At 33.3% G+C, this 72,089-nt stretch overlaps 7 protein-coding genes across 7 annotated transcripts; 5 read left to right on the forward strand and 2 right to left on the reverse strand.

The window, feature by feature from the left end:
* The first annotated feature begins 3,996 nt into the window (after positions 1-3,996).
* On the forward strand, positions 3,997-4,981 carry LOC142222274 (larval cuticle protein A3A-like). Its single transcript, XM_075292312.1, has 2 exons — positions 3,997-4,124; positions 4,268-4,981. Exons 1-2 carry the CDS (start codon positions 4,113-4,115, stop codon positions 4,892-4,894), a joined length of 639 nt encoding a protein of 212 aa, XP_075148427.1. The 5' UTR covers positions 3,997-4,112; the 3' UTR covers positions 4,895-4,981.
* A 9,934-nt stretch (positions 4,982-14,915) lies between these two features.
* Positions 14,916-15,717, reverse strand: LOC142222275 (larval cuticle protein A2B-like). The gene is made up of 2 exons (XM_075292313.1): positions 15,644-15,717; positions 14,916-15,574 (listed from the first exon to the last, which is right to left on the reverse strand). Exons 1-2 carry the CDS (start codon positions 15,653-15,655, stop codon positions 15,008-15,010), a joined length of 579 nt encoding a protein of 192 aa, XP_075148428.1. The 5' UTR covers positions 15,656-15,717; the 3' UTR covers positions 14,916-15,007.
* A 9,115-nt stretch (positions 15,718-24,832) lies between these two features.
* LOC142222281 (larval cuticle protein A2B-like) lies at positions 24,833-25,524 on the forward strand. The gene is made up of 2 exons (XM_075292318.1): positions 24,833-24,907; positions 24,992-25,524. The coding sequence occupies exons 1-2, from the start codon at positions 24,896-24,898 to the stop codon at positions 25,517-25,519; spliced, it is 540 nt and encodes a 179-aa protein (XP_075148433.1). The 5' UTR covers positions 24,833-24,895; the 3' UTR covers positions 25,520-25,524.
* Positions 25,525-32,080: 6,556 nt separating this feature from the next.
* Ccp84Ae lies at positions 32,081-32,971 on the forward strand. The gene is made up of 2 exons (XM_075292317.1): positions 32,081-32,143; positions 32,325-32,971. The coding sequence occupies exons 1-2, from the start codon at positions 32,132-32,134 to the stop codon at positions 32,883-32,885; spliced, it is 573 nt and encodes a 190-aa protein (XP_075148432.1). The 5' UTR covers positions 32,081-32,131; the 3' UTR covers positions 32,886-32,971.
* An 8,966-nt stretch (positions 32,972-41,937) lies between these two features.
* LOC142242954 (larval cuticle protein A2B-like) lies at positions 41,938-42,591 on the forward strand. Its single transcript, XM_075314419.1, has 2 exons — positions 41,938-41,990; positions 42,061-42,591. The coding sequence occupies exons 1-2, from the start codon at positions 41,979-41,981 to the stop codon at positions 42,508-42,510; spliced, it is 462 nt and encodes a 153-aa protein (XP_075170534.1). The 5' UTR covers positions 41,938-41,978; the 3' UTR covers positions 42,511-42,591.
* Positions 42,592-56,374: 13,783 nt separating this feature from the next.
* Positions 56,375-56,953, reverse strand: LOC142242955 (larval cuticle protein A2B-like). The gene is made up of 2 exons (XM_075314420.1): positions 56,893-56,953; positions 56,375-56,831 (listed from the first exon to the last, which is right to left on the reverse strand). Exons 1-2 carry the CDS (start codon positions 56,902-56,904, stop codon positions 56,448-56,450), a joined length of 396 nt encoding a protein of 131 aa, XP_075170535.1. The 5' UTR covers positions 56,905-56,953; the 3' UTR covers positions 56,375-56,447.
* Positions 56,954-62,658: 5,705 nt separating this feature from the next.
* LOC142242956 (larval cuticle protein A2B-like) lies at positions 62,659-63,326 on the forward strand. The gene is made up of 2 exons (XM_075314421.1): positions 62,659-62,729; positions 62,789-63,326. The coding sequence occupies exons 1-2, from the start codon at positions 62,718-62,720 to the stop codon at positions 63,239-63,241; spliced, it is 465 nt and encodes a 154-aa protein (XP_075170536.1). The 5' UTR covers positions 62,659-62,717; the 3' UTR covers positions 63,242-63,326.
* The last annotated feature ends 8,763 nt before the right edge of the window (positions 63,327-72,089 follow it).

Raw genomic sequence — 72,089 nt, forward strand, 5'->3', positions numbered from 1 at the left:
TGGTCCTACAATACCTCTAGATTTCAAATTTCAGGTAAATTGAATAAAAACTGCGGTTTCTATAAGCCCAAGAAGTAAAATCGGGAGATCGGTCTATATGGGGGCTATACTATAACGTGGACCGATACTTACCATTTTTGGCACATCTCTTTATGGTCATAAAATACCTCCAGATTTCAAATTTCAGGCAAATTGGATAAAAACTACGATTTCTATAAGCCCTAGACCCCAAATCGGGAGGTCGGTTTATATGGGGACTATATCAAAACCTGGACCGATATAGCCCATCTTCGAACTTGACCTGCCTGCAGACAAAAGACGAGCTTGTGCAAAATTTCAGCACGATTGCTTCATTATTGAAGTCTGTAGCGTGATTACAACAGACAGACAGACAGACAGACGGACAGACGGACATCGTTATATCGTCTTAGAATTTCTCCCTGATCAAGAATATATATACTTTATATAGTCAGAAATCGATATTTCGATGCGTTACAAACGGAATGACAAACTTATTATACCCCCGTCACCATTCTATGGTGGTGGGTATAAAAATACAAATTTTGAAAAACAGTTCTATAGAAATACAATTTTAATAAATTTTATACAGAAAAGAAATGCCCGGTTCCAAAGATTTTGTCCTTACTTTAAAAATTTTGGTATTGATTCCGAGCCAAAGAAGCGGAGAATACAAGTAAGGATACTTTTAAGACACAATTCTCTTTTAAATTTAGGATTTGTCTTCTTGCTTCTAGGAAGCAAATTTAAATTTTCCGTTTTTTCAGCTTTTTTCTTCATAAGTGATCAAAGTCCTTTAAAAACGATTTAACGACAACTTTATTTTCGAAATTCAGACGCGGCTTTCAGTAGAAATTATGGAATGTTTCAAGCAAAAACCATCGTTAAAATAAAGGGTTGTAAAACATGTCCTATTTTTAAACGATTTTTTGCTTTGTAGTCAAGATGTAAAAATTGTTGTCTTTTTGCATCTTGACTATTTCAGTTAATTTTAAAGAATTTTTCTGAATTTCAAGTCAAGTCAAGTTGACCTTACCCCAAAAAATTTTTCTCTCATGTTATGATACTCATTCTTAAGTCAAATCACTTAATTATAAGGACAATACGACTTCATTGAAAAGTTTATCGACTTTTAGACAGAGAAAAAACCTTTATATTAGAGAAATGAGTCTTTTATGCTAAGCAAAATTTGCATTTGTATTTTAAGGACATGAAATCTTTGGCCTCACGACAATATTTTTTTCAGTATATAAAAATAACATTTAAAAAAAAATTGCACATATTTGTTCTTCCGGTTTATACAAATATGACCAAAATTCCCACACTTTACACAAAATTCTGTGATGACTTCCCCATATCTTAGACATATCCTACACACTGTAATGTCAGATTTTCCACAGAACGGTTGAGTTTTAAATAAGGCTCCAAGTCGCCCGACTTGACCAAATAATATATCACAACCCACACTTGACCACATATCTTGGCGAGATCTAACCAATATCCTTGTAAAATCGTTACAGTTGAGTAGCAAAAATTGTAAATATTACTAAAATTGTCCTACATCTCGAATACATATGTATCGCCTAATAAATCATTAATGCTCTTTTGTACAATTGCATTAAAATTTCTCTCGCTTCATATTTCCCATATTTATACCCTGCGCCACACTGTGGAACAGGGTATTATAAGTTAGTGCATATGTTTGTAACACCCAGAAGGAGATGAGATAGACACATGGTGTCTTTGGCAATAATGCTCAGGGTGGGTCCCTGAGTCGATATAACCATGTCCGTCTGTCCGTCCGTCCGTCCGTCTGTCTGTGAACACATTTTTGTGATCAAAGTCTAGGTCGCAATTTAAGTCCAATCGCCTTCAAATTTGGCACATGTTTCTAATTTGGGTCAGAATAGAACCCTATTGATTTTGGAAGAAATCGGTTCAGATTTAGATATAGCTCCCATATATATCTTTCGCCCGATATGCACTAATATGGACCCAGCAGCCAGAGTTTTACACCGATTTGCTTGAAATTTTGTACAAACATAACACTTAGTCGTATAGTCAAGTGTGCAAAATTTGATTGAAATCGGTTCAGATTTAGATATAGCTCCCATATATATCTTTCGCCCGATATGGACTTACATGGACCCAGAAGCCAGATTTTTAGCCGAATTTGGTTGAAATTTTGCACTAGGAGTACAATTAGTAGTATCGTCAGGTGTGCAAAATTTGATTAAAATCGGTTCAGATTTAGATATAGCTCCCATATATATTTTTCGCCCGATATGGACTAATATGGTTCTAAAAGCCGAGTTTTGGCCCAATTTGGTTGAAATTTTGCACAGGGAGTAGATTGAGCATTGTAGCTATGCGTGCCAAATTTGGTTGAAATCGACTCAGATTTGGATATAGTTCCCATATATATCTTTCGCCCGATATGCACTTATATGGACCCAGAAGCCAGAGTTTTATCCCGATTAGCTTGAAATTTTGCACAAGGAGTACAATTGGTAGTATATTCATGTGTGATAAATTTGATTGAAATCGGTTCAGATTTAGATATAGCTTCCATATATATTTTTCGCCCGATAAGGACTTATATGACCCCAGAAGCCAGAGTTTTGGCCCAATTTGGATGAAATTTTGCACTAGGAGTACAATTAGTTATATAGTCATGTGTGCCAAATTTGATTGAAATCGGTTCAGGTTTAGATATAGCTCCCATATATATGTTTTTCTGATTTCGACAAAAATGGTCAAAATACCAACACATTCCTTGTAAAATCGCCACTGCTTAGTCGAAAAATTGTAAAAATGACTCTAATTTTCCTAAACTTCTAATAAATATATATCGGGCTATAAATCATAAATAAACTTTTGCGAAGTTTCCTTAAAATTGCTTCAGATTTAAATGTTTCCCATATTTTTTACTAACATTGTGTTTCACCTTAGTGCATTAGCCGACTTAAATTTTGAGTCTATAGATTTTGTAGAAGTCTATCAAATTCTGTCCAGATCGAGTGATATTTAAATGTATGTATTTGGGGCAAACCTTTATATATAGCCCCCCAACACATTTGACGGATGTGATATGGTATCCAAAATTGAGATCTACAAAGTGGTGCAGGGTATAATATAGTCGGCCCCGCCCGACTTTAGACTTTCCTTACTTGTTTTCTACCAACATTGTGTTTCATCCCAAGGCGTTAGCCAATTTAAATTTAAATTCTAGAGATTTTGTAGAAGCACAAAAAATTTTCTTCATTATAAATATTTGTATCTGGAAATGCAAACCTTTAAAAAGCTCCCAACAAATTGGAAGGAGTTGAGATGGTAACACAAATATTGGTTTACATAGTGGTGAAGGGTATAATATAGTCGGCCCCGTCCAACTTTAGACTATACTAACTTGTTTTATATTTAATCCAACGTTAACAAATGGACGCAAATTTCAAAAGTAAGAGCCATACATTAAATTTAAAGAATTTTTTTTTAACAAAATTTATAAATTATATTTTAATTAAATTTTATAATACGGTGAAACCTCTGAAAGGTGGATACCCACGGTCGCATAAATTTTGAGAGGTTAATTTTAATGTGTTAGCAAACGTCCCATGCCCATGTTTGGGAGGTGGCCGGTTTTCAGAGTGTCCAAGTTTGAGAGGTTTCACAGTAATGTCTTTTATAAAAATTTGTTTTTCTCTTTTGTGTCCTTATTATCTATTAGGACAATACTTTTTTCAGTTCCAATATATATAAGGCATATTACTTGTCAGTACAATTTCATAACCCTTTACAATTGTTTCCCATGTATTTGGTCAATATCAGAGTAATTCATTCATAATCACTGAATTACACTTAACACTATGTCACCACAAATAAACACAAACTGCATGATGTGTGAACTGAATATCGTCCAGTATGAATAACGAAGCTAAGCAACTTGGCTTTTGAGAAGATTGAAGGTATTATTTTTTGTGAATATTCGTATAAAAGTTGGTGACGGAACAAACTTCTTATCACATTTAATTGAACATTCAATTCAGTTACATTTAGTCCAATTTTAAGGGTCACTACTAATCAATTTCAACGAAATGGCATTCAAGGTAGGTGAACAAGGAAGATAACAATTTAGGGAATTGGTGACTGATGTGAAGGGATTAATAAATCTTTATGATAATGACCACGTAGCCAGCTTCGTTCCTTTGGACTTTAATTAATGATGATTTTCTCTTGTGGTTTGTTTTAGTTTGTTTCTTTCTTGGCCTTGCTCGCTGCTGCTAGCGCTGGAATCGTACCCGCCACTCAAGTATATCATGCTGCCCCAGCTGCTGTGGTCAAGACTGTAGCTCCCGTTCATGTTGCTGCCCAACCTGTGTACGCTAAGGCTGCTGAAGAATACGATCCCCATCCTCAATACAAATACGGTTATGATGTCCAAGATTCCATCTCCGGTGATTCCAAGAGCCAAATCGAAGAACGTGATGGTGATGTAGTCCGTGGTGAATACTCTTTGATCGATGCTGATGGTTTCAAACGCACTGTCCAATATACCGCTGATCCCATCAATGGTTTCAATGCTGTGGTCCATCGTGAACCTTTGGTAGCTAAGACTGTTGTCAAGACCGTTGCTCCCGTTGCCCATTATGCCGCCCCAGCTGCTGTTGTTAAGACCGTTGCTCCTGCCTATACTACCTATGCTGCTCCAGCCGTGGTTAAATCTGTTGCCCCAGCCTATACCACCTATGCCGCTCCCGCTGTTGTTAAATCTGTTGCCCCAGCATACACCACGTACTCGGCACCCGCTGTTGTGAAATCCGTAGCTCCAGCATATACCACCTATGCTGCCCCAGCTACCTATGTTGCTCACCATTAAATGCCACTTTTCGTTAACCTATATGTTTGACCTCTAGTTTAGACTTATGATTGTTGATTAATAAATTATTTGATGTTATAAAAAAAATTTGAAATTTGAAGTTTTGGGTGGACCTTTGGATAACGGTGAAGTGAGGAAAACGACATTAGAAGCTTTGAAGGAACCTATAAATACTTAGATTCTGGATATGAACCGGAGAAGGGCGAGCAAATATATTAAGACCCTAATATTTTTATTGCAAACAATGGTTTGATTTAACTAAATGAAATTATTCTTATTTTTCTTCGAAATTTTTCACAGCCCAATGCAATTTTTCTATCCCAAGCAGTTTTGAACCATTTAAATCCCCCGAACCTGACGGAATTACTCCAGCGGAACAGCAAGGACAGGATTATTCCGTGATTGCTGGCGTTATATAAAGACTGTATCAACTTATCATATATTCCAGGAAAGTGGAAGGGAAAATAATTCACTCAGCTACAAAGGAATTCCCATCAATTAGTTTATCTCCATCCCTTCTTAAGACCGTAGAGAGGGTTATAGATATTCATCATAGAACCAGCATTGATTCTAGATTGATCCCGAAACGACAACATGCTTACTTGAAGAGCAAGTCTACTGAGACCGTATTGCATGAACTAGTCAACTTTATCGAAAGTTCACTATTCGTCAATGAAAACACAATTGTGACTAGACATTGAAGAGACTTTCAAAACGGTCCATCCTAGATCGATAGTAAAAGATTTATCCAAATGTTGATCAAGGGATACATAGGCTAACAGATGAAAGACTAACAAAGATACGTCACCCTGGGGCAAGCAAACATTCCTGTAGGGATTTTTTCACTCAACACAATTTTTAATCATTTTTACATTTTGGTTGCTCTAGAGCAGGAATAGAAAATTTTATTTCTATAGAAAATTTTGTCAACATTTTATTTCTATACTAAATTTTGTCGAAATTTTATTTCTATAGAAAATTTTGTCAAAATTCTATTTCTATAGAAAATTTTGCCAAAATTTTATTTCTATAGAAAATTTTGTAAAAATTTTATTTCTACAGAAAATTTTGTCAAAATTTTGTTTCTATAAAAAATTTTGTCAAAATTTAATTTCTATATAAATTTTGTCAAAATTTTATTTGTCAAAATATTATTTCTATAGTAAATTTTGTCAAAATTTTATTTCTGTAGAAAAATTTGTCAAAATTTTATTTCTATAGAAAATTTTGTCAAAATTTTATTTCTATAGATATTTTTTTCAATTTTTTTTCTGTAGAAAATTTTGTCAAAATTTTATTTCTATAGTAAAGTTTGTCAAAATTTTATTTATATAGTAAATTTTGTCAAAATTTTATTTTTTATTTAGCGTGTTGTAGGGACGTATGACTACAATGTGGGGACTTTTTCACTCAACACAATTTTTAATAATTTTTACATTTTGGTTGCTCTAGAGCAGGAATAGAAAATTTTGTGAAAATTTTATTTCTATAGAAAATTTTGTCAAAATTTTATTTCTATAGAAAATTTCGTCAAAATTTTATTTCTATAGTAAATTTTGTTAAAATTTTATTTCTTTAAGGGAAGTAGGAATACTATGTAGGGACCTTTTCACTCAACAACATTTTTAATTATTTTCACATTTTGTTTGCTCTAGAGCAGGAATAGAAAATTTTGTAAAAATTTTATTTCTATAGGCAATTTTGTGAAAATTTTATTTCTATAGAAAATTTTGTCAAATCTTTATTTCTATAGAAACTTTTGTCAACATTGTATTTCTATAGTAAATTTTGTCAAAATTTTATTTCTACAGAAAATTTTGTCAAAATTTAATTTCTATAGAAAATATTGTCAAAATTTTATTTCTATAATATTTAGCGTCTTGTAGGTACGTACGAATAAAATGTAGGGACTTTCAGGAATAGAAAATTTTGTCAAAATTTTATTTTTTGTCAAAATTTTATTTCATTAGAAAATTTTGCCAAAATTTTATTTCTATAGAAAATTTTTCAAAATTTTATTTCTATAGAAAATTTTGTCAAAATTTTATTTCTATAGAAAATTTTGTCGAAATTTTATTTCTATTGTACATTTTATCTAAATTTTATTTCTATAATATTTAGCGTATTGTAGGGACGTATGAATACAATGTAGGGACGTTTTCACTCAACACAATTTTTAATCATTTTTACAGTTTGGTTGCTCTAGAGCAGGAATAGAATAGGAAAGGAATAGAATAGGACTTTCAGGAATAGAAAATTTTGTCAAAATTTTATTTTTTGTCAAAATTTTATTTCAATAGAAAATTTTGTCAAAATTTTATTTCTATAGAAAACTTTTTCAAAATTTTATTTCTATAGAAAATTTTGTCAAAATTTTATTTCTATAGAAAATTTTGTCGAAATTTTATTTCTATTGTAAATTGTGTCCAAATTTTATTTCTATAATATTTAGTGATTGTAGGGACGTATGAATGCAATGTAGGGACGTTTTCACTCAACACAATTTTTAATAATTTTTACATTTTGGTTGCTTAGAGCAGGAATAGAAAATTTTGTCAAAATTTTATTTCTATAGAAAATTTTGTCAAAGTTTTATTTCTAAAGAAAATTTTGTCAAAATTTTATTTCTATAGAAAATTTTCTCAAAATTTTATTTCCATACAAAATTTTGTCAAAATTTTATTTCTGTAGGAAATTTTGTCAATATTTTATTTCTATAGGAAATTTTGTCAAAATTTTATTCCTATAGAAAATTTTGTCAAAATTTTATGTCTATAGAAAATTTTGTCAAAATTTCATTTCTATAGAAAATTTTGTCAAAATTGTATTTGTATAGAAAATGTTGTCTTAATTTTATTTCTATAGAAAATTTTGTCAAAATATTAGTTTTATAGAACATTTTCTCAAATTTTGTTTTCTATAGAAAAGATTGTCAAAATTTTATTTTTTAGAACGAAAAGTATTGTAGGGGAATTTGTAGGGAATTTTTTTCCCCAAAAAAACATTTATTCTACAAAAACATTTATTTTGTTTTAGTTTATTTTTTAAATTTTGTAAGAAATTTTGCCCAGCCCAACGATTTTTTCTTTATTTCAAGTGTGTCTCAAAAATTGTATGAAGTAAATGATAGTAAAATTTCAATGTCATGCCCATAAGTTCAATTCTAACTAAAACAGAAGAAGTTTTTCGTACACTTCTCAAAAATAGAATGATAGAATAGAATGAACTACGGCATGGTTAAAATGAGAACGATCTGGCGCCTAAGATTTTTTTCTTTATTGTTCATTGTTGCTTTTCGAGCATGTATTTTGTAAATGGTAGTTAAAAATCCAAAAATGTCAAACAAAATTGCCGTTAATTTAATGAATCTGAAAATTTGGAATACAATTTTGTTCAATTTTCGCACGAGATAGTCCATTTTTCCCATAACATAGTTTACTTTTTTTATACCCTCCATCATAGGATGGGGGTATATTAACTTTGTCATTCCGTTTGTAACACATCGAAATATTGCTCTAAGACCCCATAAAGTATATATATTCTGGGTCGTGGTGAAATTCTGAGTCGATCTAAGCATGTCCGTCCGTCCGTCCGTCCGTCCGTCCGTCCGTCCGTCCGTCCGTCTGTTGAAATCACGCTAACTTCCGAACGAAACAAGATATCGACTTAAAACTTGGCACAAGTTGTTGTTATCGATGTAGGTCGGATGGTATTGAATATGGGCCATATCGGTCCACTTTTACGTATAGCCCCCATATAAAGGGACCCTCAGATTTGGCTTGTGGAGCCTCTAACAGAAGCATATTTCATCCGATCCGGCTGAAATTTGGTATATGGTGTTGGTATATGGTCTCTAACAACCATGCAAAAATTGGTCCACATCGGTCCAAAATTATATATAGCCCCCATATAAACCGATCCCCAGATTTGGCTTGCGGAGACTAAAAGAGAAGCAAATTTGATCCGATCTGGCTGAAATTTGGTACATGGTGTTGGTATATGGTCTCTAACAACCATGCAAAAATTGGTTCACATCGGTCCATAATTATATATAGCCCCCATATAAACCGATCCCCAGATTTGGCTTGCGGAGCCTCAAAGAGAAGAAAATTTCATCCGATCCGGCTGAAATTTGGTACATGATGTTGGTATATGGTCTCTAACAACCATGCAAAAATTGGTCCATATCGGTCCTTAATTATATATAGCCCCCATATAAACCGATCCCCAGATTTGGCTGGTGGAGCCTCTAAGAGAAGCATATTTCATCCGATCCGGCTGAAATTTGGTACATGGTGTTGATATATTGTCTCTAACAATCATGCAAAAATTGGTCCACATCGGTCCATAATTATATATAGCCCCATATAAACCGATCCCCAGATTTGGCTTGCGAAGTGTCCAAGAGAGGCAAATTTCATCCAATCCGGTTTTAATTTGGAACATGGTGTTAGTATATGATCTTTAACAACCGTGCCAGAATTGGTCCATATCGGTCCATAGTTATATATAGCCCCCATATAAAACATTCTCCGGAGCCTCTTGGAGGAGCAAAATTCATCCGATCCGGTTCAAATTAGGAACGTGGTGTTAGTATATGGTTGCTAACAACCATACCAAAATTGTTCCAATCACACAAAAATTGGTCCATATCGGTTCATAATCATGGTTGTCACTAGAGCCAAAAATAATCTACCAACATTTTATTTCTATAGAAATTTTATTTCTATAGAAAATTTTGACAAAATTTTATTTCTATAGAAAATTTTGTCAAAATTTTATTTCTAGAGAAAATTTTGTTAAAATTTTATTCGGTTCATAATAAAATTTTCATCATTGTCAAAATTTTATTTCTATAGAAAATTTTGTCAAAATTTTATTTCTATAGAAAATTTTGTTCAAATTTTATTCGGTTCATAATCATGGTTGCCACTCGAGCCAAAAATAATCTACCAAGATTTTATTTCTATAGAAAATTTTGTCAAAAGTTTATTTCTATAGAAAATTTTGTTAAAATTTTATTTCTGTAGAATTTTTTGTCAAAATTTTCTTTCTATAGAAAATTTTGTCAAAATTTTTATTTCTACAGAAAATTGTGTGAAAATTTTATTTCTATAGAAAATTTTGTTAAAATTTTATTTCTGTAGAAAATTTTGTCAAAATTTTATGTCTACTTTGTCAAACTGAATTATATACGTATTGGATCGATCTTTTTTGATTTAATATATACCACGTATGGACTTACATACAATTTAGAAGATGGTGTTAGGAGGTTTTAAGATACCTTGCCATCGGCAAGCGTTACCGCAACTTAAGTAATTCGATTGTGGATGGCAGTGTTTAGATGAAGTTTCTACGCAATCCATGATGGAGGGTACATAAGCTTCGGCCTGGCCGAACTTACGGCCGTATATACTTGTTCTGTGTTGGGATAATTGTGCATTGTCAATCCACAAGTTTAGTCCAACGAATGATGTGTTTGTGTATTTCAGAGGCATTCTGCCCGATTTTTTTTTAAATTGGAGCAAAGTTCTCCGTTTTGCTTGAAAATTTCAGAGATGGTTAAAGTTGGCGTCTAAACAAAGATTTACTACTTTATTTTTCGATATTTGGTCGGGGAAAGTACAGTGAAAAACTTAATTTCTCCGATGTACTTGAAATTTACAGAGGACAAGGAACACGAATGAAGTTTATATGTGAAACCAGACTTTTTAATATTTGGACGGGTAGGACTTTTTTATTTCGACATTTGATCGGATAAGTCGACGTGCCTTTTTTAAAACAATAGACCAAAATTTTCGACTTACTTGAAATTTACAGGGCACGAGGGTGAAAAAATAAATATATGTACGAGATTTTTCAATGTCTGGTCGAGGAGTTACGCTTCCTCCTTGCCGGATTTTTTTAAAATTTGATGCATTTCAGATTTTCTTGAAACTTGTCTTATTTATTGCGAACGATAGAGAGAAACGCATAATCCTTGTCCGATTTGTTTTGCAAATTTTAATTTTTCCGATTTTCTCGTAATGTGCAGGGTAGGTAGAGGGTGGTTGGTCCCTGTATGGGAATTATGTATCTATATGTTTTATACCCTCCACCATAGTATGCGGGGTATATTAACTTTGTCATTCCGTTTGTAACACATCGAAATATTGCTCTAAAAGTATATATATTCTGGGTCATGGTGAAATTCTTAGTCGATCTAAGCATGTCTGTCCGTCCGTCTGTTGAAATCACGCTAACTTCCGAACGAAACAAGCTATCGACTTTAAAATTAGCACAAGTAGTTGTTATTGATATAGGTCGGATGGTATTGCAAATGGGCCATATCGGTTCACTTTTATGTATAGCCCCCATATAAACGGACCCCCAGATTTGGCTTGCGGAGCCTCTAAGAATAGCAAATTTCATCCGATCCGACTGAAATTTGGAACATTGTGTTAATATATGGTATCTAACAAATATGAAAAAATTGGTTCACATCGATCCATAATTATATATAGCCCCCATATAAATCGATACCCAGATTTGACCTCCGGAGGCTATTGGAGGAGCAAAACTCATCCGATCTGGTTGAAAATTGGTACGTGGATTTAGAATATGGTCCCTAACAACCGTGCAAAAATTTATCAATATCCCCATATAACCCGATCCCCAGATTTGACCTCCGGAGCCTCTTGGAGTAGTGAATTTAATCCGAGCCGGTTGAAATTTGGTACGTGGTCTAAGCAGACCAAGCAGAAATTCGTCCATATCGTTCCAATTATCTGGGGGTCGATTTATATGGGGGCTATATATAATTATGGACCGATATGGACCAATTTTTGCATGGTTATTAGAGACCATATACTACACCACGTACCACATTTCAACTGGATCGGATGAATTTTGCTCCTCTAAGAGGCTCCGGAAGTCAAATCTGGGGATCGGCTTATATGGGGGCTATATATAATTATGGACCGATATGGACCACTTTTGGCATGGTTGTTAGAGACAATATACTAATACCACGTACCATATTTCAATCGGATCGGATGAAATTTGGTTCTCTTCGAGGCTTCGTAAGCCAAATCGGGGGATCGGTTTATATGGGGGCTATATGTAATTATGGACCGATATGGACCAATTTTTGCATTGTTGTTAGAGACCATATACTAACACCATGTACCAAATTTCAACTGGATCGGATGAATTTTGCTCCTCTAAGAGGCTCCGGAGGTCAAATCTGGGGATCGGTTTATATGGGGGCTATATATAATTATGGGCCGATGTGGACCAATTTTTGAATGGTCATTAGAGAACATATACCAACACCATTTACCAAATTTCAGCAGGATCGGATGAAATTTGGTTCTCTTAGAGGCTCCGCAAGCCAAATCGGGGGATCGGTTTATATGGGGGCTATATATAATTATGGGCCGATGTGGACCAATTTTTGAATGGTCATTAGAGAACATATACCAACACCATGTACCAAATTTCAGCAGGATCGGATGAAATTTGGTTCTCTTAGAGGATTCGTAAGCCAAATCGGGGGATCGGTTTATATGGGGGATATATGTAATTATGGACCGATATGGACCAATTTTTGCATGGTTGTTAGAGACCATATACTAACACCATGTACCAAATTTCAGCCGGATCGGATGAAATTTGGTTCTCTTAGAGGCTTCGTAAGCCAAATCGGGGGATCGGTTTATATGGGGGATATATGTAATTATGGACCGATATGGACCAATTTTTGCATTGTTGTTAGAGACCATATACTAACACCATGTACCAAATTTCAGCCGGATCGGATGAAATTTGCTTCTCTTAGAGCAATCGCAAGCCAAATTTGGGGGTCCATTTATATGGGGGCTATGCGTAAAAGTGGACCGATACCATCCGACCTACATCAATAACAACGATACCATCCGACCTACATCAATAACAACTACTTGTGCCAAGTTTCTAGTCGATAGCTTGTTTTGTTCGGAATGAAGCGTGATTTCAACAGACGGACGGACGGAGGGTATAAAAATGTTAACCATAGATTCTAAATTTTTAAAATAAGTCTTAGCCTATAATTGAAGCTTTTTTGGATTTAATTCGCTAAGTCAATACCTCAGTTAATTTAAAGTTTATTTCTCCAAATCAAAAATAATTTTCTTTACTTTAAGGATAATTAGCTTTATTTCAAAGACATAAGACGACGGTAGACAAATATCAAAGATCAGAGTCCAAAATTTAATGAATGAATATAGATTGTAAGCTTTCTATTAATTAAAATATCTTCATTTGAAAAAAAGTTGCCTTTAATATTAATTAAGTTACATGCCCTTAAATTTAGGTTATATTTACCAAATTCCAGAATTTGTCGTAGTATCATCCTTCATACACGGATGATATTTGCTCTCCCCTGTGCATTGGGGAGAATATCTCCAATATCACCATCTCAAATTATACCAACTATTTCAGTATGTCTCAATCGTGGTACCAAACGATCAATGTCATGCCACGGAACCGTCCTTGACCCATCAAATGTCTCTCAAACGGTCAGTCGTGTTACTCTCTGTATTTTAAATACATGCATATATAACAGGTTATCTGATAAGTCCCCGGTCTGACACATAGATGGCGTCGCTAGTATTAAATGCATATTATTTTTTTATAGTACCAACGTTCAAATGATTGGTGTCAAAATTTGACGTCTGCAAGTCAATTATTTTGTTAGATAGAGCGTCGTTTGTGAAGCAACTTTTGTTATTGTGAAAAAATGAAAAAAAATAAATTTCGTGTTTTGATAAAATACTGTTTTCTGAAGGGAAAAAATACGGTGGAAGCAAAAACTTTTTTTCCGTCGATATGTGACAATGGATGAAACATGGCTCCATCACTACACTCCTGAGTCCAATCGACAGTCGGCTGAGTGGACAGCGACCGGTGAACCGTCTCCGAAGCGTGGAAAGACTCAAAAGTCCGCTGGTAAAGTAATGGCCTCTGTTTTTTGGGATGCGCATGGAATAATTTTTATCGATTATCTTGAGAAGGGAAAAACCATCAACAGTGACTATTATATGGCGTTATTGGAGCGTTTGAAGGTCGAAATCGCGGCAAAACGGCCCCATATGAAGAAGAAAAAAGTGTTGTTCCACTAAGACAACGCACCGTGCCACAAGTCATTGAGAACGATGGCAAAAATTCATGAATTGGGCTCTGAATTGCTTCCCCACCCACCGTATTCTCCAGATCTGGCCCCCAGCGACTTTTTCGTGTTCTCAGACCTCAAAAGGATGCTCGGAGGGAAAAATTTGGCTGCAATGAAGAGGTGATCGCCGAAACTGAGGCCTATTTTGAGGCAAAACCGAAGGACTACTGCCAAAGTGGTATCAAAAAATTTGAAGGTCGTTATAATCGTTGTATCGCTCTTGAAGGGAACTATGTTGAATAATAAAAACGAATATTGACAAAAAAATGTGTTTTTCTTTGTTAGACCGGGGACTTATCAGCCAACCTGTTAAGTGGTTGTAAATCAATGACACATTTCGTACTTTGAACTAAATCGACATAAATATAAACTCAGACAGTCATCCTGCAATATAATCTTTGGGCTCTGTGTTCTTTTACTCGAACAAGGCCATAGGCAAGCGCAAATCTTCCAACAAGATAACTGAGCAGAACAATATTCACCAAATGCCGGTGCCTGGACGCAGGAATTTAACAGGATAATTGCAAAGTAGATTAGTTAGCAAGGCAAGAAATTACCGTATACATTACAGGGGAACTAGGATCTATTGACAAGCACATACTGCACATTATATAAGCTTATTTTCTCAAGTTGTCAGATATCTATCAAAAATAGTAGGAATAAACTACTGTACAGTTAATATTGTCGTAATTTGGAGCCAATGATTTTGTGACGAAGCAATAGACATGTTTTCTTTTTCCCCTTGCTCATATCTTAGTCTTTAAGCTATTCTTTAAACTTCCCTTTCGGCCATTTAAAGAACACTTCATTATTTTTTTATCATATGATCCTTAAATTTATTCAGGGGTCTAAAACTAAAATAACAATTGAGTCTACAGAAAATTGTTCAGTCATCACAGCAGCATGGTATTCAATTAGTCCTCTTAGTGATGGGTAACATATGTGGCTGGAGCAGAGTAGGTGGTGTAGGCTGGGGCAACGGATTTAACTACAGCAGGAGCTGAGTAGGTGGTATAAGCTGGAGCAACAGTTTTAACCACAGTGGGAGCAGCATAATGAGCAACTGGAGCAACAGTCTTCACGACAGCTGGGGCAGCATAATGAGCTACTGGAGCAGAGACAACAGTTTTGGCAACCAAGGGTTCACGGTGGACGACGGCATTAAAACCATTGACATCATCAGCGGTATATTGGACAGTACGTTTGAAACCATCAGCATCGATCAAAGAGTATTCACCACGAACAACATCACCATCACGTTCCTCAACTTGGCTCTTGGAATCACCAGATACAGCATCGTTGACACCATAACCATATTTGTATTGAGGATGAGGATCGAATTCATCATCAGCCTTGGCGTAAACGGGATGGGCAGCCACATGAACGGGAGCTACAGTCTTAACAACAGTGGCAGGAGCAGAATGGTAGACCTGAGTGGCAGGAACAATACCAGCACTGGCAGCAGCAACCAAAGCCAAGAAAGCGACGAACTGAAAAGAGAAATGCAGTTTAATAACAAAAATATCCTAGATACTTTGGCATCTTAACCCTCTACGTACCTTGAATGCCATTGTGATTGATTTGAAAAAGAAATTGACTGTGTCTCTTCGAGATGTCTTGACTCTTGAGAGAGATACCGATGTATGATGTTTAAGATGGAATTTATCGTTGATTTTATACTTCCAAGTTTGTTACGCATATTTTTTTTATTACTCGTAAAAAGAGAGATAACTGAAATGACCTAAACTGAACTGGTTTGGGAGTTGCTTCAACAAGTGCACACAACGACTTTGATCCATTTCAATTGTAATCAACCAAAAACACACATTTTTCTTTCTTTACATCCATTGAAGAAGGAGGGCAAAAGCCCTTCCGGAGCCAATTAAATGCAATTATATCGAAAAACACAAGCATATCAAAGATATTGTTTCTGTAAGAATTATTTTAGGCTTGGTGGTATTTACAAAGATAATGTGGTTACTTGGTTGGTTTTATGCTATAGGAGAAAAAGAACAGAGAAAATTGATTACTGACCTAACGCAATTTGGAATTTCGGAAGGTCATTGTTCTTTACTATAATTGGAAGTTGTGGTTAATGCATAATGACCTAAACATATTAAAAAGAATGGTTGGATAGTTATGTATTACAGCGAAAATGCCGTAGGTATAAGCCCTGCTAACTAGTTAAGAAGTCCTTTGAAATAGAGCTTAAAATAGAATCAAACGCCACAGATTGCCATTCTACTATACTCACTTTATAAAAACAAATTCGAATGGAGACCCTTTATCACTGAGCTAAAACTAAAATAGGACATCAACCAGTACAGGTTAGCTTAGTGGTACAGAATCTCCATTTGAACTTGGTAGTAGGTTGACAATAATTGGCCGATTAACAGGGGGTTTGGGAGACCCCGTGGTGCAATTGTTAACACGCTCACCTTGCATACAAAGGGTAATGGGTTCAATCCACGTTTCGCCCGAACACCAAAAATTGTTTCTGCTCTCGGCATTGGTGGAGCTAGGAAATTTCTCTGAGTCAAAGAAGAAGGTAATTGAAGCAAGGATACAATTATGACACATTTAAATATGACTTTAGACAAGGAGACAAATTTGAATTTATAAGTTTTTATACCCTTCACCACTACTGTGGTACAGGGTATAATAAGTTTGTGCATTTGTATGTAACGCCAAGAAGGAAAAGTCTGAGACCCATCGTTTAGTATAACGATCGTCTTAGAATTAAATTCTGAGTCGATTTAGCGATGTCCGTCTGTCTGTCTGTCCGTCTGTCTGTCTGTTGATGTATTTTTGTGTGCACAGTACAGCTCGCAGTTTTAGTTCGATTGTCCTAAAATTTGGTATAGGGTCCTGTTTCGGCTCAAAGACGATCCCTATTGATTTTGGAAAAAATCGGTTCAGATTTAGATACAGCTGCCATATACATTTTTCACCGATCTGGTCATAATTGGCGTGTATATCAACCGATCTTCCTCAAATTCCGTACATCCGAATATTTTAAGAGTCTCGCAAAACTTGCAAAATATCAGCCAAATCGGTTCAGATTTAGATATAGCTCCCATATATAGCTTTCGCCCGATTTACACTCATATGACTACAGAGGCCAATTTTTAAATCAGATTTAGTTGAAATTTTGCACAGGGAGTAGAATTAGCATTGTAGCTATGCGTGCAAAATTTGGTTGAAATCGGTTCAGATTTAGATATAGCTCCCATATATAGCTTTCGCCCGATTTACACTCATATGACCACAGAGGCCAATTTTTAACTCCGATTTAGTTGAACTTTTGCATAGGGAGTAGAATTAGCATTGTAGCTATGCGTGCCAAATTTGGTTGACATCGGTTCAGATTTAGATTTAGCTCCCATATATATGTTTTTCTGATTTCGACCAACATTTTCCTTGTAAAATCGCCACTGCTTAGTCGAAAATTTGAAAATATGACTCTAATTTTCCTAAACTTCTAATACATATATATCGAGCGATAAATCATAAATAAACGTTTGCGAAGTTTCCTTAAAATTGCTTCAGATTTAAATGTTTCCCATATTTATACCCTTCACCACTACTGTGGTACAGGGTATAATAAGTTTGTGCATTTGTATGTAACGCCAAGAAGGAGTAATCATAGACCAACCTTTTAGTATACGGATCGGCTTAGAATTAAATTCTGAGTCGATTTAGCGATGTCCGTCTGTCTGTCTGTCCGTCTGTCAGTCCGTCTGTCTGTCCGTCTGTCTGTCTGTCTGTCTGTCTGTTGATGTATTTTTGTGTGCAAAGTACAGCTCGCAGTTTTAGTCCGATTGTCCTAAAATTTGGTATAGGGTCCTGTTTCGGCTCAAAGACGATCCCTATTGATTTTGGAAAAAATCGGTTCAGATTTAGATATAGCTGCCATATATATTTTTCGCCGATCTGGTCATAATTGGCGTGTATATCAACCGATCTTCCTCAAATTCCGTACATCCGAATATTTTATGGGTCTCGAAAAACTTGCAAAATACCAGCCAAATCGGTTCAGATTTAGATATAGCTCTCATATATAGCTTTCGCCCGATTTACACTCATTTGCCCAAAGAGGCCAATCTTTAACTCCGATTTGGTTGAAATTTTGCACAGGGAGTAGAATTAGCATTGTAACTATGCGTGCCAAATTTGGTTGAAATCGGTTCAGATTTGGATATATCTCCCATATAGCTTTCGCCCGATTTACACTCATATTACCACAGAGGCCAATTTTTAACTCCGATTTAGTTGAAATTTTGCACAGGGAGTAGAATTAGCATTGAAACTATGCGTGCCAAATTTGGTTGAAATCGGTTCAGACTTGGATATATCTCCCATATATAGCTTTCGCCCGATTTACACTCATATGACCACAGAGGCCAATTTTTAACTCCGATTTAGTTGAAATTTTGCACAGAGAGTAGAATTAGCATTGTTGCTAGTCGTGCCAAATTTGGTTGAAATCGGTTCAGCTTTAGATATAGCTCCCATATATATGTTTTTCTGATTTCGACAAAAATGGTCAAAAAACCAACAATTTCCTTGTAAAATTGCCACTGCTTAGTCGCAAAGTTGTAAAAATGACTCTAATTTTCCTAAACTTCTAATACATATATATCGAGCGATAAATCATAAATAAACTTTTGCAAAGTTTCCTTAAAATTGCTTCAGATTTAAATGTTTCCCACAATTTTTTTACTAATTTTCCACCCTAGTGCATTAGCCGACTTAAATTTTGAGTCTATAGATTTTGTAGAAGTCTATCAAATTCTTCCAGATCGAGTGATATTTAAATGTATGTAATTGGGACAAACCTTTATATATAGCCCCCAACACATTTGACGGATGTGATATGGTATCGAAAATTTAGATCTACAAAGTGGTGCAGGGTATAATATAGTCGGCCCCGCCCGACTTTAGACTTTCCTTACTGGTTTTTTACTAAAATTGTGTTCCACCCTAGTGCATTAGCCAACTTAAATTTTGAGTCTATAGATTTTGTAGAAGTCTATCAAATTCTGTCCAGATCGAGTGCTATTTAAATGTATATATTTGGGACAAACCTTTATATATAGACCCAACACATTTGATGGATGTGATATGGTATCGAAAATTTAGATCTACAAAGTGGTGCAGGGTATCATATAGTTGGCCCCGTCCGATTTTAGACTTTCCTTACTTGTTTTTCTCCGATTTTGTTCTTCTTGTGCCATCAGAGTCTTTAACAAGTATATACGGCCGTAAGTTCGGCCACGTCGAATCTTATCTACCCTCCACCATGGATTGCGTAGAAACTGCTTCTAAACACTATCATCCACAATCGAAATACTTGGGTTGCGGTAACGCTTGCTGATGGCATCGTATCGTAAAACCCCCTAACACCGTCTTCTAAATTGTAAGTACGACCATACGTGGTATATATTAAATTAAATACGTATATAATTCAGTTTGACAAAATTTTCTATAGAAATAAAATTTTGCGAAAATTTTCTATAGAAATGAAATTTTGACAAACTTTTCTATAGAAATAAAATTTTGACAAAATTTTCTATAGAAATAAAATTTTGACAAAATTTTCTATAGAAATGAAATTTTGACAAAATTTTCTATAGAAATAAAATTTTGACAAAATTTTCTATAGAAATGAAATTTTGACAAAATTTTCTATAGATATTAAATTTTGACAAAATTTTCTATAGAAATAAAATTTTGACAAAATTTTCTATAGAAATGAAATTTTGACAAACTTTTCTATAGAAATAAAATTTTGACAAAATTTTTTATAGAAAAAAAATTTTGACAAAATTTTCTATAGAAATGAAATTTTGACAAAATTTTCTATAGAAAAAAAATTTGACTAAATTTTCTATAGAAATAAAATTTTGACAAAATTTTCTATAGACATGAAATTTTAACAAAATTTTTTATAGAAATAAAATTTTGACAAAATTTTCTGTAAAAATTAAATTTTAACAAAATTTCTATAAAAAATTTTTTTTTGACAAAATTTTCTATAGACATGAATTTTTAACAAACTTTCTATAAAAATTAAATTTTAACAAAAATTTGTATGGAAATAAAATTTTGACAAAATTTTCTATAGAAATAAAATTTTGGTAATTATTTTTTGGCTCGAGTGGCAACCATGATTATGAACCGATATGGACCAATTTTTGTGTGATTGGGGATCCGCTATATATAACTATAGACCCATATGGACCAATTTTGGAATGGTTGTTAGCGGCCATATAGTAACACCACGTTCCAAATTTGAACCGGATCGGATGAATTTTGCTCCTCCAAGAGGTTCCGGAGGTCAACTCTGGAGAACGGCTATATAAAGGGTGATTCTTTTGAGGTTAGGATTTTCATGCATTAGTATTTGACAGATCACGTGGGATTTCAGACATGGTGTCAAAGAGAAAGATGCTCAGTATGCTTTGACATTTCATCATGAATAGACTTACGATCTGCCACAACGTCGAATTTTCAGTGAATGGGCCCTAGAAAAGTTGGCAGAAAATCCGTTTTTTTATCGACAAATTTTGTTCAGCGATGAGGCTCATTTCTGGTTGAATGGCTACGTAAATAAGCAAAATTGCCGCATTTGGAGTGAAGAGCAACCAGAAGCCGTTCAAGAACTGCCCATGCATCCCGAAAAATGCACTGTTTGGTGTGGTTTGTACGCTGGTGGAATCATTGGACCGTATTTTTTCAAAGATGCTGTTGGACGCAACGTTACGGTGAATGGCGATCGCTATCGTTCGATGCTAACAAACTTTTTGTTGCCAAAAATGGAAGAACTGAACTTCTTTGACATGTGGTTTCAACAAGATGGCGCTACATGCCACACAGCTCGCGATTCTATGGCCATTTTGAGGGAAAACTTCGGAGAACAATTCATCTCAAGAAATGGACCGGTAAGTTGGCCACCAAGATCATGCGATTTGACGCCTTTAGACTATTTTTTGTGGGGCTACGTCAAGTCTAAAGTCTACAGAAATAAGCCAGCAACTATTCCAGCTTTGGAAGACAACATTTCCGAAGAATATCGGGCTATTCCGGCCGAAATGGTCGAAAAAATTGCCCAAAATTGGACTTTCCGAATGGACCACCTAAGACGCAGCCGCGGTCAACATTTAAATGAAATTATCTTCAAAAAGTAAATGTCATGGACCAATCTAACGTTTCAAATAAAGAACCGATGAGATTTTGCAAATTTTATGCGTTTTTAAAAAAAAAAAAGTTATCAAGCTCTTAACAAATCACCCTTTATAATTATGAAACGATATGAACCAATTCTGGCACGGTTGTTAGAGACCATATACTAACACCATGTTCCAAATTTCAACCGGATCGGATAAAATTTGCTTCTCTTAGAGGCTCCGCAAGCCAAATCTGGGGATCGGTTTATAAGGGGGTTATATATAATTAAGAACCGATATGGACCAATTTTTGCATGATTGTTAGAGACCACATACTAACACCACGTACTAAGTTTCAACCGGATCGGATGAATTCTGTTCCTCCAAGAGCCTCCGGAGGTCAACTCTGGAGAACGGTTTATATGGAGGCTATATATAATTATGGAACCAATATGGACCAATTTTTGCGTGGTTGTTATAGACCATATACCAACACCATGTACCAACTTTCAGCCGGATCGGATGAAATTTGCTTCTCTTCGTGGCTCCGCAAGTCAAATCTGGGGATCGGTTTATATGGGGGCTATATATAATTATGGACCGATATGGACCAATTTTTGCATGGTTGTTAAAGACCATATACTAACTCCATGTACTAAATTTCAGCCGGATCGGATGAAATTTGTTTCTCTCTGAGCCTCCGCAAGCCAAATCTGAGGATCGGTTTATATGGGGGCTATATATAATTATGAACCGATGTGGACCAATTTTTGCATGGTTGTTAGAGACCATATACCAACACGACGTACCACATTTCAGGCAGATCGGATGAAATATGCTTCTCTTAGAGACTCCGCAAGCCAAATCGGGGGATCAGTTTATATGGTGGCTATACATAATTATGGACCGATGTGGACCAATTTTTGCATGGTTATTAGAGACCATATATTAACAACATGTACCAAATTTCGGATGAAATTTGCTTCTCTTAGAGGATGAAATTTGCTTCTCTTAGAGGATTCGCAAGCCAAATTTGGGGGTCCGTTTATATGGGGGCTATACGTAAGAGTGGACCGATATGACCAATTTGCAATACCATCCGGTCTACATCAATAACAACTACTTGTGCCAAGTTTCAAGTCGATAGCTTGTTTCGTTCGGAAGTTAGTGTGATTTCAACAGACAGACGGACATGCTTAGATCGACTCAGAATTTCACCACGACCCAGAAGATAAATACTTTATGGGGTCTGAGAGCAATATCTCGATGTGTTACAAACGGATTGGTTAAGTTAATATACCCCTCATCCTATGGTGGAAGGTATAAAAATGAACTATATTCGTTGAAAAATGTATAAAGAACAAACGAAATTTCTATACCAACAACAAATTCCCTTACCCCTACAAAAGTGTCCTTAAAATTGGTAGAAATGTCCTCTGCAGTAATAAACAATGAGCTCGTAAAAGTGTTATTATGTTAGAATCTAGTTAATGATTTTACTGAACCGTAGAAAATTTCTTTAAAATTGGTAGAAATTTCGTGTACAATAATAAAAACAAGTAAGGAAAGTCTAAAGTCGGGCGGGGCCGACTATATTATACCCTGCACCACTTTGTAGATCTAAATTTTCGATACCATATCACATCCGTCAAATGTGTTTGGTGCTATATATAAAGGTTTGTCCCAAATATATACATTTAAATATCACTCGATTTGGACAGAATTTGATAGACTTTTACAAAATCTATAGACTCAAAATTTAAGTTGGCTAATGCACTAGGGTGGAACACAATTTTAGTAAAAAAATATGGAAACATTTAAATCTGAAGCAATTTTAAGGAAACTTCGCAAAATTTTATTTATGATTTATCGCTCGATATATATGTATTAGAAGTTTAGGAAAATTAGATTCATTTTTACAACTTTTCGACTAAGCAGTGGCGATTTAACAACGAAAATGTTGGTATTTTGACAATTTTTGTCGAAATCAGAAAAACATATATATGGGAGCTATATCTAAATCTGAACCGATTTCAATCAAATTTGGCACATATGACTATACTACCAATTTTACTCCTTGTGCAAAATGTCAAGCTAATCGGGATAAACCTCTTGCTTCTGGGTCCATATAAGTGCATATCGGGCGAAAGATATATATGGGAGCTATATCTAAATCTGAGTCTATTTCAACGAAATTTGGAACACATAGCTACAATGCTAAATCTACTCCCTGTGCAAAATTTCAACCAAATTAGGCCAAAACTCTGGCTTTTAGGACCATATTAGTCCATATCGGGCGAAATATATATATGGGAACTATATCTAAATATGAACCGATTTCAACCAAATTTTGCACACTTGACTATACTACTAATTGTACTCCTAGTGCAAAATTTCAACCAAATTCGGCCAAAAATCTGGCTTCTTGGGCCATATAAGTCCATATCGGGCGAAAGATATATATGGGAGCTATATCTAAATCTGAACCGATTTCAATCAAATTTTGCACACTTGACTATACGACTAAGTGTTATGTTTGTACAAAATTTCAAGCAAATCGGTATAAAATTCTGGCTGCTGGGTCCATATTAGTGCATATCGGGCGAAATATATATATGGGAGCTATATCTAAATCTGAACCGATTTCTTCCAAAATCAATAGGGTTCTATTCTGACCCAAATTAAGAACATGTGCCAAATTTGAAGGCGATTGGACTTAAATTGCGATCTAGACTTTGATCACAAAAATGTGTTCACAGACAGACGGACGGACAGACGGACATGGTTATATCGACTCAGGGACCCACCCTGAGCATTATTGCCAAAGACACCATGTGTCTATCTCGTCTCCTTCTGGGTGTTACAAACATATGCACTAACTTATAATACCCTGTTCCACAGTGTGGCGCAGGGTATAAAAAAATGAACTTACTGACGGTAAAGCTGTCTTAAGGGCCAAATCGTGGTAGCTTTTACTACCATTTAAGAAAAACATCATTAAGTTTTATAAAATTGAACTGACTGCTATGAAAAAACTGTTTAATACGTGTAAGTAAAAATTACGTTACTACGAAAAAATTACCAAATCTTTGTAATTTCAAACTATATCAGAGTACACCACTTTAAGTAAAATTTTTAACTGATTTTAAAGAGTTGCGTGAACTGCAAAAGAGTTAAAAATAATAATTATTACAAGATTTTCATAAAATTTTTGAAATTTGAACTAACTGGGTAGAAGTGCGATTAAATAAATAGAAGTTAAAAATTTGTCATAAATTTCTGTGTACGCACTTTATGTTAGTTATCCTGTGGTAACTAAATAGTTTCTAATAAATTTGAAGAAAAAAACAAGTTTTATCTCTTGAAGTAGTTATTACGAAAATTATGTTCCTCCTCTGCTTGTAGTTGTTTGGCACATGCCATATGAACATTGACATATTTTAGTTTCTTTTACATAGGTCCAGTACGAAGACAAATGGGCTATCAAAAGCTTTGAAAATGCTTCTCTTTTAACTCTTTTGATGATTGTCAAATAAAAGCTGCTTGAGTTTCGAACACCAATATCATTATCTCGTTTCATCTCAAAGTAGTAAGACCAAATATTAGCAGGTCTCAACAGCTCAGCATTTAATTGAAAACACTATGGCATTCAAAGTAAGTTACATTGTTAACATTTAAAAATCCCAATGACCCACAATGCAAATATCAAAATTATTTTTTGTTTGTATTTTTTTTTAGTTTGTATCCTTCTTCGCTTTACTCGCCTTGGCCAGTGCTGGTATTATTCCTGCCACTCAGGTATACCATGCTGCACCCACCACAGTGGTTAAAACTGTAGCTCCAGTAGCTCATGTTGCTGCCCACCCAGTTTACGCCAAGGCTGATGATGAATTCGATCCTCATCCTCAATACAAATATGGTTATGGTGTCAACGATGCTGTATCAGGTGATTCCAAGAGCCAAGTTGAGGAACGTGATGGTGATGTTGTTCGTGGTGAATACTCTTTGATCGATGCTGATGGTTTCAAACGTACTGTCCAATATACCGCTGATGATGTCAATGGTTTCAATGCTGTTGTCCACCGTGAACCATTGGTTGCTAAAGCTGCTGTAGCCGCTTCTGTAGCTCACTATTCCGCTCCAGCTGTTGTCAAGACTGTTGCCCCAGTTGCTCATTATGCTGCTCCTGCTTATACCACCTACTCTGCTCCCGCTGTTGTAAAATCTGTTGCACCAGCATATACCACATATTCTGCCCACCATTAAGAATGCCTGTGCCAGTTTGTGATTAATTATTTAAACAATTTTATTGTTATTTAGTTTAATAAGTTTTTAATAGTAGCAAAAAATGATGATAAATAATAATAGCAAAAAAAAAAAAATAAAAAAAATTTGTGGAACAGTTTTTGAGATATCGATCTTTTTTCACTAAACAAATTATATCTCGAGTTAGAAATGTCCAATTATATTGTTGGTACTTAATAGAAAGGTATTGAGATGACGAACCGCTGAACCTTCTTGATTATTTTTCTTTGTTGAACCAACCAGATTGTTCCAAAAATATTAGCAGACTGCTTAAATTAACGTTTTCCAGATCCGCCAGTAATCTGAAGCTATATGCTCCTAAAAGTTGCTTACGCTTTACACAAAATGCAGGACACTCACACAAGAGGTGTTTTATTGATTCCTGTTCCTCCGCATCATGACAGCTCATACAATAGTCATTATACTTCGCACCAATAGTTTTTGCAAAATCGCCTATCAGGCAGCGACCCGTTATAGCAGATATCAGGAGTGAAATCTGGCGTCTCTAGAACACTAGCATATCTAGTGTGCGGTTTAAGTTTAAATGGGGCCATATTTGCTTGGTGTCGTTACAACCCTTACAATTCTCCCATCGACCATTTGCCATCATGACAGCCTTCTCACGCAGTAAGAGCTTGCAGGTAGCCAGAGGCACACCAACAGATTCTAGTTCCCCTGGAATATGTAAGGTAGTTCCTAGCCTTGCTAGCTCATCTGCTTCGCAGTTCCCCGGTATGTTCCTGTGGCCAGGCACCCATATTAGGTGAATATTGTGCTGCTCAGCCATCTCATTGAGAGATTTGCGGCAGTCGATGGCCGTTTTCGAGTTGAGGAACACAGAGTCCAAGGATTTTATTGCAGGTTGACTGTCTGAGTATATATTAATGCCAATATTGCGTGGAGCATTACTTCTCAGCCAATTCACCACTTCTCTTATTGCTAATATTTCAGCCTGAAAAACACTACAGTGATCAGGTAATATTTTCGCTATTTGAAGTTCCAGATCTTTAGAATATACTCCAAAACCCACTTGGCCATCCAATTTCGAGCCATCAGTGTAGAAATCTATATATCTTTTATTCCCCGGGGTCCGTGTACACCACGCCTCACTGTTGGGAATTAGAGTCTCAAAATTTTTGTCGAAAAGTGGACTCGCCAAAGTGTAATCCACTACGTTAGGCACATCTGGCATTATTTTGAGGACCGAACTGTGACCGTAACTTTTTTCCGACCACAGCGATAGCTCGCGCAACCGCACAGCCGTTGTTGCAGCTGACTGTTTGGCCAAAATGTCTAAAGGCAATAGATGCAGTATGACATTAAGGGAGTTTGTTCCTGTCTTGCTGAATGCACCTGAGATACACAAGCACGCCATACGCTGAACTTTGTCTAAACTTGTCGGCTGGTGAAGTGCCGGCCACTAGACTACAACACCATATAGCATTATAGGTCTAACCACTGTCGTGTATAGCCAATGTACAATTTTTGGTTTTAGTCCCCACTTTTTCCCTATTGCCTTTTTGCACGAGTACAAAGCGACCGTGGCTTTTCTCGCCCTCTCTTCAATATTAAGCCTAAAATTCAGATTCCTGTCCAAAATAACGCCAAGGTATTTTGCAAACTCACCAAAGGGAATTTCAGTACCCCCTAAGGAAATGGGCCTAACCGTGGGAGTTTTGCGATCTTTGCAGTACATGACTATTTCTGTCTTTGCTGGATTTACACCAAGACCATTATCTTTCGCCCATTTCTCAGTCATCCGGAGAGCTCTCTGTATAATATATCTGGTTGTGGATGGGAATTTTCCCCTGACTGCTAGCGCCACATCATCTGCGTATGCCACCACTTGTATCCTTTCTTTTTCTAGGGAAACCAGAAGGTCGTTTATAGCAATATTCCAAAGAAGAGGTGATAGAACTCCTCCTTGAGGAGTGCCTCTGTTCACATACCTTTGTATGTTTGCTTGTCCTAGTGTGTCTGAAATGCGTCTCTTCCTTAGAAGTTCGTCTAATAGCCTAAGTATACCTGGATCAACATTCAGAGTTGTCAGTCCATTTAATATCGAGCTCGGATGGACATTATTGCGATAAGTTAAGTGGTTTAACAAATATGGATACAAAAAGGGCAAATTTTCACGTTCCGACTATAAAACATGATTTTTTTTTGAAAATTTGCCCTTTATGCATCGATAATTTTTGAACCTCTCAACTTATGACAGATCCAATTATACACGATTGTTCGCCATCGTTTCATTTAAGTATCAACAACGATATAATCGGACATTTGCAACTCAAGTTATTTAGTGAAAAAAGAGCGAAAAATAACGGGATATCTCAAAAACTGTTCCATAATTTTTTTTTTAAATGTTTTCGAATTCAGCAGCTCAAAAGTCACATCTCATCACATGTACCTAAAAAAATTATTTTGTAAACTAGTGTAATCTACAAAAATTTTAAGAAGATTTAGTCAACATTTTATTTCTATAGACAATTTTGTCAAAATTTGATTTCTATAGAAAATTTTGTTAAAGGCTTTATTTCTATTTTGTTAACATTTTATTTTTTTAGAAAATGTCAAAATTTTATTTCTATAGAAAATTTTGTCAAAATTTTATTTCTATAGAAAATTTCGTCAAAATTTTATTTCTAAAGAAAATTTGTGAAATACATCTTAGTTAGAGAGGAATAATTTGCAAAATCTACCAAAACGAAATATCCCGAACAAACAAAGTAGGTTAACAAGAACACATGAGAATCACGGTTGCCACTCGTCCAAATTTTATTTCTATAGAAAATTTTGTAATAATTTTATTTCTATAGAAAATTTTGTAAAAAATTTATTTCTATAGAAAATTTTGTCAAAATTTTATTTCTATAGAAAATTTTGTCCAAATTTTATTGCTATAGAAAATTTTGTAATAATTTTATTTCTATAGAAAATGTTGTCAAAATTTTATTTCCATAGAAAATTTTGTCAAAGTTTTATTTTTATACAAAATTTTATTTCTATAGAAAATTTTTTAAAAATTTTATTTCTATAGAAAATTTTATAAAAAGTTTATTTCTACACCCTCAACAAAATCGCTTCTCTAACATATGCTCCAAACATATTTTGCAGGAAGCACATATATTATTTGATATTGCCGAAACATTATTATGTTTGTTTTATACGAACATATTATATGTTTGGAAGCATTTTGAGCCCAAAAATATTATATGCTTGGAAGAATTTTCTCCCCAAGAAGATTGTGCTCATTCCCTCACATAATTTTCACTTCCACGGAATTTTTAGTTCTTGGCACCTTTTTCTGTAATACAAATAATGTTGAAGAAATTATTCAATTTTATAATTTTTTTAAATTTTATCTTTCGCCTGGACGGAGAATCGAACCGGGAACCATGCAATTTGTAAGCCAACACACTACCACTGGGCTACGTAGCTGTTATAGTCACCAATAGACAATTATCGTTATAAGTTACATTTATAAAGCATAGTTTGCAGCGCCCACGAGCCCATGCAAACATAACATTATTTAACCGAAACATACATTTGTTGGCCACGTGGAGCAGTGGTTAGCATACGTTCCGACTTCTTTTAACGAACCAAGAAAAACAATTGTGACCATAATGCCAAAATGATAAACAAAACACATGTTCACACATACATAAAATGCTGCTCTCAAGACGAAAACACATGCTTTTTTTTTTTTTAAATGTCTATTCTCTTCGTTCCGAACGTCTATTCTCTTTACTCCGAATACTCATATTTAGACTTAAGCATATCAAATTTTTGGCCTTATTATAAAACAGTTTTCCGAAACAACATACAAGCGGTTTCACAGAAATTCTCTATTTTGACTCTCTCGCTGTGTTATGTTGATATCTTTCGTCAACCCTCCCGGGTTCCATCTCTCTTTCTTTCTCTATACTCTCTCCCTCTCTCTCTTTGTCGCTCTCTGAATAAAATATAACAACATATATATGTTCACTCGAAATTTGTAAATTTATATATGTTTACATTCACACATATTATTTTTATAAAACATTCATGCCCCAAACATAATATATTCTAACATATTAACATATGTGTCCCAAACATTTAGTGTTAGTTTAGGAACATTGCATGTTTGCACTTAAATATATTGTGTTTAAAAATTGTGCCCGAAACACATTTTGTTTACATCGGAATATATGAAAAACATATTTTTCTAACAGTGTATAGAAAATTTTTTAAACATTTAATTTCTATAGAAAATTTTTTAAAAATTTTATTTCTATAGAAAATTTTGTAAAAATTTTATTTCCATAGAAAATTTTGTAAAAATTTTATTTCTATAGAACATTTTGTTAAAATTTTATTTATATAGAAAATTTTGTCAAAATTTTATTTCTATAGAAAATTTTGTAAAAATTTTATTTCTATAGAACATTTTGTAAAAATTTTATTTCTATAGAACATTTTGTTAAAATTTTATTTATATAGAAAATTTTATCCAAATGTTATTTATATAAAAAATTGTAACAAAATTTATATAGAAAATTTTATAAAAATTTTATTTATATAGAAAATTTTAACAAAATTTTATTTATATAGAAAATTTTGTAAAAATTTTAATTATATAGAAAATTTTGTCAAAAATGTATTTCCATAGAAAATGTTGTCAACGTTTTATTTCTATAGAAAATTTTGTCAAAATTTTATTTCCATAGAAAATTTTGTCAAAACTGTATTCCTATAGAAAATTTTAACATCATTTTATTTATATAGAAAATGTTTTCAAAATTTTATTTATATAGAAGATTTTATCAAAATTTTATTTCTATAGAAAATTTTGTCAAAATTTTAATTATATAGACAATTTTGTACTAATTGTATTTCTAAAGAAAATTGTAAAAAATTGTATTTTTATAGAAAATTGTAATAATTTTATTTCTATAAAAAATTTAAAAAATAAAGGAATTAACAATTTGTGACCTTAAACTAAAATTGTGAGAGTGAAATATAATATGTTTTCACAGTACAAACTATTTTCGGTTTTGGACAAATTCTGAAAATATATATGCTTGAAGCAGAATATTTTTGGGAGTATATGTTATAGAGGCGAAAATTTTGAGAGTTCATTTACATATGAACGCCGGAGATCAAAAATTTCTCCCCTATTTAATTGAAATTTTGCACAGATAATAGAATTACCGTTCCAAAGATGCTAGATCTTCAAAATAAATCTCAGCCTATATTTGAAGCTGCTTTATCTTAAATCTAAAGATTCAATATATCGATGAATTTAAGGATGATTTCTTTAAATCAAAAATGCGTTTCTTTACTTTAAGGAACATTTGTCTTAGTTCAAAGGCATACGACTTTAACGGAAGGATGCATATTTTCAAAATTTGTGACCTAAATTTAATTAAAATAATTGAAGCAAAGATATTTTAATTAAAATTTCAATATTTTAAAGAAATTTGTCCTTAATGTTTTGTAAATTACGCATCCTAAAATTTAGGTTGCTTTAATGTCATGAAATATTTTTTGCAGTACAGCCTAACATTACATAGTCCAACATACACGAAAAAAAATTTCACGAAATTTTTTCCTATTAAAGTCTTAATTGAGTTTTAAAAAATATTTAATTAAAAATTTTATTGATTCTACAAATTTTTTAATTGAAACAAAAATCAATCACAAAAATTAATAGTATCAATTAATGTGTTAATTGGATCAATCAATTTTTTATTTGACTTTCAATTAATTTTTTAATTGATACTATCATTTCTGTGATTGAACATATTTCAATTAAAATATTAATTGGATCAGTTAATTTCGTGATTGAAACAGAAAAACATTGTTTGTGTATATGGCCGAGGTTATGTTACTTTTTTAGAGAATTTTGGCAGAGCTGCAGTATGTAAACCTGCCTGTAGAATAGCTGATGGGGGTAAATCGTTGCTGAGAAATTAGTGTTTTATTTATCACTGTCTGGAATTGAATCCGTGACCCCCTGCGTGCAGAGTATATTATGCTAAACATTGCATCTAGGAAATCTGTTGTAAACAATAATGCAAATTTTTACCAAAAAACAATAACCCAATGGAATGTTTGTGCGTGAGCGAAGGCTTTCGTATGGGGAAATATTTCGTCATTAGCAAACATTGGTAATTGACAAATTCCAATTCTAATGATGGTAATTAACTTCAATGTTGGCATGAGTTGGGATGATTTGCTCACCACCTTCAATCCAGTTCTAGTTTTAAACACAATAGCATGCATGCTAATGTTTTCCACCTACCAATGGCATCAGCCACAGAACTCAGTTAAGAAATAGAAGACCATCACATCAGTACATTTCTGTAGCTGACTTTATTTGTCCATAAATATGAGCCAACGTGGTCAGAATAATAATTATGACCAAAATCGTAACAGCAATGCAATGCATATCAATGAAGAAGAGTCAATGTCGTAATGCCACAGTCAACTATAAAATAAGTCTCATAGACATTGGCAAGAGACATTCTGTGCTTAAAACGCAAAGTGAATAGAACATTTCAAAATATTCAAAAAAAATTAAAAAAAACAATGACCTTCAAGGTGGGTTTCAAAAAATAATAATAATTGCAAAAGGATTTGTGCACACAAGGATTACCTCTAAAATACTCACAATATTTCCTATACAAATGAAGTGATTAAAAACTATTTTACAAAAGTACTAAGTGTTGTAGTAACAAAAAGGATTAAACAATTTTTTTGTTTGTGTTCACTCTTTGTGCAGATCGTGATTGCTCTCGCCTTGGTTGCTGCTGCCAGTGCTGCTGTTGTAGTTCCAGCTGCTCCCGTTTTGGCCAAGACTGTTGAACTCGAGGAATACGATCCCCATCCTCAATACAAATACGGTTATGATGTCCAGGACTCACTATCCGGGGATTCCAAGGGTCATGTGGAGGAACGCGATGGCGATGTGGTTCGTGGTGAATACTCTTTGGTTGATCCCGATGGCTTGAAACGCACTGTCACCTACACTGCTGATCCCATCAATGGTTTCAATGCCGTCGTTCGCCGTGAACCCCTCGTAGCCGCTGCTCCCGTTGTTGCTGCTGCTCCTTTGGTTAAGGCTGCCCCAGTCGTTGCTGCTGCCCCTGCTCCTCTTGTTGCTGCCGCTGCTCCAGTAGTTAAAACTGCCCGTGTAGTAGCTCCTGCTCCCATTGTAAAGGCTGCTCCTCTTGTTGCTGCTGCCCCTGTGACATATGCTGCTCCTGCTCCCGTTTTAAGGACTGCCCCATTGGTTGCTGCACCTTATGTTGCTCCTGCAGCCTATACTGTGAGACATTTGTAAAAGTTGTGGGAATTTTCATAAATGTGGACTGCCTTATTGATTATTTTGTTTAATAAATGTGATATGAAACTTTTTTGAATGATAAACACATCGGAAAATTTATTTAAAATTAATTTTTTGTAGCAGTAAGGCATTTAAAAAAAAATTTAAACGTATGAGACCATATGGTTCGTTGTAGATATCGCTTTGACAAATATTAAGAAATTCTATAGGGCATTGACAACGAATTAGGGTCTAAAAATCGGCATGTACATCGACGAGTCGGCATCACGTTTGCCACTCGAGCCAAATCTTATTTCTATAGAAAATTTTCTCAAAATTTTATTTTCATAGAAAATTTTATCAAAATGTTATTTTTATAGAAAATGTTTTCAACATTTTATTTCTATAGAAAATTTTGTCAAAATTTTCACGGGGTTCACGGAGATATGTTTGTTTCGAGTTTATTTCGGCATAAGCCGGCTATCAATGTAAAACCTTTTTTCGGAGGGTTCAAGTGTGGTTTTTGTTGGGTTTAATAAACTGCCTGAATTTATTCTGATAATTGGTTGATAGTTTTGCTGCAAGTAGAGGATGCTGATGAGGAATGTGGTAATTCCGAAACGTGCGTCCATCCAACCATCTTGCAGTCTATAGGGCTTTGCCCAAATAAATTTGACAAACATTCTTTTCCTCTGTTGGTTAAGCTACTCTTGTAGTTTAGTCAATGTATGGTTTTAAGCTGAAATAAAAAAACAACAACAATGCTTAAAGAACAAAACCAACAAAACAAAACAAAACAAATGGAAAAAGAAGAGGAGGCACGCTCAAAATAAACCCAGCCATGTGAATTCAAATCGATGATTTGACAGTGGCATAGGAAAAGAGATATGTTTGTTTCGAGTTTATTTCGGCATAAGCCGGCTATCAATGTAAAACCTTTTTTCGGAGGGTTCAAGTGTGGTTTTTGTTGGGTTTAATAAACTGCCTGAATTTATTCTGATAATTGGTTGATAGTTTTGCTGCAAGTAGAGGATGCTGATGAGGAATGTGGTAATTCCGAAACGTGCGTCCATCCAACCATCTTGCAGTCTATAGGGCTTTGCCCAAATAAATTTGACAAACATTCTTTTCCTCTGTTGGCTAAGCTACTCTTGTAGTTTAGTCAATGTATGGTTTTAAGCTGAAATAAAAAAAACAACAACAATGCTTAAAATTTTATTTCTATAGAAAATTGTGTCAAAATTTTATTTCTATAGAAAGTTTTGTCAAACTTTTTTTTCTATAGAAAATTTTGTCAAAATTTTATTTCTATAGAAAATTGTGTCAAAATTTTATTTCTATAGAGAATTTTGTCAAAATTTTATTTCTATGGAAAATTTTGTCAAAATTTTATTTCTTTTGAAAATTTTGTCAAAATTTTATTTCTTTTGAAAATTTTGTCAAATTTTTATTTCTACAGAAAAATTTTGTCAAAATTTTATATCTTTTGAAAATTTTGTCAAAATTTTATTTCTATAGAAAAATTTGTCACAATTTTATTTCTACAGAAAATTTTCTAGCTGGTAGCCTAAGTAGCCAATGCTAGATTTTTCTCTATTATTCTTTTATTTACTATAAGTTTAATAAATAAATAAATAGAAAATTTTCTTAAAATTTTATTTCTATAGAAAATTTGAGAAAATTGTTTTTCTATAGAAAATTTTGTCAAAATTTGATTTCTATAGATAATTTATGTCAACATTTTATTTCTATGGAAAATTTTGTCAACATTTTATTTCTATAGAAAATTTTGTCAGAATGAGACAATTTTATTTCTATAGAAAATTTTGTCAAAATTTTATTTCTATAGAAAATTGTGTCAAAATTTTATTTCAAGAGAAAATTGTGTTAAAATTTTGTTTTCATAGAAAATTTTGTAAAATTTTTATTTGCATAGAAAATTTTCAAAATTTTATTTCTATAGAAAATTTTCTCAAAATTTTATTTCTATAGAATATTTTCTCAAAATTTTATTTCTATAGAAAATTTTCTCCACATTTTACTTCTATAGAAAATTTGAGAAAATTGTTGTTCTATAAAAATTTTGTCAAAGTATTATTTCTATAGAAAATTTTGTCAACATTTTATTTTTATCGAAAATTTGGCCAAAATTTTATTTTCGCAGAAAATTTTGTAAAAATGTTATGTCTATAGAAAATTTTGTCAAAAGTTTATTTTCATAGAAAATTTTGTAAAATTATTATTTTCATAGAAAATTTTGTAAAATTATTATTTTCATAGAAAATTTTGTAAAATTTTTATTTTCATAGAAAATTTCGTCAAAATTGAAAATTTGTCAGACTAAAGAAAAAAAACCAACAATAACAAAACAAAACGAATGAAAATTTTATTTCTATAGAAAATTTTCTCAAAAGTTTATTTATATAAAAAATTTTCTCAAAATTGTATTTCTATAGAAAATTTGAGAAAATTTTATTTCTATAGAAAATTTTGTAAAAATTTTATTTCTATAGAAAATTTGAGAAAATTTTATTTCTATAGAAAATTTTGTAAAAATTTTATTTCTATAGAAAATTTTGTCAAAATTTTATTTCTATAGAAAATATTGTCAAAATTTTAGTTCTATAAATACTTTTGTAAATTTTTTTTTTCTATAGAAAATTTTTAAAAATTTTATTTCTATAGAAAATTTTGTCAAAATTTTATTTCTATAGAAAATTGTGTTAAAATTTTATTTCAAAATTAAAATTTTATTTCAATGTTAAAATTTTGTTTTCATAGAAAATTTTGTCAAATTTTTATTTTTATAGAAAATTTGGTTATAATTTTGTTTTCCTAGAAAATTTGTAAAAATTTTATGCCTATAGAAAATTTTGTCAAAATTTTATTTTCATAGAAAATTTTGTAAAATTCTTAATTTTAACAAAAATTTTCAAAATTTTATTTCTATAGAAAATTTACTCAAAATTTTATTTCTATAGAAAATTTTCTCAAAATTTTATTTCTATAGAAAATTTTCTCCACATTTTATTTCTATAGAAAATTTGAGCAATTTGTTTTTCTATAGAAAATTTTGTCAAAATTTTATTTCTATAGAAAATTTTGTCAACATTTTATTTCTATAGAAAATTTGGCCATAATTTGATTTTCGTAGAAAATTTTGTAAAAATGTTATGTCTATAGAAAATTTTTTCAAAAGTTTATTTTCGTAGAATATTTTGTAAATTTTTTATTTTCATAGAAAATTTTGTAAAACTTTTATTTGCATAGAAAATTTTGCCAAAATTAAAAATTTGTCAGATTAAAGAAAAAAAAACCTACAATAACAAAACGAATGAAAATTTTATTTCTATAGAAAATTTTGTCAAAATTTTATTTCTATAGAAAATTGTGTCAAAATTTTATTTCTATAGAGAATTTTGTCAAAATTTTATTTCTATGGAAAATTTTGTCAAAATTTTATTTCTATAGAAAATTTTGTCAAAATTTTATTTCTACAGAAAAATTTTGTCAAAATTTTATATCTTTTGAAAATTTTGTCAAAATTTTATTTCTATAGAAAAATTTGTCACAATTTTATTTCTATAGAAAATTTTCTAGCTGATAGCCTAAGTAGCCAATGCTAGATTTTTCTCTATTATTCTTTTATTTGCTATAGGTTTAATAAATAAATAAATAGAAAATTTTCTTAAAATTTTATTTCTATAGAAAATTTGAGAAAATTGTTTTTCTATAGAAAATTTTGTCAAAATTTGATTTCTATAGATAATTTATGTCAACATTTTATTTCTATGGAAAATTTTGTCAACATTTTATTTCTATAGAAAATTTTGTCAGAATGCTATTTCTATAAAATTTGAGACAATTTTATTTCTATAGAAAATTTTGTCAAAATTTTATTTCTATAGAAAATTGTGTCAAAATTTTATTTCAAGAGAAAATTGTGTTAAAATTTTATTTCAAGAGAAAATTTTGTAAAATTTTTATTTTCATAGAAAAATTTCAAAATTTTATTTCTATAGAAAATTTTCTCAAAATTTTATTTCTATAGAATATTTTCTCAAAATTTTATTTCTATAGAAAATTTGAGAAAATTGTTGTTCTATAAAAATTTTGTCAAAGTGTTATTTCTATAGAAAATTTTGTCAACATTTTATTTCTATCGAAAATTTGGCCAAAATTTTATTTTCGTAGAAAATTTTGTAAAAATGTTATGTCTATAGAAAATTTTGTCAAAAGTTTATTTTCATAGAAAATTTTGTAAAATTATTATTTTCATAGAAAATTTTGTAAAATTTTTATTTTCATAGAAAATTTTGTCAAAATTAAAAAACTTTATTTTCATAGAAAATTTTGTAAAATTATTATTTTCATAGAAAATTTTGTAAAATTTTTATTTTCATAGAAAATTTTGTCAAAATTAAAAATTTGTCAGACTAAAGAAAAAAAACCAACAATAACAAAACAAAACGAATTAAAATTTTATTTCTATAGAAAATTTTCTCAAAAATTTATTTATATAGAAAATTTTCTCAAAATTGTATTTCTATAGAAAATTTGAGAAAATTTTATAAAAATTTTATTTCTATAGAAAATTTTGTCAAAATTTTTATTTCTATAGAAAATATTGTCAAAATTTTATTTCTATAGAGAATTTTGTCAAAATTTTATTCCTTGTTGTTGTTTTTTTATTTCAGCTTAAAACCATACATTGACTAAACTACAAGAGTAGCTTAACCAACAGAGGAAAAGAATGTTTGTCAAATTTATTTGGGCAAAGCCCTATAGACTGCAAGATGGTTGGATGGACGCACGTTTCGGAATTACCACATTCCTCATCAGCATCCTCTACTTTTTTTTTATTTTTTTATTTTATTCCTATAGAAAATTCTATCAAAATTTTAGTTCTATAAATACTTTTGTAAATTTTATTTCTATAGAAAATTTTTAAAAATTTTATTTCTATAGAAAATTTTGTCAAAATTTTATTTCTATAGAAAATTTTATTTCAAAATTAAAATTTTATTTCAATGTTAAATTTTTATTTTTATAGAAAATTTGGTTATAATTTTGTTTTCCTAGAAAATTTGTAAAAATTTTATGCCTATAGAAAATTTTGTCAAAATTTTATTTTCATAGAAAATTTTGTAAAATTTTTAATTTTAAAAAAAATTTTCAAAATTTTATTTCTTTAGCAAATTTACTCAAAATTGTATTTCTATAGAAAATTTTCTCAAAATTTTATTTCAATAGAAAATTTTCTCCACATTTTATTTCTATAGAAAATTTGGCCATAATTTTATTTTCGTAGAAAATTTTGTAAAAATGTTATGTCTATAGAAAATTTTGTCAAAAGTTTATTTTCATTGAATATTTTGTAAATTTTTATTTTCATAGAAAATTTTGTAAAATTTTTATTTTCATAGAAAATTTTGTAAAATTTTTATTTTCATAGAAAATTTTGTAAAATTTTTATTTTCATAGAAAATTTTGTCAAAATTAAAAATTTGTCAGATTAAAGAAAAAAAACCTACAATAACAAAACGAATGAAAATTTTATTTCTATAGATAATTTTCTCAAAATTTTATTTCTGTAGAAAATTTTCTCAAAATTGTATTTCTATAGAAAATTGAGAAAATTTTATTTCTATAGAAAATTTTGAAAAAATTTTATTTCTATAGAAAATTTTGTCAAAATTTTATTTTATAGAAAATTTTGTCAAAATTTTATTTTATAGAAAATTTTGTAAAAATTTTATTTCTATGGAAAATTTTGTCAAGTTTTATTCCTATAGAATATTTTATCAAAATTTTAGTTCTATAAATACTTTTGTAAAAAAATTTTTTTCTATAGAAAATTTTGTAAAAATTTTATTTCTATAGAAAATTTTGTCAAAATTTTATTTCTATAGAAAATTTTGTAAACATTTAATTTCTACAGAAAATTTTGACAAAATTTTATCTCTATAGAAAATTTTGTCAAAATTTTATTTCTATAGAGAATTTTGTCAAAATTTTATTTCTATAGAAAATTGTGTCAAAATTTTATTTCTATAGAAAATTGTGTCGAAATTTTATTTCTATAGAAAATTGTGTCAAAATTTTATTTCTGTAGAAAATTTTGTCAAGATTTTATTTCGATAGAAAATTTTCTCAAAATTTTATTTCTATAGAAAATTGTGTCAAAATTTTATTTCTGTAGAGAATTGTGTCAACATTTCATTTCTATAGAAAATTGTGTCAAAGTTTTATTTCTCTAGAAAATTTTGTCAAAATTTTATTTCAATAGAAAATGTTTTCAAAATTTTATTTCTATAGAAAATTTTGCCAAAATTTTATTTCTGTAGAAAATTTTGTCATTACAGTTCTCGAGACAATGCCAAATGCTCCAGCCATAGTGATTTATCCTGCGATTGAAACATTCTTTAACTGAAACCTACATTTGTCATTCCGTTTGTAATGGATGGAAATATTGATCACAGGCCCCATAATAATGTGTATGTTATTCTAATTTCTGAAAGTAAAAGCTAACGGCTTCACATTTGGCACAAGTGTCATTGTTGATCGATCTGCATTGCAATGGACTACTTCGGGAAAATGGGCTAGATTTATGTATAGCTCTCATATAAATCGATCCCGTTGTACGACGACATTATATGTTCTCTTACTACCATCTGAAAATTGGTCCACATCGGTTCATAACTATGATACTATGATACATAAAATCCTCTATAGAAAACCGGTAGTCAAACTGCAATCAAATCATTTAACTCCATGTTTTATATTGTATAAGTACTAAAATCGAATCCTTTTTTCTTCACTAATATTTAAGAGATTTTGTAAGAGAGATTTGTGGTCGCTCTCACTCATGACCCATACCCATGGAATCCCACGCTCATATTGCAATCTATAGCACTGCTGCTGGGACATTCATGCCATTATGCCAAAATAAAACACAATTTTGGATTATGGATTACTGTCATGGCCCGTAAATGAGTTTTGTGAAAGTGTGTATTCGTAACTAACCTACGCCAACTGAAATCAATACAGTGGCCCTGTACTTGTAAACGTTATTAATTGTGACCATAATGGTAATACAAAATAAAGTTATTTCAATTTTTGTTTTTGTTTTGACCAATATCTGCAATGAACAACCGCCGATCAAAATTGTCATTGTTCCGCGGTAAGTGTTGGGCTCACAATAAGTAGTGACAGTAATCTGATGAAACAAGTTGCACAACATTTTTTATGGTATATTATTTAGATATACAACATAAGCGAAAATAATTTAACAACAAATTGAAATGTTTGCTGTACCGAAATTGAATTGCAGTAAAATCTGATGAGAAATTATTCTTCAGAACGCTAAACAAGTTAAATCCTCAGATAAGTGTCAATCATGAATTCGTGAAGTGAAGCTGTGCAATCTCATGTTTGGCAGAACGGTGACACAATTTTTTTTTTTACCAATAAATAAGTAAGGAAAGTCTAAAGTTGGGCGGGGCCGACTATATTGTACCCTGCACCACTTTGTAGATCTTAATTTTCGATACCTTATCACATCCGTCAAATGTGTTGAGAGCTTTATATAAAGGTTTGTCCCAAATACATACATTTAAATATCACTCGATCTGAACAGAATTTGATAGACTTCTACAAAATCTATAGACTCAAAATTTAAGTCGGCTAATGCACTAGGGTGGAACACAATGTTAGTAAAAAACAAGTAAGGAAAGTCTAAAGTCGGGCGGGGTCGACTATATTATACACTGCACCACTCTGTAGATCTAAATTTTCAATACCATATCACATCCGTCAAATGTTTTGGGGGGCTATATATAAAGGTTTGTCCCAAATACATACATTTAAATATCACGCGATCTGGGCAGAATTTGATAGACTTCTACAAAATCTATAGACTCAAAATTTAAGTCGGCCAATGCACTAGGGTGGAACACAATGTTAGTAAAAAAAATATGGGAAACATTTAAATCTGAAGCAATTTTAAGGAAACTTCGCAAAAGTTTATTTATGATTTATCGCTCGATATATATGTATTAGAAGTTTAGGAAAATTAGAGTCATTTGTACAACTTTTAGACTAAGCAGTGGCGATTTTACAAGGAAAATGTTGGTCGAAATCAGAAAAATATATATATGGGAGCTAAATCTAAATCTGAACCGGTGCCAACCAAATTTGGCAAGCATAGCTACAATGCTAATTCTACTCCCTGTGCAAAATTTCAACTAAATCGGAGTTAAAAATTGGCCTCTGTAGTCATATGAGTGTAAATCGGGCGAAAGCTATATATGGGAGATATATCTAAATCTGAACCGATTTCAACCAAATTTGGCACGCATAGCTACAATGCTAATTCTACTCCCTGTGCAAAATTTCAACTAAATCGGAGTTAAAAATTGGCCTCTGTGGTCATATGAGTGTAAATCGGGCGAAAGCTATATATGGGAGCTATGTCTAAATCTGAACCGATTTGGCTGATATTTTGAGGAAGATTGGTTGATATACAGGCCAATTATGACCATATCGGTGAAAAATATATATGGCAGCTATATCTAAATCTGAACCGATTTTTTTCAAAATCAATAGGGATCGTCTTTGAGCCGAAACAGGACCCCATACTAAAGTTTAGGACAATCGGACTAAAACTGCGAGCTGCACTTTGCACACAAAAATACATCAACAGACAGACAGACAGACAGACAGACAGACAGACGGAAATCGCTAAATCGATTCAGAATTTAATTCTAAGACGATCGGTATAGTAAACGATGGGTCTCAGACTTTTCCTTCTTGGCGTTACATACAAATGCACAAACTTATTATACCCTGTACCACAGTGGTGAAGGGTATAATTATTGATCTGTAAATAATTGTTCTGTGAATGTGATAACTAAAACAATAATACAATGTTAGCAAATTTAATTGAATGTGACAAACAAGCCAACAACAGAAATACTTTTATGTTGGCGAGTAAAAGGTACACAAATCAATTTCGTATAAATATGAAGTAATTTTGAAATGGTAACCAAACAAAATCATTACTCTGTAACGAAGCAACAAGATCAACAGATACAATTTACACACTTCAAAATGGCATTTAAAGTAAGTGAATATAAAAAAATAAATAATTTGAAATATGCTATGTTAAATTAAATATATATCATTTTTCCAGTTCATCGCTATCCTATCCCTTATCGCCGTTGTCCAAGCTGGTGTATTACCTTTGGCCCAAGATCATCATCATCATCAAATCTATGAACATGCTCAACCCCATGTTTATCATACTTCGGCTGCTGTTCCCACAACCGTGGTCAAGGCTTTCCCACCAGCCCAATATAATTTTGCTTACGAAGTCAATGACCATGAGACTGGAGACAATCATAGTCATTCGGAACAACGTGATGGGGATTTGGTTCATGGTGAATATTCTTTGATTGATGCTGATGGTTTCAGACGTGTTGTCCAATACACTGTAGATCCTCATAGTGGATTCAATGCTGTTGTCAACCGTATTCCTTTGGAACATGTCAAAACTGTGGTGAAGCAAGTAGCTTATGCTGCTCCTACACCCACTTTGGTTAAACATTATCCAGTTCCTCAAGCCTACCTTCAACATCATTAAATGCCGTTTTTGTTAACCCTATCTGTTGTTTGTGTTAGTATTTAAGGATTGTTATAAATAATATTTTTTTTGTTAATATTTCTTATAATGAAATGCATTTAAATTAATTAGAAGAAAGAAAAGATAAATCTGTGTATTGGAGTTTATAATTGAAATTTTTTCGAATACTTATCATGGCATCTACGAGACTGCATGCTCGAATACATGTTAAAACGGCATTATTCGATTCTGGTTTTAAATGTCCACACAACTTCAAACTGCTAAAGGTTATTTGAAAGATTTCAAGTTGACTACAAGACTATATCAGATTTTATGTTTGTGAAGAGAATTTTCTAGCCAAGAAAAGTGTATGCTGGTAATAAGCATTTAAATGGTTCTCAAGTGCCGCCAACATGTTCTGTTATTTAAATTATAGAATTTGAGACCATATATGGTCCTGATTTAACCATTCAATTTTTATACCCTCCACCATAGGATGGGGGTATATTAACTTTGTCATTCCGTTTGTAACACATCGAAATATTGCTCTAAGACCCCATAAAGTATATATATTCTGGGTCGTGGTGAAATTCTGAGTCGATCTGAGCATGTCCGTCCGTCCGTCCGTCCGTCCGTCCGTCCGTCTGTGGAAATCACGCTAACTTCCGAACGAAACAAGCTATCGACTTGAAACTTGGCACAAGTAGTTGTTATTGATATAGGTCGGATGGTATTGCAAATGGGCCATATCGGTCCACTTTTACGTATAACCCCCATATAAACGGACCCCCAAATTTGGCTTGTGATTGCTCTAAGAGAAGCAAATTTCATCCGATCCGGCTGAAATTTGGTACGTGGTGTTAGTATATGGTCTCTAACAACCACGCAAAAATTGGTCCATATCAGTCCACTTTTACGTATAGCTCCCATATAAACGGACCCCCAAATTTGGCTTGCGATTGCTTTAAGAGAAGGAAATTTCATCCGATCCGGCTGAAATTTGGTACGTGGTGTTAGTATATGGTCTCTAACAACCATGCAAAAATTGGTCCATATCGGTCCATAATTATATATAGCCCCCATATAAACCGATCCCCAGATTTGAACTCCGGACCCTCTTAGAGGAGCAAAATTCATCCGATCCGGTTGAAATTTGGTACGTGGCGTTAGTATATAGTCTCTAACAACCATGCAAAAATTGGTCTATATCGGTCCACTTTTACGTATAGCCCCCATATAAACGGTCCCCCAAAATTGGCTTGCGATTGCTCTAAGAGAAGCAAATTTCATCCGATCCGGATGAAATTTGGTACATGGTGTTAGTATATGGTCTCTAACAACCATGCAAAAATTGGTCCATATCAGTCCACTTTTACGTATAGCCCCCATATAAACGGACCCCCAAATTTGGCTTGCGATTGCTCTAAGAGAAGGAAATTTCATCCGATCCGGCTGAAATTTGGTACGTGGTGTTAGTATATGGTCTCTAACAACCATGCAAAAATTGGTCCATATCGGTCCATAATTATATATAGCCCCCATATAAACCGATCCCCAGATTTGAACTCCGGACCCTCTTAGAGGAGCAAAATTCATCCGATCCGGTTGAAATTTGGTACGTGGCGTTAGTATATAGTCTCTAACAACCATGCAAAAATTGGTCCATATCGGTCCATAATTATATTTAGCCCCCATATAAACCGATTCCCAGATTTGGTTTGCGGATCCTCTAAGAGAAGCAAATTCCATCCGATCCGACTGAAATTCGGTACATGATATTAGTATATAGTCTCTAAGAACCATTCAAAAATTGGTCCATATCAGTCCATAATTATATATAGCCCCAATATAAACCGATCCCCAGATTTGAACTCCGGAGTCACTTGGACGAGCAAAATTCATCCGATCCGGTTTAAATTTGCAACGTGGTGTTAATATATGGCCGCTAACAACCATGCCAAAATTGGTCCATATCGGTCTATAGTTATATATAGCTGATCCCCAATCACATAAAAATTGGTCCATATCGGTTCATTATCATGCTTGCCACTCGAGCAAAAATAATCTAGCAAAATTTGTCGAAATTTTATTCCTATAGAAAATTTTGTCAAATTTTATTTCTATAGAAAATTTTGGCAAAATTTTATTTCTGTAGAAAATGTTGTCAAAATTTTAATTCTATAGAGAATGTTGTGAAAATATTAAATCTTTTGAAAATTTAGTAAACATTTTATTTCTATAGAAAATTTTGTCAAAATGTTATGTGTATAGAAAATTTTGTTAAAATCGTATTTCTATAGAGAATTTTGTCCAAATTTTACTTCTATAGAAAATGTTGTCAAAATTTTATTTCTATAGAAAATTTTGTCAAACTTAATTATATACGTATTTAATCGGTCATTTTAAGTTTAATATATACCACGTAGGGACTACGTGGTATATATTACGGTATTAGGAAATTTTAAGATCGGCAAAAGTTACCGCAACCCAAGTATATCGATTGTGGATGACAGTCTTCAGTAGAAGTTTCTACGCAATCCATGGTAGAGGGTACATAAGCTTCGGCCTGGCCGAACTTACGGCCGTATATACTTGTTTTGTTTAATTTTTTGCAAGGAATAAAGTTTTTTTAGGTTACGTATAGATAAGTCTAGAACAATTACATGGTCATAAATACCATGTACATTTTTTTGTGACCATTTAATTTTTTAACTTTTTTGCAGCGAAAGGAATTTTATAAAAACTTTGAGAATGCATTCATAATTGGCACGTGGTTTTATGTGAACATAAATGAAAGGAAGTGTAATTGAAAAATGTGTTTGGGTTTTTGCTCTGCATTTTTTTTTCTATATTGTATCATTTATGTTTATTTTCAGTTAAATGATGTCTGCTTTTGCGGGTTTGGAGGTTTTGTAGGTTTGCTTGATAAGGTTACCTTGTGCTGAATTTGAGTAAGATCGGTCAATAAATAAGGCTTTTATGACTTCATTTAGGAACTATAACTTAATCTGAACCGATTCGATGCCAACTTTGGGTTTTATGGACAAATTTTGGAAAATCGGACGATACATATACAGTGGGAAGCAAAACCGAGTGGGGTCGTTGATAATTGAAAATAACTTAAATGGTCAGATAAACAAAAATAAACTGTTTTTAATCTGATGCAATAGAACATTACTGGTAACGACCTCCGAGCGTTGCTGGTAATGACCTGATAAAAACAAAGTCTCCAAACACAACCTATCACACAAACCATAAAACATTGAGAGGGAAGCTTCATGGTATGGGGGATGATGACACACTTGGCCGTTGGTTAGTGATAAGGAATCATAAATCGGGAGACTACATTGACATTGTACAATCAAATTTACCTCAGTTTGTGGAGATTTGCGCCTACACTGAAAAAAATATTGTCGTGAGGTCAAAGATTTCATGTCTTTAAGATACGAATACAAATTTTGCTTAGCATAGAAGACGCATTTTTCTAAAATAAAGTTATTTTCCTTGTCCAAAAGTCGATAAACTTTTCAATGAAGTCGTATTGTCCTTATAATTAAGTGATTTGACTTAAAAATGGGTATCTTAACATGAAAGAAAAAATTTATAGGCTAAGGTCAACTTGACTTTAATAATTCAGAAAAATTCTTTAAATTTAATGAAATTGTCTTTAAATTTGTTGTCTTTTTGCATCTTGACTACAAAGCAAAAAATCGTTCAAATTTAGGACATGTTTTTCAAAACTTTATTTTAAAGAAGTTTTTTACTTCAAACATAGCATAATTTCGAAGTCGAGTCCTAATTTGGAAAATAAAGTTGCCGTTAACTCGCTTTTAAAGGACTTTGATAGCATATGAAGAAAAAAAGCTGAGAAAGCGAAAAATTAAAATTTGCTTCCTAGAAGCAAGTACACAAAACCTAAATTTAAAACAGAATTGTGTCTTAAAAGTATCCTTACTTGTATTCTCCGCTTCTTTGGCTCGGAATCAATACCAAATTTTTTAAAGTAAAGACAAAATCTTTGGAACCGAGTATGCTTTTTTTCAGTGTACCTTGAGGATCAAGTTGTTTTTCGAAAAGACGGAAAACCCAAGCATACTTACAAAATAGTAAGAAAATTGTTGTCGGAGCACAGTTCTCAAATGCTCAAAAGGCTACCACAAAGCCCCGATTTCAATCCTACACGGATGAAAAAGACTGTTTTTCATATGTTTGGCTATAAACATTATATGTTTGGAACACAATATTTTTGATTGCAAGCATATAATGTTCATAAACTAGCATAACATGTTTGGGACATATATGTTAATATGTTAGAACATATTATGTTTGGGACATAAAATGTTTGTAAATATAATATGCTTGGATGCAAACATATATTAATTATATAAAAAGAAATAGCCTATAAACATATATGTGTTTAGTAGCTTGGAGCGCTATTTAACAGGGAGCGTTATTGAATTAAGTTGGTGGTTGTTGCTTGTTATTACAAAATTAACATTTTATTTTTCCTTGGGCAATTGATCAGCTACTTCTTTGATCCTTACAAACTGTGTGGTCCGCTGTTCGAATCCCCGTCCGGCAAAAGGTAAAATTAAAATAAAACAAGTATATACGGCCGTAAGTTCGGCCAGGCCGAAGCTTATGTACCCTCCATCATGGATTGCGTAGAAACTTCATCTAAACACTGCCATCCACAATCGAATTACTTAAGTTGCGGTAACGCTTGCCGATGGCAAGGTATCTTAAAACCTCCTAACACCATCTTCTAAATTGTATGTAAGTCCATACGTGGTATATATTAAATCAAACAAGTATATACGGCCGTAAGTTCGGCCAGGCCGAAGCTTATGTACCCTCCATCATGGATTGCGTAGAAACTTCATCTAAACACTGCCATCCACAATCGAATTACTTAAGTTGCGGTAACGCTTGCCGATGGCAAGGTATCTTAAAACCTCCTAACACCATCTTCTAAATTGTATGTAAGTCCATACGTGGTATATATTAAATCAAACAAGTATATACGGCCGTAAGTTCGGCCAGGCCGAAGCTTATGTACCCTCCATCATGGATTGCGTAGAAACTTCATCTAAACACTGCCATCCACAATCGAATTACTTAAGTTGCGGTAACGCTTGCCGATGGCAAGGTATCTTAAAACCTCCTAACACCATCTTCTAAATTGTATGTAAGTCCATACGTGGTATATATTAAATCAAAAAAGATCGATCCAATACGTATATAATTCAGTTTGACAAAGTAGACATAAAATTTTGACAAAATTTTCTACAGAAATAAAATTTTAACAAAATTTTCTATAGAAATAAAATTTTCACACAATTTTCTGTAGAAATAAAAATTTTGACAAAATTTTCTATAGAAAGAAAATTTTGACAAAAAATTCTACAGAAATAAAATTTTAACAAAATTTTCTATAGAAATAAACTTTTGACAAAATTTTCTATAGAAATAAAATCTTGGTAGATTATTTTTGGCTCGAGTGGCAACCATGATTATGAACCGAATAAAATTTGAACAAAATTTTCTATAGAAATAAAATTTTGACAAAATTTTCTATAGAAATAAAATTTTGACAATGATGAAAATTTTATTATGAACCGAATAAAATTTTAACAAAATTTTCTCTAGAAATAAAATTTTGACAAAATTTTCTATAGAAATAAAATTTTGTCAAAATTTTCTATAGAAATAAAATTTCTATAGAAATAAAATGTTGGTAGATTATTTTTGGCTCTAGTGACAACCATGATTATGAACCGATATGGACCAATTTTTGTGTGATTGGAACAATTTTGGTATGGTTGTTAGCAACCATATACTAACACCACGTTCCTAATTTGAACCGGATCGGATGAATTTTGCTCCTCCAAGAGGCTCCGGAGAATGTTTTATATGGGGGCTATATATAACTATGGACCGATATGGACCAATTCTGGCACGGTTGTTAAAGATCATATACTAACACCATGTTCCAAATTAAAACCGGATTGGATGAAATTTGCCTCTCTTGGACACTTCGCAAGCCAAATCTGGGGATCGGTTTATATGGGGCTATATATAATTATGGACCGATGTGGACCAATTTTTGCATGATTGTTAGAGACAATATATCAACACCATGTACCAAATTTCAGCCGGATCGGATGAAATATGCTTCTCTTAGAGGCTCCACCAGCCAAATCTGGGGATCGGTTTATATGGGGGCTATATATAATTAAGGACCGATATGGACCAATTTTTGCATGGTTGTTAGAGACCATATACCAACATCATGTACCAAATTTCAGCCGGATCGGATGAAATTTTCTTCTCTTTCAGGCTCCGCAAGCCAAATCTGGGGATCGGTTTATATGGGGGCTATATATAATTATGGACCGATGTGAACCAATTTTTGCATGGTTGTTAGAGACCATATACCAACACCATGTACCAAATTTCAGCCAGATCGGATCAAATTTGCTTCTCTTTTAGTCTCCGCAAGCCAAATCTGGGGATCGGTTTATATGGGGGCTATATATAATTTTGGACCGATGTGGACCAATTTTTGCATGGTTGTTAGAGACCATATACCAACACCATATACCAAATTTCAGCCGGATCGGATGAAATATGCTTCTGTTAGAGGCTCCACAAGCCAAATCTGAGGGTCCCTTTATATGGGGGCTATACGTAAAAGTGGACCGATATGGCCCATATTCAATACCATCCGACCTACATCGATAACAACAACTTGTGCCAAGTTTCAAGTCGATATCTTGTTTCGTTCGGAAGTTAGCGTGATTTCAACAGACGGACGGACGGACGGACGGACGGACGGACGGACGGACGGACGGACATGCTTAGATCGACTCAGAATTTCACCACGACCCAGAATATATATACTTTATGGGGTCTTAGAGCAATATTTCGATGTGTTACAAACGGAATGACAAAGTTAATATACCCCCATCCTATGATGGAGGGTATAAAAAGATCGATCCAATACGTATATAATTCAGTTTGACAAAGTAGACATAAAATTTTGACAAAATTTTCTACAGAAATAAAATTTTAACAAAATTTTCTATAGAAATAAAATTTTCACACAATTTTCTGTAGAAATAAAAATTTTGACAAAATTTTCTATAGAAAGAAAATTTTGACAAAAAATTCTACAGAAATAAAATTTTAACAAAATTTTCTATAGAAATAAACTTTTGACAAAATTTTCTATAGAAATAAAATCTTGGTAGATTATTTTTGGCTCGAGTGGCAACCATGATTATGAACCGAATAAAATTTGAACAAAATTTTCTATAGAAATAAAATTTTGACAAAATTTTCTATAGAAATAAAATTTTGACAATGATGAAAATTTTATTATGAACCGAATAAAATTTTAACAAAATTTTCTCTAGAAATAAAATTTTGACAAAATTTTCTATAGAAATAAAATTTTGTCAAAATTTTCTATAGAAATAAAATTTCTATAGAAATAAAATGTTGGTAGATTATTTTTGGCTCTAGTGACAACCATGATTATGAACCGATATGGACCAATTTTTGTGTGATTGGAACAATTTTGGTATGGTTGTTAGCAACCATATACTAACACCACGTTCCTAATTTGAACCGGATCGGATGAATTTTGCTCCTCCAAGAGGCTCCGGAGAATGTTTTATATGGGGGCTATATATAACTATGGACCGATATGGACCAATTCTGGCACGGTTGTTAAAGATCATATACTAACACCATGTTCCAAATTAAAACCGGATTGGATGAAATTTGCCTCTCTTGGACACTTCGCAAGCCAAATCTGGGGATCGGTTTATATGGGGCTATATATAATTATGGACCGATGTGGACCAATTTTTGCATGATTGTTAGAGACAATATATCAACACCATGTACCAAATTTCAGCCGGATCGGATGAAATATGCTTCTCTTAGAGGCTCCACCAGCCAAATCTGGGGATCGGTTTATATGGGGGCTATATATAATTAAGGACCGATATGGACCAATTTTTGCATGGTTGTTAGAGACCATATACCAACATCATGTACCAAATTTCAGCCGGATCGGATGAAATTTTCTTCTCTTTGAGGCTCCGCAAGCCAAATCTGGGGATCGGTTTATATGGGGGCTATATATAATTATGGACCGATGTGAACCAATTTTTGCATGGTTGTTAGAGACCATATACCAACACCATGTACCAAATTTCAGCCAGATCGGATCAAATTTGCTTCTCTTTTAGTCTCCGCAAGCCAAATCTGGGGATCGGTTTATATGGGGGCTATATATAATTTTGGACCGATGTGGACCAATTTTTGCATGGTTGTTAGAGACCATATACCAACACCATATACCAAATTTCAGCCGGATCGGATGAAATATGCTTCTGTTAGAGGCTCCACAAGCCAAATCTGAGGGTCCCTTTATATGGGGGCTATACGTAAAAGTGGACCGATATGGCCCATATTCAATACCATCCGACCTACATCGATAACAACAACTTGTGCCAAGTTTCAAGTCGATATCTTGTTTCGTTCGGAAGTTAGCGTGATTTCAACAGACGGACGGACGGACGGACGGACGGACGGACATGCTTAGATCGACTCAGAATTTCACCACGACCCAGAATATATATACTTTATGGGGTCTTAGAGCAATATTTCGATGTGTTACAAACGGAATGACAAAGTTAATATACCCCCATCCTATGATGGAGGGTATAAAAAGATCGATCCAATACGTATATAATTCAGTTTGACAAAGTAGACATAAAATTTTGACAAAATTTTCTACAGAAATAAAATTTTAACAAAATTTTCTATAGAAATAAAATTTTCACACAATTTTCTGTAGAAATAAAAATTTTGACAAAATTTTCTATAGAAAGAAAATTTTGACAAAAAATTCTACAGAAATAAAATTTTAACAAAATTTTCTATAGAAATAAACTTTTGACAAAATTTTCTATAGAAATAAAATCTTGGTAGATTATTTTTGGCTCGAGTGGCAACCATGATTATGAACCGAATAAAATTTGAACAAAATTTTCTATAGAAATAAAATTTTGACAAAATTTTCTATAGAAATAAAATTTTGACAATGATGAAAATTTTATTATGAACCGAATAAAATTTTAACAAAATTTTCTCTAGAAATAAAATTTTGACAAAATTTTCTATAGAAATAAAATTTTGTCAAAATTTTCTATAGAAATAAAATTTCTATAGAAATAAAATGTTGGTAGATTATTTTTGGCTCTAGTGACAACCATGATTATGAACCGATATGGACCAATTTTTGTGTGATTGGAACAATTTTGGTATGGTTGTTAGCAACCATATACTAACACCACGTTCCTAATTTGAACCGGATCGGATGAATTTTGCTCCTCCAAGAGGCTCCGGAGAATGTTTTATATGGGGGCTATATATAACTATGGACCGATATGGACCAATTCTGGCACGGTTGTTAAAGATCATATACTAACACCATGTTCCAAATTAAAACCGGATTGGATGAAATTTGCCTCTCTTGGACACTTCGCAAGCCAAATCTGGGGATCGGTTTATATGGGGCTATATATAATTATGGACCGATGTGGACCAATTTTTGCATGATTGTTAGAGACAATATATCAACACCATGTACCAAATTTCAGCCGGATCGGATGAAATATGCTTCTCTTAGAGGCTCCACCAGCCAAATCTGGGGATCGGTTTATATGGGGGCTATATATAATTAAGGACCGATATGGACCAATTTTTGCATGGTTGTTAGAGACCATATACCAACATCATGTACCAAATTTCAGCCGGATCGGATGAAATTTTCTTCTCTTTGAGGCTCCGCAAGCCAAATCTGGGGATCGGTTTATATGGGGGCTATATATAATTATGGACCGATGTGAACCAATTTTTGCATGGTTGTTAGAGACCATATACCAACACCATGTACCAAATTTCAGCCAGATCGGATCAAATTTGCTTCTCTTTTAGTCTCCGCAAGCCAAATCTGGGGATCGGTTTATATGGGGGCTATATATAATTTTGGACCGATGTGGACCAATTTTTGCATGGTTGTTAGAGACCATATACCAACACCATATACCAAATTTCAGCCGGATCGGATGAAATATGCTTCTGTTAGAGGCTCCACAAGCCAAATCTGAGGGTCCCTTTATATGGGGGCTATACGTAAAAGTGGACCGATATGGCCCATATTCAATACCATCCGACCTACATCGATAACAACAACTTGTGCCAAGTTTCAAGTCGATATCTTGTTTCGTTCGGAAGTTAGCGTGATTTCAACAGACGGACGGACGGACGGACGGACGGACGGACGGACGGACGGACGGACGGACGGACATGCTTAGATCGACTCAGAATTTCACCACGACCCAGAATATATATACTTTATGGGGTCTTAGAGCAATATTTCGATGTGTTACAAACGGAATGACAAAGTTAATATACCCCCATCCTATGATGGAGGGTATAAAAAAATCATAAAATTGAATAATTTCTTCTACAATGTTTGTATTACAGAAAAAGGTGCTAAGAACTAAAAAATCTCGTGGAAGTGAGATGTGAAGGGAATATACAATTAGGCAGAAACAAAATTTTGAGCATTCAGGTCGAAAACCTATGTTGTTAGCACCTATATTACCTGTTTATTTTCATAATTCATTATGATTGTAAATATATAAATAAATAAATAAAATTTTGAGCACAATATTGTTTGGGAGAATTTTTTTAAGCATATAATATTTTTGGGTGCAAAATGCTTCCAAACATATTATATGTTCACATAATAACATATTTTTTTTTGGAAGACAACATTATTGAATTTGGATGCAAAAATACAAAATGTTTGGAACTTAGACTACCCAAACATATATTGTTTAGACCAATATGCTTTCAAACATATTATATATTGGAAGAGATCAAACATATAAATGTTTGGGCAATACCCAAAAATGTATATGCTTGAAGCAAAATATGTTTGGGAGTATATGTTACAGAAGCGATTTTTTGTGAGGGTGTATTTATGGTCTCTGGTTAAAAGGCGCTTGTGATTACACAAAAGAGCATGTAAAACAAGTACAGTGAAACCTCTCAAACTTGGACACTCTGAATCCCGGACACCTCCCAAACATGGACAGTTGTCTGGGACGTTTGCTATATTAACACATTAAAATTAACCTCTCATACCTGGACACCTCTCAAAGGTGGAAAAAATTAAGGCGACCGTGGGTGTCCACCTTTCAGAGGTTTCACTGTATATACGGCCGTAAGTTCGGTCAGGCCTAATCTTATGTACCCTCCACCATGGATTGAATAGAAACTTCCACTAAAGACTGTCATCCAAAATCGAATTACTTGGGTTGTGGTAATACTTGGCGATGACCTGCCATCTTAAAACTTCTTAACATCGTTCTCTAAATTGTAAGTTAGTTCATACGTGGTATATATTAGACAAAAACAAAACAGATTAAATACGTATATAATTCAGTTTATGACCCGGTATATGTTATATGGGGAAGTGTACAAATAATTACCAAAGGATATGAAGTTTTGCGCGGTAATTAGAGAGCTGAATTTAAATATGGGGGTTGCTTTATAAGGGGTATGGAACAATTTTTGTGTGATTGGAACGATATGGAACAATTTTTGTGTGATTGGGGATAGGTTTATCTGGGGGCTATATATAACTATAGACTGATATGGACCAATTTTGGCATGGTTGTTAGCGGCCACATACTAGCACAATGTACCAAATTTCAACCGAACCGGATGAATTTTGCTCCTCCGGAGGTCAAATCTGGGGATCGGTTTATATGGGGCTATATATTTAATTGGACCGATATGGACGAATTTTGGCATGGTTTTTAAAGACTAAACACTTAGACCAAGTACCAAATTTGAACCGGATTGGATGAAATTTACTAATATTTTTTCGAAAGAAATGTTTTATTATTTTATTTTAGAATTTTATTTATAAGTTTATGATCACTCCTAATAGTGAACAATTTTTTGGGGTCTATAAATATACCTTGAAAGTTACCATTTCGACAAAATGGAAGAAACAAGGAGACTTTGGTAGTATGGCCTAAAACGAAAATTAAACTGTTTATAGAAAATTTAGTCAAAATTTTATTTTTATAGAAAAATTGGTTAAAATTTTATTACTATTGAAAATTTTCGTTTCTATAGGAAATTTTGTTAAAATTTTTTTTTAATAGGAAACCTTGTCACAATTTTATTTCTATAGAAAATTTAGTGAATTTTTTTCTTTAAAATTCTGTCAAAATTTTATTTCTATATGAAATTTTGTCAAAATTTTATTTCTATAGAAAATGTTGGCAAAAATGTATTTCTATAGAAAAATTTCTCAACATTTTATTTATATAGAAAATTTTGCCAAAATTTTATTTCTATAGAAGATTGTGTCAGTTCAGTTTTCATATTCCTCTTTATTTATTTTAGTTAATAATAACAATCCATTTAATGAGATTTTATCACTCCTAATAGTCAAAAATTTTTTGGAGTCTGTAAATATACTTTGGATTGTAAATGTGTTGAGAAAGTTACCACTTCTACAAAAAGGAAGAAACAAGGAGACTTTGGTAGTATGGCCTAAAAAGAATATTAAACTTTTTATAGAAAATTGTGTCAAAATTTTATTTCTATAGAAAATTTTGACAAAATTTTAATTCTATACAAAATTTTGTCAACATTATATTTCTATGGAAAATTTTCTATAGAAAATTTTGTAAAAAATTTACTTCTATAGAAAATTTTGTCAAAATTTTATTTCTTTAGAAAATTTTGTCATAACTTTATTTCTATGGAAAATTTTGTCAAAATTTTATTTCTATAGAAAATTTTGTTAAAATTTTATTTCTAAACCAAATTTTGTAAAAATTTTATTTCTATAGAAAATTTTGTAAAATTTCTTTAGAAAATTTTGTCAAAAATGTACTTTTTTAGAAAATTTTTTCAAAGTTTTCTTTCTATAAAAAATTTTAGTCAATATTTTCTTTCTATAGAAAATTTTTTTCAAAAATGTATTTTTTTAGACAATTATGTCATAATTTTATTTATAAAGAAATTTTTGCCAAAATTTTATTTCTATAGAAAATTTTGTCAAAATTTTATTTCAATAAAAAAATATGTAAAAATTTTATTTCTATAGACAGTTAACATTGTTAACATTTTATTTCTATAGAACATTTTTGCAAAATTTTATTTCTACAAAAATTTTGTCAAAATTTTATTTCTATAGAAAATTTTTTCAACATTTTATTTCTATAAATTTTTTTTTCAAAATTTTATTTCTATAGGAAATTTTGTCGAAATGTTATTTCTATAGAAATTTGCCAAAAAATCAAGAATTCTACCAATCAACCAAACAGTAAAATATCTACCATTTTGGTAGTTTTAGATAAAACTCTCACTAATATAAGCGATACATACATATGGTTTATTGTAAACAGTTCATATGTCGAAAAAAGTCTTATATAAAAAAAATTAAAATTAAATTTTAAATGAATAAATGTTTTTAAAAAGGTGGCGAAGATATACCTTTTTTTCGGTAAAAACTTTATCGACGGTAGTAAAGTAGAGGATATATGCGACTTGTGGAGAAAGAAATCAGGACATTCGTTTGCATAGACTTGTGCCTTATTAAGTAATGGAAAGACTTTTGATTATATGCTTTAATTAAGACATTTGTCTTTTCTGCTAATAAATTTTAATTAAATTAAAATTTCATTATAAGAAATATTGCTAAAAAAATATATTTACAAAAAGTCCTTAAAATTACTAACAATAAAAACAGACATGATTAACAAACATGGAATTTAATGATGTTGATGGTAGGCTTGAGGAACTGGATAATGTTTAACCAAATTGGGTGTAGGAGCAGCATAAGCTACTTAGGCCACTTGCTTCACCACAGTTTTGACATGTTCCAAAGGAATACGGTTGACAACAGCATTGAATCCACTATGAGGATCTACGGTATATTGGACGACACGTCTGAAACCATCAGCATCAATCAAAGAATATTCACCATGAACCAAATCCCCATCACGTTGTTCCGAATGACTATGATTGTCTCCAGTCTCATGGTCATTGACTTCGTAAGCATAATTATATTGAGCAGGTGGGAAAGCCTTGACCACGGTTGTGGGAACAGCAGCCGAAGTATGATAAACATGAGGTTGAGCATGTTCATAGATTTGATGATGATGATGATCTTGGGCGAAAGGTAAAACACTAGCTTGGGCAACAGCGATAAGGGATAGGATAGCGAAGAACTGAAAAAAAAGGATATTTATAATTTAACATATTTCCAATTGTTTTTTTATATCCACTTACATTAAATGCCATTTTGAAATGTTTAAATTGCGTAACTGTTTTGAAACTTGAACTTGTTGCTTTACCACTGAGGTGTGATTTTGTTTGATTTGCATTTCAAATTTACTCCATATTTATACAAACTTGATTGGGGCACCTTTTACTCGCCCACCTTTAACAATTTCTATTGTTTACTATTTTGTCACTTGCAATCTATAATGTTGATATTGCTTTATGGTTTTATTTATCGCTTACATCGATTAGCTATTTTCAAACTTAATTATAGAGAAAAAGACTATTGTCCCTTGAAAAAATTGGGAGCACAAAAGCATGATACTTTACCATTAAATTTGATTGCATGCAATAGTCCTGTAAATGACCATTCAAATGAAAAGTGGTCTCTCAAATTCGATTCAATTGAAGTTTCGTTTAATTTGTATGCGAATACATCCAAAAGTGAGTATTTTAAAATTTCTGACCTCAGAATTTATCAAAATTTCAAGAATATCTATACCCTTCACCACTACTGTGGTACAGGGTTTAATAAGTTTGTGCATTTGTATGTAACGCCAAGAAGGAAAAGTCTCCCAACAAAAAACTGGGTAAGCACTAGTGATTCTTTCAGTAATACCGGTAATCTAAAAGATACTACTTGCAGTATTACCTGGAATTTAAAAATAATAACTTACCTGTGTAGGCAAAAACTGATTCTTTCTATTAATACTGGTAATCAAAATCATATATTGAGGTCGGGTTCGGTTCTACAGTATGCACCGTTAATAGTAGCGATAAGTAATGCCAAATTACATTGGCAATAAAATATACCTTTGTTTTCTAAAGTAGTATACTATATAATTTATATTACAAAATAACACCATTGAATAGATCCATGTCGTGGAGCGTGGTATAGTGTGTTGGATTACAAAACAACAGGTGAAGATATTATTTTTGGAGAGCTTGTATGCTTGCGAAGAAGTACTTATTTTTCGACTGACGGTATGCTTGCATGGAAGTACTTTCCTCCAATGTCATGACCGTGTAAAAGTATTACTACTGATATATGTACGAAGAAGTTGTTACCAATTTGGCGCAGGCATACTTGTACTCATATCTGGTAATAGGAGTTTTTGCTGGGCTAATAAGAGAGAAGTTCACCAATGTGGTATCACCATGAACTGAATAGTCTAAATGAGCCTGATACATCGGGCTGCCACCTAACCTAAACTCCATATAAACTGGATGCTCATGGATGCGTAAATTTCAACCGATGCGGGATGTTAGCAAATGTCCTGTAATAAATAAGTTCAAATCGGACGAAAGATATGTATGGGAGCTATATTTAAATCTGAACCGATTTCAATCACATTTACCAAGCATGGGTAGAATGTCAATTCTACTCTTTGTGCAAAATTTCAAGAAAATCGGTAGTAAACTTTGGCCTCTATGGTCATATGGGAGCTACATCTAAATCTGAACCGATTTGGCTGATATTTTGTACGGAATTAGAAGAACATCTGTAGAGAAACACGCCAATTGTGATCAGATCGGTGATAAATATATATAGCAGCTATATCTAAATATGAACCGATTCAATAGCGATTGTCTTTGTCCCAAGAAACGATCCTATGCCAAATTTGAGGTTGATCGGACTTGAATTGAGACCTGTACTTTGCACACAAAAATACATGAACAGACAGACAGACGGACATCGCTAAATCGACTCAGAATTTAATTCTAAGACGATCGGTATACTAAACGGTGGGTCTCAGACATTTCCTTCTTGGCGTTACATACAAATGCACAAACTTGTGGTGAATGGTATAAATATGAAGTGACTAGCTTTCGTTTGAAATACCTAAGGAAAATGGAGGGAAATACAATCCCTACGGGCTATATCAACCCCAGGACCGGTACAGCACTAGGTTATATGGGATCAGTCTCAGTTCTAATCAAAACTTATAGACTGTTCACATTAAAAGCCTAGGTTAGGTTAGGTTAGGTTATGTGGCAGCCCGATGTATCAGGCTCAGTTAGACTATTCAGTCCATTGTGATACCACAGTGGTGAACTTCTCTCTTATCACTGAGTGCTGCCCGATTCCATGTTAACCTCAATGACAAGGGACCTCCTTTTTATAGCCGAGTCCGAACGGCGTTCCACATTGCAGTGAAACCACTTGGAGAAGCTTTGAAACCCTCAGAAATGTCACCAGCATTACTGAGGTGGGATAGTCCACCGCTGAAAAACATTTTGGTGTTCGGTCGAAGCAGGAATCGAACCCACGACCTTGTGTATGCAAGGCGGGCATGCTAACCATTGCATCACGGTGGCTCCCGTGGTGCAATAACATGTCTATCAAATGAAATTCACTAGAGAATTATAGAATTACTAGCGCCATTTAGCGTCATGCAATGACGTTCATTGTCCTTATTTTGGACGTTCTCGTTCTCAACGAATATAATAGTGACTTTGCTCATTTAATCTGAACGGGACGAAATAGATTTTGTAACCAAAGTCCAATGTGCCATTATGAATTACCCATAGTGTGGAACAAAATGTATTCGCCGTCACATAAAATCCTTTAGTTCCCCTTCACATAAAGTCAATAAGTTTAATAATATTGCCATCGAATGTATACCTTGAGGGCCACTGTATTAATCGTGCAACGATCCAAATCACTTTTTTTTGGAAATAATTCTGCAACTTTTGAATGGATGACATATATTTTTGTTTTTTTGTCAAAACTGATGTGTTTTGCAGACGTTGAAAGTTGGCCACTTCGGGTATATGAAATTTTGGTTTAGCTGCCAAATCCGTAATAATGAACACGATTTTTTTTCTTTCCTGGATAGAATTTGTGAACCCCTACAGAAAAGGTTGCGTGCATGTGCGAATATCTTTAATAGTTCGCAAGATATTGGCCTTGCAATTTACATTTTCCAAAATGTTAACAAAACGGGGTCGGTATTTTGGATCATTTTAAAGAACCATTTTTGGAGAATTCTTTGTATTCCTAACTGGATTCCTTACAAAATTCTATGAATCTTAAAGGAATTCTATGAATCTTAAGGATTGTCTGCTTGTGTGATTTGGATTAAAAGTTGGAGTTAAAATTTGGCATTGCAAAAATATATCGAAACTATCACTAATTTTAGTGAAATAGTGCATTTATGTAAATGTACCTATATATGGGGGATATACCTAAATCTGGACCGATTTACAACCAAATTTGCCACCCACCTACGATACTATCAAATGTACTCTTTGTGCAAAATTTGAAGTAAATCAAAATACAGAACCATTTTCCAAATATATTGATAAGGTTTTTTGAAAATAATCCTACCATGATGTTATATATCCAATATGAGCTAAATATGTTTTCTGGTTTGGCTGTGGCGATTGATTTTTTATACCCTCCACCATAGGATGGGGGGTATATTAACTTTGTCATTCCGTTTGTAACACATCGAAATATCGATCTAAGACCCCATAAAGTATATATATTCTGGGTCGTGGTGAAATTCTGAGTCGATCTGAGCATGTCCGCCCGTTCGTCTGTTGAAATCACGCTAACTTCCGAACGAAACAAGCTATCGACTTGAAACTTGGCACAAGTAGTTGTTATTAATGTAGGTCGGATGGTATTACAAATGGGCCATATCGGTCCAATTTTACTTATAGCCCCCATATAAACGGACCCCCAAATTTGGCTTGCGAGGCCTCTAAGAGAAGCAAATTTCATCCGATCCGGCTGAAATTTGGTACATGGTGTTAGTATATGGTAACAGCCATGCAAAAATTGGTCCACATCGGTTCATAATTATATATAGCCCCCAAATAAACCGATCCGCCGATTTGGCTTGCGGAGCCTCTACACCCAGAGAAGGAATATGATCACCTCAAACATGTTTTAAGGGCAAAATGTTATTTTTGGGTGGTGACCATGTAACATGGTTTTCGCAACCATGTTATTTTCTCGGAAATCTTGTATCTGATTTCGGCAAGCAGGGTATATTTGACGAGAAAATAACATTTTAGTGACAAACATGTTACATGGTCACCACACAAAAATAACATTTTGCTCTTGAAACATGTTTGAGGTGATCATATTCCTTCTCTGCGTGTAAGAGAAGCAAATTTCATCCGATCCCTATATGCTCTGGGAGGCGACGAAATTCTGAGCGGAGCGAACGGAACAAGCTATCAAGTCGAACTCTCGGACGGAAGAAGTTATCGACTTGAAACTTGATACCAGTAGTTGTTAATGGTCGGATGGTATTGCTATCCGATCTTCATCGGAGCACTTTTAGGTATAGCCCCCAAATAAACTGACCGCCGAGTGTGACTTCCGTAAGCTATTGGAAACGCGGTGTTATTTTACTACTCTTGGTACGCGATGGGAACCACCGTGATGCAATGGTTAGCATGGCCGCTTTGCATACACAAGGTCGTGGGTTCGATTCCTGCTTCGACCGAACACCAAAATGTTTTTCAGCGGTGGACTATCCCACCTCAGTAATGCTGGTGACATTTCTGAGGGTTTCAAAGCTTCTCCAAGTGGTTTCACTGCAATGTTGAACGCCGTTCGGACTCGGCTATAAAAAGAAGGTCCCTTGTCATTGAGCTTAACATGGAATCGGGCAGCACTCAGTGATAAGAGAGAAGTTCACCAATGTGGTATCACAATGGACTGAATAGTCTAAGTGAGCCTGATACATCGGGCTGCCATCTAACATAACCTAACCTACGCGATGTTAGTATATGCCTTCTAACATCCATGCAAAAATTTATCAATATCGATCCATAATTATATCAAACCCCCATATAAACCGGTCCTCATGGATGTGTAAATTTCATCCGATGTGGGATGTTAGCATTGGTCCATATCGATCTTTAAATAAATATATCCCCTCTATAAACCGATCTTTAGATTTGACCTTCGGAGGTTCTTGGAGGAGTAAATTTCATCCGATTCGGTCAATCCGTACCTTAGTTAGTACGCGAACAACCACGCAAAAAATGGTTTATATCGGTTCATAATTATTTATAGATTTCTCTATATAAACCGATTTATATTACTGGTGGACCTGGAAAACTCTCTATTTCACTAAAGCCAATTTAACTTTATTTTAGTTCATGGAATTATTATGTTTGGAGAAAGTTTCCTTTACTCTTATAATATTTTGCGTACGTTAGTTAAATGAACTAAAAAACGAGAAAAAATTATACACAAATTAAGCTTAAAAATTTACTAAATTCGTATTTCTCACAAAATTGTTTAGAATTTAGAAATTAGAAAATTAGAAATTTGTAAATTTTACTAAAAATACATCCATCATGAACTTCGTATGTCACTAAAGACATTCTTCCTATTTTGAACTCCAATCTTTTCCTGTAAACTACAAAAGTTTCTTCAACAAGTGAAAAAAATAATTTATGTCTAATAATTTTTCTTGAATTTGTCGAAAAAAACATTTATTTATGTTTGTGATATCGGCATGAGTTATTTGCACGCATTTTGGTTGAAAACCAAGTCTTGCTTTGGTTTCAACTTCCAATGACAATCAGTTGATCTAATTTGCAATTTATTATTACAAAACTAAATGTTCGATGAAAGTGGCAAAATAAAACAATAATGGAGACAATGTAACAATATTACCATTTTAGACTGAAAGTGACAAAAAATCAACAATAGAAATAAGTTTGGGTGGCCATATAAAAGGTGCACCAATAAATTATATATAAATATGAAGTAATTTCGAAATAGCAATCAAACAAGATCACACCTCTGTGGTAAAGCAACACATTCAAGTTTCAAAACAGATATAAAATTTACACATTTCAAAATGGCATTTAAAGTAAGTGGATACAACAACCAATATGAAATATGCTCTAATATGAATATCCTTTTTTCCAGTTCATCGCTATCCTTTCCCTTATTGCTGTAACTCAAGCTGGTGTTTTACCTTTCGCTCAAGATCATCATCAAATCTATGAACATGCTCAACCCCATGTTTATCACGCTACTGCTGCTGTTCCCACAACCGTGGTCAAGGCTTTCCCACCTGCTCAATATAATTTTGCTTACGAAGTCAATGATCACCACACTGGAGACAATCATAGCCATTCGGAACAACGTGATGGGGATTTGGTTCATGGTGAATATTCTTTGATTGATGCTGATGGTTTCAGACGTGTCGTCCAATATACTGTAGATCCTCATAGTGGATTCAATGCTGTTGTCAACCGTATTCCATTGGAACATGTCAAAACCGTGGTAAAGCAAGTGGCTCCTGTAGCTTATGCTGCTCCTACACCCACTTTGGTTAAACATTATCCAGTTCCTCAAGCCTACCATCAACATCATTAAATGCCATTTTTGTTAATCATGTCTGTTGTTATTGTTAGTAATTTTAAGGACTTTTTGTAAATAACACCTTTTATAATATTGCTTATTCCGAATTGAATTTTCATTTAATAGAAGGGAAGACCATTGTCAAAGAAGGGAACATAAAATTAAAATTAAACAAATTTGACATATTTTTTATGGATTTAAAATATTTCAAAATTTCCAATTTTAGGCAAATCATATAAAAATTTGATTGTTTTAAAGACCCAAGGTGTATATTGGACCTAATCAGGAGATAATTCTATATGGGGGCTATAGCAAACCATACAGCGATACATACCATATCACACACACACCTATTTATGCACCTAAATTACCTCTAGATTTCTAATTTCAAGCGAATCGGTTAAAATGTTGTTGTGTCTAGAAGCACTAAGGGCGTTTTCGATTCGCAAAAATATGTTGCCTTGGTGTTACACTACTTATTCCCTAATTGACATTTCGGCCAAATGATAGTGTAATTCTAAAGTTATTATTAATTTATAATATTGTGAGGTATAAAGTATCCAAAATCTATGACAGTGTCCTTGATATATTGAAACCAATTTCGAGAATGTTGCACCTTTTTTCCCAATCGTAATCGCCATAAGAGTCAAATAGGGAGATCGGTGGTTATACAGAAACATGGACCGATATAAAGCAAATTGAACAAGACCTTTTTTTGACGTATACTACTACGTAAAGTACATCGGATATAAGCCCAAAAAATCAAATCAAGAACTCGGTCTATATACCCAACTTGGCACACCTATTTGTGGAGCTAAAGTAATATTATATTTCCAATTAGGTAAATCGGAGAAAAATTGCGGCGTCTAGAAGCCCAAAGTGTAAACTCAAGAGATGGGAGACTATACCAAAAGATGAAAGATGAAAGTGTCCATCCTCAAACTTGCTATAGTTTTGGACAAAAAAACGAATATGTACGAAATTTCGGATTGATAACTCTATTGCTCATTTCTGTAGTGTGTTACAATAGATACACTGAAAAAAAAGCATACTCGGTTCCAAAGATTTTGTCTTTACTTTAAAAAATTTGGTATTGATTCCGAGCCAAAGAAGCGGAGAATACAAGTAAGGATACTTTTAAGACACAATTCTCTTTTAAATTTAGGTTTTGTGTACTTGCTTCTAGGAAGCAAATTTTAATTTTTGGCTTTCGCAGCTTTTTTTCTTCATATGCTATCAAAGTCCTTTAAAAACGAGTTAACGGCAACTTTATTTCCAAATTAGGACTCGACTTCCAGTAGAAATTATGCTATGTTTGAAGTAAAAAACTTCTTTAAAATAAAGTTTTGAAAAACATGTCCGATATTTGAACGATTTTTTGCTTTGTAGTCAAGATGCAAAACGACAACAAATTTAAAGACAATTTCATTAAATTTAAAGATTTTTTCTGAATTATTAAAGTCAAGTTGACCTTAGCCTATAATTTTTTTCTTTCATGTTAAGATACCCATTTTTAAGTCAAATCGCTTAATTATAAGGACAATACGACTTCATTGAAAAGTTTATCGACTTTTGGACAAAGAAAATAACTTTATTTTAGAGAAATGCGTCTTCTATGCTAAGCAAAATTTGTATTCGTATTTTAAAGACATGAAATCTTTGACCTCACGACAATATTTTTTTCAGTGTAGACAGAAATTTTTAGATTGTCTTAGAATTTCTCCTTAATCCTTCGTACAAAGGGAAAGGTAAACTTCATATCCTCACATCGCTAATAATTCCAAAAAATATGCGTACACCTAAAAAATACTTTCCCAAGGAACAACATTATAGACAAGCAAAATTCCCCTTAGTTTTAAAAATAAAGGCACATAAATTTAGAAATAAACTAGCGGTGCATCGTTTATTTTTAAGGTTTTTAATTAAAAATAAAAATATTTTTTTCACCACCAAAGGTAAACATCATTTCTCTAAAATATCATTCATTAGAAAAAATATATCTTCTTTCTGTGCATGTGTGAAAGCTGAGGTGTATTCCTTGGAGTTTGAGGGTCGTTTAGAAAGAGATACCTAGAGAGTATGCTGCAAGTAAAATAATGGATGTAACCAATTGGCGCCTTAAAAATATATCCACACAAAGAAAATGTCATTAAATTTTTTTTCTACCCTAAGATGAAACATAATATGTTTGAACAATACAAACAATATTTTGTTTAGACCAATCCTGAAAATATATATGCTTGAAGCAAAATGTGTTTGGGGTATATGTTACAGAAGCGATTTTTTTTTAGGTCCACGAGCTAGTTTATAGGCTTTGAAAGTTGATCATCTAGGATGTATGAATTTGTTTTAGCTGCCAAATCCACAATAATGAACCGATTCAAGAGAATTAGACAGCACACTGAAGGAAGGGGTTTCTTTTCTCATGGATGAAAATTTAGACAAACTAAGTTTCTTTAGCGCTATAGAATTTTCTTTAAAAGCAAATACAAAAGATTAGAGTTGCATCACTTCGTTTGTCTAAAACTTCGTTCAGAAGGAAAATATTTTTTTGGTATGCACTATTTGATAAGAGTGGAATCCCAATGGACTGAATAGTCTATGTGAGGCTTCAATATCCGACTACATGCCAAAAAATAATTCTTTCTTTCCAAACGAAATTTTAGGCAAAAGTTTCCCAATTGTAAGTTAGGTTAGGTTAGGTGGCAGCTCGATGTATCAGGCTCACTTAGACTCTTCAGTCCATTGTGATACCACATTGGTGAACTTCTCTCTTATCACTGAGTGCTGACCGATTCCATGTTAAGCTCAATGACAAGGGACCTCCTTTTTATAGCCGAGTCCGAACGGCGTTCCACATTGCAGTGGAACCACTTAGAGAAGCTTTGAAACCCTCAGAAATGTCACCAGCATTACTGAGGTGGGATAATCCACCGCTGAAAAACTTTTTGGTGTTCGGTCGAAGCAGGAATCGAACCCACGACCTTGTGCATGCAAGGCGGGCATGCTAACCATTGCACCACGGTGGCTCCCAATTGTAAGGAAGTTTGTTTGGAAGAAAATTATATGATTTTTGTGACAAACGTTGATGTGAAAACAATTTCATATCGACTAACTCAAAAAAATTGTTTTAATTTTGTTGCTAATTGCGTCTTCCCTCACATCTTTCTTACTTACGTCCACGAGGTTTATTTAGATTGTAGTAACTTTTTCTGTACTACCAACAATATAGAAAAAACAAGTAAGGAAAGTCTAAAGTCGGGCGGGGCCGACTATATTATACCCCGCACCACTTTGTAGATCTAAATTTTCGATACCATATCACATCCGTCAAATGTGTTGGGTGCTATATATAAAGGTTTGTCCCAAATACATACATTTAAATATCACTCGATTTGGACAGAATTTGATAGACTTTTACAAAATCTATAGACTCAAAATTTAAGTTGGCTAATGCCCTAGGGTGGAACACCATTTTAGTAAAAAATATGGGAGACATTTAAATCTGAAGCAATCTTAAGGAAACTTCGGAAAAGATTATTTATGATTTATCGCTCGATATATATGTATTATAAGTTTAGGAAAATAAGAGTCATTTTTACAACTTTTCGACTAAGCAGTGGTGTTTTAATAAGGAAAATGTTGGTATTTTGACCATTTTTGTCGAAATCAGAAAAACATATATATGGGAGCTATATCTAAATGTGAACCGATTTCAACCAAATTTGGCACGCATAGCTACAATGCTAATTCTACTCCCTGTGCAAAATTTCAACTAAATCGGAGTTAAAAATTGGCCTCTGTGGTCATATGAGTGTAAATCGGGCGAAAGCTTTATATGGGAGCTATATCTAAATCTGAACCGATGTCAACCAAATTTGGCATGCAAAGTTACAATGCTAATTCTACTCCCTATGCAAAATTTCAACTAAATCGGAGCAAAAAATTGGCCTCTGTGGGCAAATGAGTGTAAATCGGGCGAAAGCTATATATGGGAGCTATATCTAAATATGAACCGATTTGGCTGATATTTTGCAAGTTTTTCGAGACTCATAAAATATTCGGATGTACGGAATTTGAGGAAGATCGGTTGATATACACGCCAATTATGACCAGATCGGTGAAAAATATATATGGCAGCTATATCTAAATCTGAACCGATTTTTCCAAAACCAATAGGGATCGTCCTTGAGCAGAAACAGGGCCCTATACCAAATTTTAGGACAATCGGACTAAAACTGCGAACTGTACTTTGCACACAAAAATACATCAACAGACAGACGGTCATCGCTAAATCGACTCAGAATTTAATTCTAAGCCGATCCGTATACTAAAAGGTTGGTCTATGATTACTCCTTCTTGGTGTTACATACAAACTTATTATACCCTGTACCGCAGTAGTGGTGAAGGGTATAATTAGTCGGTTCCATAAATTTTTAAAATTTTATTTTTAGCCTGGACGGAGAATGAAACCGTGGATCATAAAGTTTGTAAGCCACTATCCACTTAGCTGTTATTGTCATCACCAGACAAGCAACGCAAACTGTCAAAAAGTTATATTTATATAGCATAGTTTTCGGCATTCACGAGCCGATGTAAAGAATTTTTATTTGACAGAAACATAGCTTTAGTTGGCCACCATGGAGTAATGGTTAGCATGCCTGTCTTGTATACAAAGGGTTGTGAATTCAATCCCTGCTTCGACCGAGCACCAAATACTTATACCCTGCGCCACACTGTGGAACAGGCTATTATAACTTAGTGCATATGTTTGCAACATCCAGAAGGAGACGAGCTAGATATATGAAGTCTTTGGCAATATTGCTCAGGTTCGGCCTCTGAGTCGATCTCGTCATGTCTGTCTATCTGTGAACACATTTTTGTAATCAAAGTCTAGGTCGCAATTTTAGTCCAATCAAATTTGTCACAAGTATGTATTTTTGGGTCAAAATAGAACCCTATTGATTTTTGAAGAAATCGGTTCACTTTTAGATATAGCTCCCATATATATCTTTCGCCCGATATCTACTAATATGGCCCCAGAAGCTTGAATTTCAGCGTGATTTACTTTAAATTTTGCACAAAGAGTACAATTGATTGTGTCGTAAAGTGTGACGAATTTAATTGAAATCGGTTCAGAGTTAGATATAGCTCGCCCGATTTGCACTCATATGACTCCAGAAGACAGAATTTTGCTCTAATTTGCTTTAAATTTTACACATGGAGTATAATTAATATTGTAGATATGAATGCCAAATTTGGTTGAAATTCGTTCTCTTTTAGATATAGCTCTAATATATATCTTTCGACCGATATGTACTTATATGGCCGCAGAAGCTACAGTTTTGCCGTAATTTGCTTTAAATTTTCCACAAGAGGTGCAATTTATAGTGTCGTAAAGTGTGCCGAATTTGGTTGCAAATCGGTCTAGATTTAGATATAGGTCCCCCGATTTGCACTTATATTGCCCCAGAAACCAGAGTTTTGCCCTAATTTGCTTTAAATTTTGCATCTTTCGCCCGATTTTCACTGATATGACCACAGAGGGCATCGGGGTGGAGGACTTAGGCGCATTCGAAGGTCACATTATCATAGAATGAACTCATTCCGGCCGGAGTGAGACAGACACGAAGAGGAAGATGGAAAGAAGTTTGAGGAACCGCAATGGACAAACTATGGTCTAAGTGGACACAAATCCGCTAGTTCGGATTCGTGTCATCCTCCATAACCTAACCTAACCTATACTCTCTAGGTCTCTCTTTCTCAACACATATATGTTTATAGGCTATTTCTAAATAAATATATGCTTGCATCTAAGCTTATTATATTTACAAACAGTTTATGTCCCAAACATAATATGTTCTAACATATTAACATGTATGTCCCAAACATGTTATGCTAGTTTATGAATACTATATGCTTGCACTTAAAAATATTGCGTTAAAAAATTTTAATTCCAAACATATAATTTTTACACCCAAACATAAGAAAAACAGTCTTTTTCATCCGTGCAGGTTTTGGCTGATAATTCCATAGTTTAACAAGGTTAGGTTAGTTAGGTTATGTGGCAGCCCTATGTATCAGGCTCACTTAGACTATTCAGTCCATTGTGATACCACAGTGATGAAATTCTCTCTAATCACTGAGTGCTGCCCGATTCCATGTTAAGCTCAATGACAAAGGACCTCCTTTTTATAGCCGAGTCCGAACGGCGTTCCACATTGCAGTGAAACCACTTAGAGAAGCTTTGAAACCCTCAGAAATGTCACCAGCATTACTGAGGTGGGATAATCCACCGCTGAAAAACTTTTTGGTGTTCGGTCGTAGCAGGAATCGAACCCACGACCTTGTGTATGCAAGGCGGGCATGCTAACCATTGCACCACGGTGGCTCCCAGATAGTCTATACAAAGAAAAACACATTTTTTGTTTGTTTAGTCTAACAAAGAAAAACACATTTTTTGTCAAAATGCGTTTTTATTATTCAACATAGTTCCCTTCAAGAGCGATACAACGATTATAACGACCTTTCAATTTTTTGATACCATTTCGGCAGTACTCCTTCGGTTTTGCCTCAAAATAGGCCTCAGTTTCGGCGATCAACTCTTCATTGCAGCCAAATTTTTTCCCTTCGAGCATCCTGTTGAGGTCTGAGAACAAGAAAAAGTCACTGGGGGCCAGATCTGGAGAATACGGCAATTCTAAGCCCAATTCATGAATTTTTGCCATCGTTCTCAATGACTTGTGACACGGTGCGTTTTCTTTGTGGAACAACACTTTTTTCTTCTTCATATGGGGCCGTTTTGCTGCGATTTCGTCCTTCAAACGCTCCAATAACGCCATATAATAGTCACTGTTGATGGTTTTTCCCTTCTCAAGATAATCGATAAAAATTATTCCGTGTGCATCCCACAAAACAGAGGCCATTTCTGTGCCAGCGGACTTTTGAGTCTTTCCATGCTTCGGAGACGGTTCACCGGTCGCTGTACACTCAGCCGACTGTCGATTGGACTCAGGAGTGTAGTGATGGAGCCATGTTTCATCCATTGTCACATATCGACGGAAAAACTCGGATGTATTACGAGTTAACAGCTGTAAACACCGCTCAGAATCATCAACACGTTGTTGTTTTTGGTCAAATGTGAGCTCGCGCGGCACCCATTTTGCACAGTGCTTCCGCATATCCAAATATTGATGAATGATATCACCAACACGTTCCTTTGATATTTTTAAGGCCTCTGCTATCTCGATCAACTTCATTTTGCGGTCATTCAAAATCATTTTGTGGATTTTTTTGATGTTTTCGTCGGCATTTTTTCACAAAAACAGAGGTTAGGTTAGGTTATGTGGCAGCCCGATGTATCAGGCTCACTTAGACTATTCAGTCCATTGTGATACCACAGTGGTGAACTTATCTCTTATCACTGAGTGCTGCCCGATTCCATGTTAAGCTCAATGACAAGGGACCTCCTTTTTATAGCCGAGTCCGAACGGCGTTCCACATTCCAGTGAAACCACTTAGAGAAGCTTTTAAACCCTCAGAAATGTCACCAGCATTACTGAGGTGGGATAATCCACCGCTGAAAAACATTTTGGTGTTCGGTCGTAGCAGGAATCGAACCCACGACCTTGTGTATGCAAGGCGGGCATGCTAACCATTGCACCACGGTGGCTCCACGGTGGTACCCAACACATTTGACGGATTTGATATGGTATCGAAAATGTTGACCGACAAAGTAGTGCTGGGTATAATATAGTCGTCCCCGCCCGACTTTAGACTTTCCTTACTTGTTTTTTTTACATACATTCCAAAAATGTTCGCAAGATTCCGAAAAGACATTATTTACTACTATATTAAATTTTTACTATGAAACTTTAAAATATGTCTTATTAAAAACGTATAGTCAGAAAAGAACATTGCTGGATATAAACGAAATGGACTCCGAGATTTTCGAAGAAATTCAAAAAACTCTAACAAAAGAAACAGTTTTTGGTACACGTTTTTCAAACGTTCTTTTGTTCTTTGCATGAGGATAAGGTATTTTAATTTAATTTCTTCTAAAGAATTTTAATTTAAGGCAAATTAATCCAAATATATTATAATTGATTTAAAGCGTGTCTCTAAACTTATTTATTTGCTTTTGAAGAAAATTTATCTACATTTTTATTCCTCAAAAGAGAAAACACTTCTTTCAGTGTAGTTTACCACAATTAATTAGAATGCTGCCAAACGTTTGAACAGCACATCGGCGAACGGAATGACTCCAGAGCTTCTGGAACCAAACTCTGCAATAATACATAATATTTTTAACCAGAGTCGGAGTCGTAAAATTTTTGCTCGACTCCGACTCCGGCTAAACCAAATTTTTTAAAACACTTTACATTTTTGTAACTAAGCAAGTTTTTACGCAAATTAGTTTCCATTGCGTTATTCATTCGATCAATGTACAGCATGATTGTAAATGAAAATCAACTTCCATTTACGGCTATCTTTTTATGTTTCCTAGAATGTTAGACTAGCAGATGGGCTGGATCGATCCATTTTAATGCCCATATTAATTCATTTGAAATATTTCGAACAATCGAAATTATTTTTTTTTTTAATTTTATTTTAAGGGCATATACATATGTGGAATATTGACAGAAAATTTTTTCGAAGTTGTTTTTTATAGAAAATTTTGTCAAAATGTTATTTCTATAAAAAGTTTTGTCAAAATTTTATTTCTATAGCAAATTTTGTCAAAATTTTATTTCTATAAAAAATTTATTCAAAATTTTATTACTATAGAAATAGTTTTTTCCATAGAAAATTTAGTCAAAATTTTATTTCCATAGAAAATTTAGTCAAAATTTTGTTTCTATAG

Source organism: Haematobia irritans, chromosome 1 (assembly GCF_050003625.1).
Source record: "Haematobia irritans isolate KBUSLIRL chromosome 1, ASM5000362v1, whole genome shotgun sequence".
NCBI classification, from domain to species: Eukaryota; Metazoa; Arthropoda; class Insecta; order Diptera; family Muscidae; genus Haematobia; species Haematobia irritans.